The 71,592-nt window shown below is 44.3% G+C and overlaps 3 protein-coding genes across 6 annotated transcripts in view; 1 reads left to right on the top strand and 2 right to left on the bottom strand.

Annotated features, from left to right (window-relative positions):
• saxo3 (stabilizer of axonemal microtubules 3) overlaps positions 1-2,840 on the bottom strand; it is a 2,872-nt gene extending 32 nt beyond the window's left edge. The window contains exons 1-5 of one of the 2 annotated variants that reach the window (XM_045714917.1): positions 2,220-2,840; positions 1,321-1,473; positions 1,102-1,218; positions 676-770; positions 1-523 (exon numbers count right to left, since the gene is read on the bottom strand). The exon at positions 1-523 is cut by the window's left edge and continues 32 nt beyond it. In XM_045714917.1, coding sequence (XP_045570873.1) covers positions 148-523; positions 676-770; positions 1,102-1,218; positions 1,321-1,473; positions 2,220-2,321 — 843 coding nt within the window. In that variant the 5' untranslated portion in view covers positions 2,322-2,840 and the 3' untranslated portion in view covers positions 1-147. Of the gene's footprint in view, positions 524-675; positions 771-1,101; positions 1,219-1,320; positions 1,501-2,219 lie in introns of both variants that reach the window. The other variant, XM_014192366.2, reaches the window with a different exon arrangement.
• Positions 2,841-14,407: 11,567 nt separating this feature from the next.
• Positions 14,408-22,689, bottom strand: LOC106600756 (chymotrypsin-like protease CTRL-1). 2 transcript variants are annotated; one of them, XM_014192364.2, is made up of 7 exons: positions 22,509-22,689; positions 19,569-19,589; positions 19,285-19,447; positions 18,536-18,804; positions 17,396-17,544; positions 15,389-15,524; positions 14,408-15,054 (listed from the first exon to the last, which is right to left on the bottom strand). In XM_014192364.2, exons 1-7 carry the CDS (start codon positions 22,564-22,566, stop codon positions 14,969-14,971), a joined length of 882 nt encoding a protein of 293 aa, XP_014047839.2. In that variant the 5' UTR covers positions 22,567-22,689; the 3' UTR covers positions 14,408-14,968. The 2 variants fall into 2 exon arrangements, with proteins under 2 accessions (XP_014047839.2, XP_014047838.2); XM_014192363.2 differs by lacking the exon at positions 15,389-15,524.
• Positions 22,690-34,316: 11,627 nt separating this feature from the next.
• On the top strand, positions 34,317-70,487 carry LOC106600755 (serine/threonine-protein kinase TAO2). Of its 2 annotated transcripts, none has more exons than XM_014192362.2 (20): positions 34,317-34,867; positions 43,868-44,008; positions 44,202-44,273; positions 44,482-44,583; positions 44,666-44,711; positions 44,864-44,960; positions 45,628-45,741; positions 45,894-45,985; positions 46,281-46,374; positions 46,563-46,644; positions 46,731-46,898; positions 48,597-48,803; positions 49,676-49,804; positions 50,510-50,746; positions 54,191-54,319; positions 55,618-55,821; positions 65,106-65,345; positions 65,919-66,131; positions 66,489-66,671; positions 66,868-70,487. In XM_014192362.2, exons 2-20 carry the CDS (start codon positions 43,877-43,879, stop codon positions 67,792-67,794), a joined length of 3,468 nt encoding a protein of 1,155 aa, XP_014047837.1. In that variant the 5' UTR covers positions 34,317-34,867; positions 43,868-43,876; the 3' UTR covers positions 67,795-70,487. The 2 variants fall into 2 exon arrangements, with proteins under 2 accessions (XP_014047837.1, XP_014047836.1); XM_014192361.2 differs by having other exon boundaries at positions 34,318-34,867; positions 65,919-66,140.
• Positions 70,488-71,592: the final 1,105 nt, after the last annotated feature.

The following is a 71,592-nucleotide window of genomic DNA, read 5'->3' as shown; positions in this document are numbered from 1 at the left end:
TTGATAAATAGTCACAAAAAACACTGGGACGGTTGACTCCAAAGTGGGGTCATGGTCCTTGTATAAATTAGATCACACTTGGTGACATCTGGCAAAATACACACATGTAGTTGTCTTTCTGACACACACACACGTACCAGCACGGTCTCAGACCAGTACGGTCCGGTTCCCCCCATAGACCCGGTTCTCTGTCAGGTACATTTTGGGGACCTCCACGATGTCCCTGAGTAGCCCTCTCTTAGCTCCTCCAGCCCCAGTTTCAGTCCCGGCTGGTCGCCAGTCTGGGATTGCAACAGGCGAGGGACCAGAGGGAGCAGGGTGAGGGGCAGGCACACGGAAGCTGTCCCTGTACAGGCTGTGTTTCCCTCCATAGGGTAAGGGCACAGAGGGGCGGGGCAGCCAAGGGTGGCAGGACATGGTGGGAGGGGCTTTGTGGCCCGGCAGGCGGCTGTGGGTGGAGCTCTTGTTCAGGCTAAGGTAGGAGGAAGGGGCTTCCAGACCAGAGGAAGGGGCAATCTCTGACCTGAGGAGAGAAAGAAAGGTGAAAAGTAGGGGAGAGAGGGATAGGACACACACAAACGCACACTACCCTCTAGTGGCGAAATAAAGGAAATACACACACACACACACACACACACACAGACACACAATCACACTTCTCTGGTGTAGTGGTACCTGCTAAAGCGCCTGTAGTATGCATGAGCTGTGCTGACATAAGGATCTGCTGTCACAGTCGGGGTCTGGCCTGGATCAAGCTGTCCATAAAGTGCCTGAGGGAAGATATACAGATCTGTTGGAATACAGGTTGGACATTCATTCATTCATTCATTTAGTCTCATCTTTCCACTCACACATTCAACTGGCTCCATTGTTTACTTTTGAAAGGTAGATGTATTCACCATTTCCATTTCACAAATACACTATTCAGACTTGAGAGAAGTTAACTTAACATGGACTTCAGTTAAAAAAATGTTTACTTAAATCCATGCTTATTAACTTAGACCTAAGTCCATGTTAAGTGTACTTATCTGAATCGGGCCTTATGTCATTATGTCAGAACATGAAATATTGCCCAACATTATTGTCAGTTTGTTTGTTTACCAGCAGGGTGCAGTAGTGGTCCAGCAGGGGGCCCTGTGGAGCAGCCTGGCCCCTGTAGCTGTCCTGCATTTCACTGATTGGCTGAGAGAGCAGGCGACCTGTCCCACAGTCCCTGAGCTGGGGGGGGGGGAGACGACACACACACAACCAATCAGGTGCTACCTTTGAATGAAAACACAGACCCACACATACACACACGCTCAATCGCTCCCACCTCACCTGTTGTGCCAGCTCATTGAGGAAGTGTGTGTTCCAGTGTGGAGGGGCACGTGGGTGCTGTGTGTTGGCCAGGGGCCCCATCTGAGGCTTCCTGTCGTGCTCCAAGCGTGAGGTGACAGAGAAGTGACTGCTGGTGGACACCAGGGGAGAACGCTGGAACAGAGGGGGCAGAGATGCACCCTGAAACACACAAGGTGTGTGTGTGTGTGTGTGTGTAGAGAGAGAGAGAGAAGCCTTGTTTATACCTGCTTCTATCATGCATCCTTTGTCCTGATCTTGTCCACATTCTGATTGTACCCACATTTTTCAGACAGGGTAGACTATTAAAAAACGCATTGGGATCAGATTATGATCAGATCTCCTTGAGGAAGTCAGGCACGCATTGGGTCTGAATATCTTACAAGTGTAGACAGATCTGGACCGTGAAACCATGTAAATCATCATTATCCCAAAATCATTGACAGGGGGCACTATTGATTTATGGTATCAATGTGTCTTAAAAAATGTATATAGCAATATTATTTTGAAAGAATAGCTGTCAAATAATTTGCATACAGGAAATCTGGTCACAATGCTGACAGTGGATATATGAGACACATTTTAATACCATATTTCTGAAAATGTGCACACGATCAGAACGTGAACAAGATCAGGACATGCTAGCTCAGGTAGAAACGAAGCTAGAGAGAGTGGGTGTAAACACTTTTAAACACTGATAATCATAAAAATAGCCTATAGCCCATAGGTGGTGAAAAATATAGCTGCAGAAACACATAAACCTCCCGAGCCATATCTCTTATTAAAATTATAAGACTTATAATCAGAATTCTTTGAATCGAATTCTTTGAATCTTTATTAGGCCTAATTCAAATTGTAAATCGTCTTACTCTTACACCTACCTTGTGACTCTCCACATAAAAAGGCAAGGGCTGCACATACATGTGGCCGACACCTGTGCTTGTCTGTCCCAGCTCTCGCCTGTGTCCCTTCCACAAAGCCATTGGATTGATGTGCCAGTTGACCCAACAACAGGAACTCCCTGTTCCAAAGTCCTGTTCACTTAGCTACTAAAATACCATCAACATGAATGAAGAAAACGAGGTATCACACATGTATACGCATGTTCTTCAAATCAGCAGAAAAGGAAGGAAAACACGATAGGGAGCTTCAACAGTGCTTGAACATTATGCTTTGTTTAGGTAATATCGTCATGGATACCGTCGACTCTACTAGAGCAAATTCTGCGCGCGCACACACGTCACTCAATGGACAAACAGCGGACTTTTATTTAATTAAATGTGGCCATATTCTCAACGCAATCTTGCACGATCTGTTTTAAAACACCTTTGTTTGTTTTATTTATTTACATCAGTGAAATTATTGTAATTCAGTTCATACAGAAGCAGGTTTGTTTAGTCAACAATTGGAAACAAAATAAACATTCTACAAGTGACAATATTTATTTACAAACACCAAGACAGACAGATGTGAATATTATGTGTGGTACGACGTGCTGTTAGTCGTACTGTACATTGTTATGGTTTACGACAGTGTGCTGCTTTACAGATTACAGATTAACCAAGTACACTTTTTTTTTTTAAATGCATGAAATGTATGTATTCACTACTTTAAGTCGCTCTGGATAAGAGCGTCTGCTAAATGACTAAAATGTAAATTTAAATGTAATGGGTTGTCAGAATGAGTGGCGCATGTCATTACACGACAGAGTGATGTACAATGTGAAACGGTGCAGATGTGCGTTCTTTGACAGCTAAACTAGATATAACATTGGCAACGATGATGGCTGAATTCAGTTTGCCACAACCTGCACCATTCCTCGCCGTGCCTGGCGAACCTCCAGTACCGTGGAATAGCTGGCTTGAACGTTTTAACACATGTCAAAGCTATGGACTTTTCTAGAATCTGAGAAAAGTGGAGGACAGCACTGCTCCGTCACTGCCTAGGTACAACTTGATGGAGCTATTACAATAGCACTACAGGTTGAAGCGGCTTTGAAATGCTCTATTTTGCTAACAGACAGCTGCAGCATACATCAGCCCCCAGCCATTCTCACACAGCAGCTTCGGCCGGTGCAGGCGCACTACAACGATCACACGCTGCGCACGCCCTCCCACGTTGATAGCTGCATGGAGACAGACACCGGCATGCCCCTGCAGCCGGCAGACTGAAAACAAACATAAGTATCTGTGGCAACTGTAGGGCTCTAGCTCTCACAATTCAAGGGCTTCAAATTGCCCAGCCTGTTAGAAAATATGCAAGAACTGTTCAAAATACAATCACTTTGCTAAAGTGTGTCGTTCTGCCCCAGCCTACTAGCTCCACCCAGAACAGGCCCTTATTTTCATCTCACTCTCAACATGAACACACTTAAATCCAAACCGTATCCACTAACCATGTGTCATTCAAGACATGCACTGTCCAGCTGGTCGAGGTGGGTTTGCCTTTGCTACTCGATACTGGCACTGCGGTGTCGTTGCTCAACCTTGCCACTTACAAGTTTTTCAGTCACCTACCACTCCAACAGTCCTCCACTGCCCTGTGTGGGTATGGTAGATCCAAGATAGACATTACAGGCACCCTCCAGGTCCCAGTGCTCTACGGTGCCAAGCATCTGCCATCATTCACATTTCACTTTGCAAAGCGGGGTGCCAACCTCTTGGGCCTCGACCTCTTCACAGGCTTGTGGTTCACACTGAGAGATGAGTGGGTCAGCTATCCACCAAGTTACCGGCACATGGCAAAAGAACTGGCCAACTCTGTTTGATGGACTCTGCTGCCTCACAGCTTTTACCTAGTGAACCCGGACGTGACCGCAGTCATGCAGCCCCGGCGGCGCATTCCCTTTGCACTGCGTGATGACGTCACAAAAGATCTCCAGTCACAGTTGGAGGTAGACATCATTGAGCCAGTCAACGCTGCCCCCTGGATTTCAAACTTGGTCATCGCAACTAAAAAGTCAGGTGGAATCCGGACCTGTGTGGATCTCCGTGCTGTGAACAAGGCTGTTGTCCCGGATAAGTACCCCTTGCCTACAGCTGGGGAGCTGACCGCACAATTTCATGGTTTCACAGTCTTCACGAAGCTCGACCTGTGTCAGGGTTATCTTCAGGTGCCCCTCCACCCAGCCAGTAGAGACCTCACAGCCTTTGTCACGCATGCTGGTGTGTTCAGATACACACGCATGCCTTTTGGACTTTGCTCTGCCCCCAGCTGCTTCCAGAAGGTGATGAGCACCATCTTTGCTAGAATACCCGGGGTGGCAGTCTATCTGAATGACATCGGGGTCCACGGCCATGACCTCCACATCCATGACCATCAACTCCACAGAGTATTCAGTTGTCTATTGCGGAACATCCAGACCCTGAACGATGGAAAGTGCACTTTTGCAGTTCCAGCCGTCGAGTTTGTGGGGTTCCGCCTGTTGGCCAAAGGCATTGCCCCACTCATGTCGAACATTGAAGCCGTCCTCCGCATCCCGGAACTGACCTCAGCCTCTCAGGTGGCCTCGTTCTTGGGCATGTCAGCCTACTACCTCTAGTTTCTGCCCCCCTACTCTCAGACCACAGCGCCCCATCGCCAGCTCTTCAAGAAGGACGAGCCATGGGCCTGGACGGCAGCCTGCTCAGATGCGGTCCGCTCACTGAAGAGCCAGCTCACCACAGCCCTAGTCTTGGCTCACTTTGACCCGTCTGCCCCACCATTGTCACCTGTGACACCTCAGCTGGAGCACTAGGAGCTGTCCTCTCACAGCTGCAGAATGGCATTGAGAGGCCTGTCGCATTCGCCTCAAGGGCCCTGAGCCCCACTGAACAACGGTACTCTGTGGGCTAACGAGAAGCACTGGCCTGTGTCTGGGCCTGCGAAAGGTGGCACCTCTACCTATACGGCCGGTTGTTCACGCTCCAAACTGACCACCAGTGCCTCACAACGCTACTGTCGGCAGCAGGAACTGGCCACAAGCCACTTCGGCTGCACAAATGGACCGACCGCCTCAGACAGTATGACAATCATCTGAAGTTCACTCCTGGGAGGGATAACGTGGTGGGAGACCTCCTCTCATGCTCCTTTGACACTCCTACTCCGACCGTCTTGCCAGACGACAACGAAACAAAGCTCATACAAATGCTCTACGCTCCCCTTCAGTCAGCTGTCTCACTGGAGGAGCTGAAGCAAGCACCGGAACAGGATCCCACATTGTGTACCCTGCACACCTACATACACACTGGATGGCCATCACGTGTGCCAGAAGAGCTGGCAACTTTCGCCAGGGTGAAGCACGAACTTTCTTGCTGGGAAGAAGTCTGTGTCTCTCGAGGGTTTTGCACTGTGGTCCCGAGTGGCCTGCATTGACGTGTTCTATCAATGGCGCACGAGGGTCACTTGGGCACAGTGGAGGTCAAGCTGCGATGTCGAAACCTTGTGTGGTGGCCAGGCATCGACCACGACATTGAAGCCCTGGTCAGGGATTGTGCTACAGCGGGAAAACAGGAAAGTCCGCCTCACCCCTACTGCTGCCTCTCGCGTGGCCGTCCCGGCCCTGGGAGCACATCCAGCTAGACATCTGTGGCAAGATCCATGGGCATGCAGTCCCTCACCATCAGCGCTTCCTGGTGGTGGCATATGACATCCACTTTAAGTGGCCAGAAGGGGTTCCTTTCAGAACTGTCACAGCACAAGCCATTGTGAACATCCTAGACAGTCTGTTCACAAGGTGGGGCCTACCCCCCACTCTCACCACGGACGATGGGCCCCAGCTAACCTCTGTTGAGTTCTCCTCCTATCTCGGCAACAAGGGAATCAAACACATCTGCACGGCCTACTACAACCCACAAGCTATCGGAGGGATGGAACGCTTCAACCAAAAGCTGAAGAACGGCATAAGAGCGCACCTGTTCCAGGGGTGCACGTTCCAAACTGCTTTGAACCAAATGCTAATGCACTACAGAGCAAGCAAACACACAACACAGGTCTCCCCGGCATCTCTCATGCTAGGTCGCGAGATGGATCTGCCACTGGACAGACTCAGAACACAGAGAGCAGCAGAACCGGCGACTAGGCGCACCCAAGGAAAGAAGGCAGTGACCAGGCAACAAAGAGCAATGAAACAGCGTTTCGACAAGGCACACAGGGTGAAGAAGCCAATCATCCAAGTGTCAGACTGGGTACGAGCCCGTCAGCCTCAACGGTGCAACAAAATGGCCTCATTCTGGTAGGACCCCTTGCAGGTCAGTCGACAACTGGGGGCCGCAACCTTCATGCTGAGCAATGGATCACGCTGGCACGCCAGCCGCCTCAGAAAAGTCCCAGCCACTCAAGGAACACAAAACTGACATAAAGGCCAGAGGCGCCACCTGATGGACCACCTCCACTACTACCACCCGAGCCCCAGCCTCTGTGGGCTCCTCAAGGGCCAGTGCCACTTGCGGGGGCGGCTGAAGAACGACCTATGAGGGAACGAACTCGCCCTGCTCATCTGAGGGACTACTTAACCTCCTTTCATTCTTAGGCTCCGTTAGGTGTCTTAGTCAACCTCCAGGTTAATGGACTGAACTGGCTAGTTTGTAGAGTCGTTATTTACCTCTTCCGTCTAAGTGTTAATGTTTCTTTCGTACAGGTATCACTCTAGGTTCTTGCCCTATGGACATTTTTTATATATGGTACCAGTCCCTGGTTTTAGAAAGGGGGGAAATGTTATGTATGGTACAACGTGCTGTTCGTCGTACTGTACATTGTTATGATTTACAACAGTGTGCTGCTTTACGGATGAATGGGTGTCAGAATGAGTGGCACATGTCATTAAATAACAGAATGATGTACAATGTGAAACTGTGCAGATGTGCGTTCTTTGACAGCTAAGCTAGATATAACATCAGCATTTGAACTCTGGCTGGTGGCCAGCTGTTTTGTGCACCGGTTACTTTCACATTGACGTCGGCATAGGCAGCACATCCAATAGGCTAGGGATTATAAACTTCCCCTAAAGTAAATGTAATAAAATGTGCCCAAATTTGCTATATAATTACACATGTCTATACATAAATATTTTAAAATACTCCACCAGAGGATGTGATTTGGCCACAGAGGATCATTTGCTTCTTTTAAAAATGAGCTGTGGATTGTTTTTAGTGCACAACTTGGGCAGTGTGCGTGGTGCGCTGCCCTGAGTTGTAGCTGTCAGTGAAAAGCAGTTTAATTGGCGACTATCACATTATTTCTAAATACAATTGTCGGAAAAATATAGTTTAGAAAGCAAATGGCTATTGCTGAAAACAAAGACAAAGTAAATAGTCTATTCTGCCTCAAGTTATCAAGATTCTCAACTCCCAATTGAGTGAACAGTAGCTTTATTGGTACCAGCGTAGAGCGTTGGCCATATCCCTGGTAAATAGGTGCATATTCACTATCGTTCATCATTGGATCAGTACCACTGGAAAGATTTTGGGGGGGACAATCAAATCAAATCAAATTTATTTTTATATAGCCCTTCGTACATCAGCTGATATTCTCAAAGTGCTGTACAGAAACCCAGCCTAAAACCCCAAACAGCAAGCAAAGCATGTGAAAGAAGCACGGTGGCTAGGAAAAACTCCCTAGGAAAAACTCCCTAGAAAGGCCAAAAACCTAGGAAGAAACCTAGAGAGGAACCAGGCTATGAGGGGTGGCCAGTCCTCTTCTGGCTGTGCAGGGTGGATATTAAAACAGAACATGGTCAAAATGTTAAAATGTTAAAATGTTCATAAATGACCAGCATGGTCAAATAATAATAATCATAGTAGTTGTCGAGGGTGCAACAAGCACGTCCGGTGAACAGGTCAGGGTTCCATAGCCGCAGGCAGAACAGTTGAAACTGGAGCAGCAGCACGGCCAGGTGGACTGGGGACAGCAAGGAGTCATCATACCAGGTAGTCCTGAGGCATGGTCCTAGGGCTCAGGTCCTCCGAGAGAAAGACAGAAAGAGAGAAAGAGAATTAGAGAGAGCATATTTAAATACACACAGGACACCGGATAAGACAAGAGAAATACTCCAGATGTAACAGACTGACCCTAGCCCCCCGACACATAAACTACTGCAGCATAAATACTGGAGGCTGAGACAGGAGGGATCAGAAGACACTGTGGCCCCATCCGATGATGGGGCCACAGTGACATCCAGGCATCCAGGCTAGATGGACATCATATTGTACAATTGTGTCTCCCCTTTTCGTAGGCCTAGATTAGATGGATGTCATTGGTATCTGTTTGTCAGTGTCAGCAGAATAGCCTACTAATTGGTGTCATAACTAAAAAGATGTTGCTTACGTCGCCAGTCACATAAAGTGTACACAGCAAATTGGCCAGCGTTGATATTTCAGTGTTATATTTCTAGTGTTGAGTCAGGCGTTAATTTCACTCTTACAGAGTGAGTTTAACACTCAGTGTTGTAAAATAACCCCCAGTGTTGCTGTTAATAACTAGAGTTATTGTTTTACACTGTGGAGAGTAAAACAGTCCCATCAAAACCACACCCATCATTATTACAGTTGAAGTCGGAAGTTTAAATGTATTTGGCTAAGATGTATGTAAACTCAGTTTTTCACAATTCCTGACATTTAATCCTAGTAAAAATTCCCTGTCTTAGGTCAGTTAGGATCACCACTTTATTGTAAGAATGTGAAATGTCAGAATAATAGTAGAGAGAATGATTTATTTCAGCTTTTATTTCTTTCATCACATCCCCAGTGGGTACGAAGTTTACATACACTCAATTAGTATTTGGAAGCATTGCCTTTAAATTGTTTAACTTGGGTCAAACGCGTCGGGTAGCCTTCCACATGCTTCCCACAATAAGTTGGGTGAATTTTGGCCCATTCCTCCTGACAGAGCTGGTGTAATTGAGTCAGGTTTGAAGGCCTCCTTGCTCGCACAGGCTTTTTCAGTTCTGCCCACAAATTTTCTATAGGTTTGAGGTCAGGGCTTTGTGATGGCTACTCCAATACCTTGACTTTGTTGTCCTTAAGCCATTTTGCCACAACTTTGGAAGTATCCTTTGGGTCATTGTCCATTTGGAAGACCCATTTGCGACCAAGCTTTAACTTCCTGACTGATGTCTTGAGATGTATATCCACATCATTGTCCTTCCTCATGAAGCCATCTATTTTGTGAAGTGCATCAATCCCTCCTGCAGCAAAGCACCCCCACAACATGATGCTTCCACCCCTGTGCTTCACGGTTGGGATGGTGTTCTTCGGCTTGCAAGCGTCCCCCTTTTTCCTCCAAACATAACAATGGTCATTATGGCCAAATAGTTCTATTTTGTTTCATCAGACCAGAGGACATTTCTCCAAAAAGTACGATCTTTGTCCCCATGCGCAGCTGCAAACCGTAGTCTGAATTTTTTTATGGCGGTTTTGGAGCAGAGGCTTCTTCCTTGCTGAGCGGCCTTTCAGGTTATGTCGATATAGGACTCGTTTTACTGTGGATATACTTTTGTACCTGTTTCCTCCAGCATATTCACAAGGTCCTTTGCTGTTGTTCTGGGATTGATTTGCACTTTTCGCACCAAAGTACATTCATCCCTAGGAGACAGAACGCGTCTCCTTCCTGAGAGGTATGACAGCTGCGTGGTCCCATGGTGTTTATACTTGCGTAAAATTGTTTGTACATATGAATGTGGTACCTTCAGGTGTTTGGAAATTGCTCCCAAGGATGAACCAGACTTGTGGAGTTCTACATTTCTTTTTCTGAGGTCTTGGCTGATTTCTTCTGATTTTCCCATGATGTCAAACAAAGAGGCACTGAGTTTGAAGGTAGGCCTTGAAATACATCCACAGGTACACCTCCAATTGACTCAAATTATGTCAATTAGCATATCAGAAGCTTCTAAAGCCATGACATAATTTTCTGGAATTTTCCAAGCTGTTTAAAGGCACAGTCAACTTAGTGTATGTAAACTTCTGACCCACTGGAATTGTGATACAGTGAATTATAAGTGAAATAATCTGTCTGTAAACAATTGCTGGAAAAATGACTTGTGTCATGCACAAAGTAGATGAAATTTGTGGAGTGGTTGAAAAACGAGTTTTAATGACTCCAACCTAAGTGTATGTAAACTTCCGACTTCAACTGTAGATGTCTCGTAGATTGATCACTATGAAATGTTTGTATATTTGAATGTTTCAATATTATGTAATGTGGTACTTCTACATAATTATATTTGTGTTTATTAGCCAGTTTTGTGTGTTATGGTGATTTATGGTACATTCCAGGATGGCCTTGTTTTAGGTGGCAATTGACTTCTGTTTTGGAAAATTGACTGGACAGGCTGCTTGAGCCTGGTACACCCCAACCTGCCTAGCTAAGGTAGCAGCAGGGTAAGCCTGCAATAGGCTCCGTTCGTTTGTTTTCTATCACCCGTAGGTCTATTCATCCAGTTTGGCATTGTAAATATTGTGAATATCTTTACCATTTACCACTATACTTGAACACTGTAAATAAATAACACGTATGCACCAGAACCTTCTGCCTCCTTCTGAATATCTGACCGCATCTCAACAACAACTATTTTACATGGTTTGTTTGTTTTTATTTGTAATGCGTGCTATTTCTCAAACAAAGTGCCAACTCGAGTGTCTATGATCTCCAACTACAGTGAGGGAAAAAACGTATTTTATCCCCTGCTGATTTTGTACGTTTGCCCATTGACAAAGAAATGATCCGTTTATAATTTTAATGGTAGGTTTATTTGAACAGTGAGAGACAGAATAACAACAAAACAATCCAGAAAAACGCATATCAAAAATGTTATAAAATGATTTGCATTTTAATGAGGGAAATAAGTATTTGACCCCTCTGCAAAACATGACTTAGTACTTGGTGGCAAAACCCTTGTTGGCAATCACAGAGGTCAGACATTTCTTGTAGTTGGCCACCAGGTTTGCACACATCTCAGGAGGGATTTTGCCCCACTCCTCTTTGCAGATATTCTCCAACTCATTAAGGTTTCGAGGCTGACGTTTGGCAACGTGAACCTTTAGCTCCCTCCACAGATTTTCTATGGGATTAAGGTCTGGAGACTGGCTAGGCCACTCCAGGACCTTAATGTGCTTCTTCTTGAGCCACTCCTTTGTTGCCTGCTTAAGTTCTTACTCAGCACTGTCAACTCTTAGTATTCAACACTTTTATAACCCATAAAATGCACGTTCTTCCTGTTTACACTCAGTGCTACAACAATCACTGCAGCAGTAATGAATGAGTAGGAAAGTGTATCTATATGCTTTAGTTGTTATTATTAGCGGTTTGGGTCTTTTTTAATGTCAAGGAATATTAGATTTTCTCTGTTCATAGGAGTAACAACATGAATTTGTGCAAGAGGCAGAAATAATGCGGTGTGACTTGAGTTTCACCATCAGCTGGAAAACGGTGTCCCTTTTTGGTAAAGGAGAGCAGAGGGGATGTTGAGAGGCGGACCCTCAGTCTGCTGCTCTCTGTCTCCCCTGAGACTGACCCTCAGATACAGGCACCATCAGTCCAATAAAATGAAAATAAAAAGCAAATGATTTAAATGTATGCTCACTCGGCTGTGCTTCACAAGTAATTACAACAATGGATCAATTACAGGTGTGATCATATAGCCTACCTCAAATTTTGAAATATAATTTAAAGAAATGTCCCAACAACAATGCATTGACAGGGCAATTCAAGCAATGCCAATATGCGGTGTTAATGTGTTGGGCCTATAGCTTACTGCACAAACCTCATTGCTACAGTACTGTTTTAATTGTTTAATGTTGTAAAGGCTTACGTTTTTTAAGTTATGTTAAAAAAAAATCTGAGCGGTAGATCTCGGTTTGCATTTTGACTCAGCTTTCAGTTGGTGACCACTGTTCTAGAGTTTTTCCTGTTAACCCTATCAATGTTTTCCTTTACTGTGGCAGTGCGATCGAATAAACTTTCAATGCAACATACCGAAAGAATACTAACTCTGCAAGTGATTTTGTTGTAGGCAGAATGCATCGGAGTAGGATTCTATTGCATTGACATGCACTACAGCCCATACTCTACACAGACCGATGTGGCATAAACAATCAGAGCTGCAGTAGGCTTATATGCAAATAGACCATTGCCATATATGGATCTGTGCCATTTACTTTTAACTGGACTGTGTTTACAGCATGAGCGGTGGTGAGTAGACGCACTTGTTTTGAGATCAAAGCGAAAGCTGCATGTAGCCACATGTGCACATTTTGTTCATATACTTTGCTAGATAGTGAGTTATGAGCCTAGTTATAGATCAGTTGTAGTCAGTAATAGGGAGTGATTGCTTCCTACAGAGCACAAAACATATACATTTCTAGACATCTTTGAAAAGCAAATCAGGTAAAGAGATTTTGTTTTGTCTTAAAGGGGCAGGGTTGTATTTTGAGACAGGCTTGAATAAGCTAAGTAACCAATAGGCAGAGGGCAGTATTTGTCTGATTCTCTGTAATAATGGTATGGGAATAATAATTACTTGTATTTTGTAAAGTGGTTTCTTGCATTAAACAACACAACAACATTTTCAGTCACCTCCTTGTCTGAAGGACAAGTGGATAAACAGGTTAATGTTAAGCCCTGCATGTTTTTTTTTTCAAAAGTGTCATGGAAAGTAGACCTACACTGAACACCACACATTGGGTGCTACTGTAAGCTATTTCCATGTTAAAATGTTATGGGATGCATTTTCTCCATTGTTTTTGATGGTCTCTGTAGGCCTACATTATGATCAAATAGCCACAGTAGCCTACATGGCCACTGTTAAAACTGTAACTTAAAGCGGGTACAGCCTCAGTGTTCATATTAAACACACGCTGGAAGTTGCACAGAATTTTCAATGTTCAAGTTTGCAAATATATACACTACCGTTCAAAAGTTTGGGGTTACTTAGAAATGTCCTTGTTTTCGAAAGAAAAGCACATTTCTTGTCCATTAAAATAACATCAAATTGATCAGAAATACAGTGTAGACATTACAACATTAACAAATGACTATTGAAGCTGGAAACGGCTGATTTTTAATGAAATATCTACATAGGCGTACAGAGGCCCATTATCAGCAACTATCACTCCTGTGTTCCAATGGCACGTTGTGTTAGCTAATCCAAGTTGATCATTTTTAAAGGCTAATAGAATAAATAATATATATATATATAAAACATATTCAATCATATAATTTCCAATTTCTTTGAGCAAACAATACAGCTCAGAATTGTTGTTGTTTTTAAATAGCTTAGTGTTTGTATTATTTCATTTGTAGTATTTTTTGCTTATCTTTATCAAGGGTGCCAATAATTTTGGATCTGTAAATGTATGAACTCAAATTTGAGTTGATGATTGGACATTTGGTTTTACGCTGATTCATTTATGCATGTCATTCCTTTTATTATAAGTAGAATTCTGTGATGTATTTTAGTTAAAGAGATGATATCACCTCTCTGGTTAAGTGAGTTTGTATGACCCAATCCAGGTAAGAGGGTTACCAGTTGGGGTATATTCACTAGGAACCAAACAAACCAAACAGAAGCCAACAGAATCAAACAGAACGGAACGGGACCTACCTGAATTTGTCCAATAGGAACTCTTGTTTCCGTTGCCCAACATTTCCCTTCAGAGTAAACGGTTTAACATGGCCTGTGTGGTCCAGTGGTTACAGCCGCTGACCCTGGAACACATGTATGCCAGAGTCGGCATGGGTTTGAATCTATCTCACTGCCCTTTGACTCACCCTCTCCCTGTCTTTCCAACACTGTTCTATCTCTTCAATAAAAGCAAACAAATTAGTGGGACTGCCCCACTCCTTAAAAAATACCAATAAAGCAAAGAGTAAATGGTTTCGCAACTGTTTGCTACTGTCTTGGTCTAAATGAATACACACTTGGTATTTATGGCAGTCTGATAGTTACATGCCTGCCTGTCCACCATTACATGATAGGAGAGGCTTGTTGAGAGGTATTCTCAGCTCAATGATAAATAGCTGTGGTTCACTATAAAGAATGTATCTATTTGCAGATGTATTATACTCAAGATGGAAAAAATATACACAACGTGTTAAATAATAATAAAAATTGGTTTCCATTTAATCATCACGTGTGATGTCTATGTGTTACTCTCTTAACAATCATGAACTGAGGTCTGATAATCAACCAAATGTAATCCTATAGCATAACACAATTACATTTGCTCTCCAACTTAATTACTTACATCACAAGAAGAAAATATTAGTAGATCCAGTAGATTCAGTAGATTCAGTAGATTCAGTAGATTCATATTCATATTGAATGAAACCAGTCACTTATTGTTGACAGTTTTAACATACTATTACAGTGCTTTTCACATACAATGAGAAGTGTAGCGGACATAGAGTCCGCTTTCAGTGTATGTCCTATAAGAAAAGATAAAAAGAAAGGAGAATAGGAGAGAGGGAGAGGAGGAGGGAGAGGGAGAAGGAGAGGAGGTGTGTGGCCCCACCGGACAGTGCGGCACAGGTGACAGTGAGGTCAGAGTTATTCCCACTGGAGGAGAAGGTGACGAAGCCTGGTTGGTCAGTGCTGATCTGGCTCTTGATCCAGGCCTGGTACTGGGACACTCTGGCATACACTCCTGGAAAATTTGGTTTAGCACAGCTTACTCCGAAACTCACAACACCAGACTGGATCCAGACTGAGCCCGATTTGCTCACTAGCGGCCCCCCTGAGTCTCCCTGTACAGAGACAAATGTTACACCAGGGTCAGTGAACAATGCAATTTCCAGCAGAAGTTCTCATGATTTTGGTTTGTGATCATCTCTAATTTGTCTTTAAAGGTCATACACAGTCAAAATCATGTTTTTCTTGAAATTGGATGATATTTGGATGAAACCAGAACAAACTATTACTGCTGCTTCTACATTTGATAAAGTTTGATCATAAAGTTACTGGTCCCCTACCCCATGTCAAAACACTTGGATTCAGGAGGCGGGATTATTAAGGGCTTTATGTGACATCACATAAGGCCTCTCATTTTAATACACCAATGGTAATGTATTATTCTCTTACCTAATTTCATTATGTGCCGCCTTGTAACGGTCATCGCAGAAGGTGGGGCGTTGTTTAGATAGCTGCCAAAATTTGACTGCAGCGTGTCAGCAAATATAATTAGAGGTGTCGGGCTTTGTTCTTGCAACCATTCAACCTGGATATTAGACACATTAGGGGTAAGGATAATATTATTGCTGATGCTCTGTCTCGTGCTCCTTTAACCTAGTTTGTAATTTCTCTCTGAACCCTGCGGGCTGTCTGCAGGGTTCAGAGAGTTGTGACAAAAGCCTCAACAGAAGTTTGGGTCTGGAGGACTTAAAGCACCGGTGAATGCTAATACCTGTCGCTACTGTTTAGTTGAAGGACATTGGAAGAAAGATTGTCCTCTACTTAAATCGAAAAAGTCAGGTCAAGTTAAACCTGCTGTGATGGCAGCTCCTGTTTCAGCCTCTGACCACCAGGGTGAGCTTTTTCAGCCACTAGTTGAGTTTGATTCTCAGTCTTCCCATTGTGATTTTTCAGCTTTTATTTCGGATGGTGTAGTATCCCTGAAAGATGGCAACCAAAATGTTTCGATCAAGATCTTAAGAGACACCGGAGCTTTAGATTCTTTTATTCTGGAATCTGTTTTGCCATTCTCTAAGGAGTCTGATACTAGCAGATGTGTAATGGTATGTGGTATGGATTTAGTTCCATTCTCTTCTCGTTTACATGAAGTTACCTTAAAATGTGGTCTGGTAGAGGGTGATGTAGATGTTGGGGTTAGACCCCAGTTGCCAGTAGAGGGAGTCCACATGATTTTGGGGAATGATTTGGCAGGTAGTAAGGTGTGGGCAGATGGAAAAGTAAACATCTTTACAAAGCAACCTTCAGTGTCCCCAGCAAGGGTATTTCCAGATAGCAACTGTGTATCTCCTGAGATATTTCCAGTTTGTGCTGTTACCCATAATAACCTTGAACTGATGTTGTTACCTGGGAGATCAGTTTGAAGTCTCTATAAAAATGGTGGATGCGCTGGATGAGGTGGCGTCGATGAGAGTAACGAGAAGTGGGCTTATTATGTTGTTTTGCATATCTATGGAACAGAAGGAGCATGCTCTGCGCCTCAAGAAGATATCGGATTGGAATGCGTCATGTGTGGATCTTTGAAGCAGGGCACCTATCAAGGGTGTTCTCTGGGGTGGCGCTAGAAGTAAATGCAAAGTGTACACGTGAAGAATTGGATCAAGCGGTTGGTGCACAACGTCTGACCCGCATGGCGGATGGAGTAAGGAAGCCCACCCCATCCATTCTATCGTTTTTTTATGAAGAGTCTCTGCCTTCTCACATGTATTTGGGTTTTATGAGATACCCTGTGAGAGCCTACGTGACCCAAACCCAAGCAGTGTGATAAAGGCACATTATTTGGTCATGTGTCATGTGTATGTAGATGGGAGGGGTATCGTACGCCAGCTGAGCCTAAATGCTGCAATTGTGGTGGTGAAGATGCACCCGAATTGAAATTGTCCAAAATGAATTAGCTAGCTAGCTTGATAAACAGTGCTGACAATTCCATTTGGGCTAGCTAGATAAATGATATGGCCAACATTTTGTCTATATTGATGATGTTACAAAAACAAAATAGTTGGACAAATCATTTGTGAAAGCATGATGTGATGATGTATGACAGGATTGGATGTTGAATGCAAGTTCAATGTTGTTTGAGCTGCTTTGTGTGTAAGGAAATTTGCTTGCAACAATGCTCACCGCAACAATGCTCACTGCATCCATGTTGCCTGACAAAGATATTTTCAAAGAACTGTGAGCTACCCGCCCACTCAGCCTACTAGCTCGCCACTCAGTCTGTATTTTCAGACTTCCTGGTAGTTTGACACGAGAGAAAAAGTAGTCATACAAAAAGTTATTTTACATGGGAATCAGAATGACTGTTCGGGACCTTCAAATAATAGCTCTGCAAACCGCAGCTAAAATGCAGATTTAGCTCTGCAACTACAGTATTTGGAATTAAACACAGCCATGTATCACCTGACAGGAACCCTTTCCTCCCGCCAATAGACCAGCACAGATCATGTTGCCTGTGATTGAACCCACTCCAGCATAGAGACAGGTACACTTCCTGTTCCCCACTATTGGCTGCTCCACCTCCTGTAGGGTCTGGGGTGAGGGCAGGGACACTGAGGAGGAGAGACCATGAGAGACAGGTCACCTTTTACCGATAAACCGTTGTATACATTTCTGATCCTTTGTGATCTGCTCCAACTGTATTGATACAAACTGAACTTGCCAAAAAGTGATATATGTACAGGTAAAGGTTGTACAGTCAGGTCCAGAATTATTGGCACCCCTGATAAAGATGAGCAAAACAATACTATAAAATAATACGAATACTGAGCTATATTGTATGGAAAATGATGTTATACTAAAACAATTGCTCAGAGAACATGTAATAAAAAAAATCTGAAAAACATAGGGGTGAAAATTATTAGCGCCTCTTTTTTCAATACCTTGCCATGCAAAAAATAATGGCACTGAGCTTTTTCCTAATATGTTTTATGAGATTTGAGTACAGAGGGAGAGCTCTTTGGCCACAAACACCAGTGGTGGTTTTGGCGTCGAAATAAGGATGCATAAGCAGAAAAGAACCCGAAACCTACTGTCAAATATGGTGCTGGATCTTTGATGTTATGGGGCTATTTTGCTTCCACTGTTCCTGAGGCCCTTGTTAGGGTCAACAGCATCATGAACTTCACCCAGTAGTAGGGCATTTTAGAAAAAAAACTTCTTGCCTCTGTCAGGAGGCTGAAACTTTGCCACAAGTGGATCTTCCAGCAAGACAACAACCCCAAGCACACATCAACATCCACAAAGAAATGGTCAATTGACCACAAAATTAACCTTTTGCAGTCACCGGACATTAAACCCATTGATAACCTGTGGTTTGACGATGAAGGATATCAAGGATCTGGAAAGATTATGTACGGAGGAATGGTCTGAGATACCTCATATTAGGAAAAGGCTCAGTGCCGTTATCCTCGCAAGGTGAGGCATTGAAAGAAATATTTATTTAATCGTTTTTTTAAATCATCTTTGTCAAGGGTGCCAATAATTCTGGGCCTGACTGTGGCTTGACAATGCAAAGTCAGCATTTGGATCATCAGTTCTAACCTCCACTATTGATATTGCCCCAACCAGTGACCCAGCTAGTAGTTCCATTGTAGTATGTGCTGCTCCCTGCTGTCAGGCAGACCGGCCGAACGTAGTTAGTGAAGGTGACAGATGACGAGAGCTTCAGCAGACATATGTCATTGTCATGGGTTGCACTGTTGTAGTTGGGGTGGCGGATGATCTGAGAGACCGTTTGGGACACCTCGTTGGGGTTGATGCTTTTCTGATTTTGCCGGCCCAGGTAGACAAGCAGGCCAGAAGTGCTGGTGCTGAGAATGAAGGGAGTTGAGGCTAAAGATTATAAGTGTGATTGTTAGTGTGCTTGCTGACACAATTTACCTCATTCTGTAATGTATTTTTAGAGAGATAATGTCACCTCTCTGGAGTCACTTATTTGACAACCATAGATGCTTCAAGAGAAGCTAGCAAGCACATACATTTTCGTTAGGAAATGTCATTTTCAAGTTTTTAACTCAAGTTTTTGTATTTACATGGTAGAGTTGTCCTCAAATTACCAAAATACGTGATTTGAATTAGCTCTCTGAATTAAGTGATTATTCATGAATACAGTAGATAAAATAGTACATAGACAAATACAGTGTATAGAGACGTTTCAATCACACATTGGCATAATATACAGGTTTGGGGAAAGGGGGATACCTAGTCAGTTGTACAAATGAATGCATTCAACTGAAATGTGTCTTGTGCATTTAACCCAACCCCGGATGGGTAAGGTTATGTCATTCTACCTGGCGAAGCAGTGAGCAGCAGTCAGGACCCAGTCTTTGCTGATAAGGGAGCCTCCACAAAAATGGATGTTGGATCTGTGCAGACTGGCCTGCCATGGCCAGCTCCCTGCCACTGCATTATGACCCCCCACGATCTTTGTGTTGAGAGGAGCTGTGCCGCACACTGGAGGATACAAACCGATGAGAGGCGGCTCATGAGAGAACACACAAATCCCTCACAGTATAAAAAGAGCAACAAGAAACAAAGCTGATTTGAAGTTCTGCAGTTGTGTGTAATAACTTACCATCCAACTGTGCATGGCCACCTGGGTGAGGGAAAGTGGATTGGTGTTAAAGATTTTTTCAGTTACCAGGTTATACTACTTAAATTGACATGCTAAATGGGGGAGGAAGCTAATATATAAATACTATGTAAAATCGCTGAACTAACCCTTTAAGTTGCTGGAATTAGAAAGTGCCTGTGAAATCTTACAGTTTGTCTATCTACTAGAATATAATGATTCTCTATATAAAACACGGGTTTGTAATTATCCAGAATGAATGGAGACAAGGGAAAAATAACAAACTGGTTATTCACTGAAACAGCCCACTAACCAGAAATATTCAGTGGTGTAAAGTACTTAAGTAAAAATACTTTAAAGTACTACTTAAGTAGTTCTTTTGAGTATATGTACTTTACTATTTATTTTTTCGATTACTTTTACTTCACTACATTCCCGAAGAAAATAATGTACTCCATTATTTAATGCATACATTTTCCCTGACACCGAAAAGCACGCGTTACATTTTCAATGCTTAGCAGGACAGGAAAATGGTGTTAGGTGCCTCCTAAGAAGAGGTAGGTGCAGGAGTCAGGAGCAGGAGAGCAAGGAATTTCCAGTAGGACAATCGTTTATTGAACGTCCCAAAACACGACAACTACAGGTGGGGAAACACACCCAACGAAGTCGCCACACACAGGGAAATAAATATAACACACGGAGGAGAAATCTCTACTCCTAAATAAACTACAAACGGTACAACACGACCATGAGGAGGAGGAGGAGGAGGAGGAGGAGGAGGAGGGGGGAGGGGAGGGGAGACCCTGTGGCGCAAACCGCACCCCTATAGTAACAACAACTGCAAGTAATCCCGCACAAAGAATAGCAGGCAGCGGAGGTTAATAAACCCACCGAAATTAACTAATAGGACACAGGTGCAAAACAAAACAGACAGACACAAACGAAAAGGAAAAATGGATCGGTGGCAGCTAGTAGGCCGGCGACGACGACCGCCGAGCACCGCCCGAACAGGGAGAGGAGCCACCTTCGGTGGAAGTCGTGACAAATGGTCTAATTCATGCACGTAAAGAGAACATCCCTGGTCATCTGATCTGGCGGACTCACTAAACACAAATGCTTTGTTTGTAAATTATGTTAAATTAAATTATGTAAATTATGTTGTGCCCTGCCTGTCCGTAAATAAAAAGAAAAAATAGAAAATCATGCCATCTGGTTTGCTTAATATAAGGAATTTGAAAGGAGTTATACTTTTGATACTTAAGTATATTTTTGCAATTACATTTACTTTTGATACTTAAGTATATTTAAAACCAAATACTTTTTTTACTTTTACTCAAGTAGAATTTTACTGGGTGACTTTCACTTTTACTTGAGTCATTATCTATTAAGGTATGACAAGTATGACAATTGGGTACTTTTTCCACCACTGGAAATAATACCCTTCTATTGGTCATAGGCAAAACGTGTGGTTTAACGCAATGCATTTTTGGCATACCAACCTTCCTTTGCTCATACTATTCATTGCCGCTCAGTGGAAGTCATTCTAAGGGAGGATGGAAAGAAAGAAAACAGCCATTTCCAGAATTTCAAGTTTGAACCTTCTTAGAAATCAGCGGAGGCTGCTGAGGGGAGGACAGCTCATAATGGCTGGAACGGAACGAATGGCATCAAATACATGGAAATCATGTGTTTGATTGAGGTAGTTAATATTTTTCCACTAATTCTGCTCCAGCCATTTACCACGAGCCCATCCTCCCCAATTAGGGTGCCACCGACCTCCTGTGTTAGAAATATTCTCATTATCTTAATATCTAAACCAACAACATCACTGTGTAAAGTGGCTGAAATCCAGCAGTGAATGACATAATAATGTGGGCTGGGCTGGGCTAGACTAGTCTATTTCTTATTGTTAAAGAACACATCATTCATGATAAGAATATATAACAGTAGTTTGAGGGATAATCTTTTATTTATTCTGTGTGGAAACCCCCCCAAAAAAGTAATTTGAAACAATAGTATCACTTGGGACAGTGCTGTGAAGAATATTATGTTTTAATTATCATACTCATTAAGTTACAAAAGTGTCAGTGCTCAACCTAAACATGTGTAGACAATACAATGAATGAACCGGAATGACATTTACTCTGACGGGTCAACCCAACGTGTCTTCTGTCCAATATTTACCCAGGACTGGGTTGTTTTTAACCAAATAATGTCAGTGCACTTTTAACCTAAATTTGATATTTGTTTTTACTGAGGCAGTTCACATTACCAAAACAAATATAAACACAGTCCAAAATAGATTGTGGTCCTGTAATATACTGTTAAAGCAGTAATATCAAACATATTCACCGTTTGAATCCTCTTCTCTTTTCAAACACAAAATATTCACAGGCAGTCTTTTTAACCCCTTAAGGTTGATGTCCACGCTCCCACAAAAATCGAATTAGCAACGTAAAAAAATCCCAATAAAAATCTGTTTAAGCTAGAGATATGTTTCCACCAGGCATTCCACTGATTTCAAAACTCGGTCCTCCGGAACATGGAGAGTGGAGAGCATTAGCAACATTATCACAGTTCTTCGTGATATCTTTCAAAAAAGCTGCTTTAGGAATGATTACGTACACATACTGAGCAGCTCATGTTATAGAGAGAAGCGTGCTACATGGCACGCTTCCAATCATGGCTAGTGGGAAGGTTCCTGTCTTTTCCGTGGCTAAACGCACCAGGCTTGTAATTTAACAATTTTATACATGTTTACAGATAGCATACAAGTTTGTTATGAAGGCACATGAAAGTTCAAATGTTCCAGAAAGCATTTCAAGAAGGCACAACTTAAAATTCAAAATCAAATAGCTAAATTATCCTTGGTACGACCTTCTTAAAACAATTCCATATAGCTTAGTTGACTGCATTTGATTTGAAATAATAATTCCCTCTTACCTTTTCCAATGCATGTCAACGCTACTACCACAGCACACAATGCCCACCACGAGTCCATCCTAATCAGCTGCTCTGGCTCTCTGTGTCCTGTCTTTAAAATACCCTTTGTTGAACGGGGAGGTACTGTATGAACGTAGGTAGGTAATTGTTTGTATTGTCAGGGTGTGACACTTACCTCACAACACTGGTTATTGTCTCCTACGACCTGTCATCTCTCTCTCTCTCTCTCTCTCTCTCTCTCTCTCTCTCTCTCTCTCTGTCTTTGTGTGTGTGTGTCTTTCACAACCTTATGTCACTGATCATTTCCTCATTTAGCTCTCTTTCAATATCAATTGTTCTCAATTCAGTTCAATTAAAATAATGATTTGGCAAGTCATGTATTTGGCTGTTCTCCAAATAGCAATTTAGTGTTGTTAAATTGTGTAGAAATGCAGTAAATGATAAAAAAAAACTATTCTTTCAAGCGTAGTAAAATACAGTAAAGGAGATAAGCAACTATTGACTGTTTTTATTTTTTCAATGATAAAATTTGTTTGTGGGAACCCGCGGGCCCCAACAGGAGCCTCTTCACGCAAGCGAAACGATGCATCACCAAAAGAGAGCATGGATTTCCAACAACTCATTGCCAGGCTGACTCAGATGCAAGACTACAATACTGTGGCTGATATAAACGAAAGGCTGATGACACCAGTAGCTCAACTATTCCTACAGCAGAGCACTCCTCCAGCACCTGCACCGCCAGTCACTGCACTAACGAGCATTGGCTTGCGAAACTACCTCTAACTTCCTTCATACTGTAACAATGGGGAGGTGTGAGGATAACTTAATGGCATGTCTCAGGCTGAACGTGTTGGCAGTCAGGATCTCTAGTCTCCACCGAGTGTTGTTAACCCCCCAAAAGTCGGTGGAGAAACAAGCTTTTGGGTGTTCAGAGGTAAAACACGTAAGTTCCTCCGACTGGCATGGAAGTGGCTAGAGTCTTTAGAGGTGTAAGGATAATTAGGAGTCTGAAACAATGGGTATTTGGTGCAGTGATAATGGCTGGAGTACTCTAGTTTATTTTTGCATTTTGCTGTTCTCCAAATATAATTTTAGAGTTAAAAAATTGTGTAGAAATGCAGTAAACAAGCGTCAATAAATGAAAAGCATGAAGCTAATAACATAAACAACTTCATAGTTAAGAACACTAAAACAATATGGAAGAACATTTGACGTATTGTCACATCCTGACCATAGTAGGTTGTTGTTTTCTTGGTAGAGTGGTCAGGGGGTGTTTATCTGTTTTTGTATATCTATGTTCAGTTCAAGTTTTTGTATTTCTATGTTGGTCGTTGTTTGGCATGACCTCCAATTAGAGGCAGCTGGTTGTCGTTGTCTCTAATTGGAGGCCATATTTAAGTTGATGTTTTCCCACATGTCCTTGTGGGTGATTATATTTTGTGAGTGTGTATGTTCCTCCTGCGTCACGGTTTGTTGTTTTGTCGTTAAGTTTATTTGTTATTTGCATTTAGTTTCACGATCTAATAAATATGTGGAACGAAAACGCTGCGCTTTGGTCCGCTCCTTATAACAGCAGTGACATGTATTCTTGTTGCTTTTATGTATTTTGTTTTGTTGCTTTTTGTGCTATTGCTCTGTCTGCATGCTACGTGTTGGTTGTCCTATGCTCACTGCTCATTGTTTGTCGGTATTGTAATTGTTTTTAATAACCTGCCCAGGGACTGAGATTGAACATTAGCCGGCTGGCTAAAACCTGCACTTTTACTGAAACGTTGATTAATGTGCATTGTCCCTGTACAAACAAAAATAAACTCAAACTCAACAATATGTCACTCCCAAAACAAACAACCCTATGGAACAATCCTTGGATAGCTTTTCGGAATGCACCAATAAATTGGTCCACCTGCAAAACTAAAGACATAGAATGCCACCTGCCTTGTGCTTGTCTCCACCCCCCACCAGGTGTCTCCCATTTGTCCCCATTTGTCTGTTGCCAGTTCGCCTTGTCCCGTCAAGTCTTACCAGCGTGTTTTCGAGCCCTGGCCTGTCCCCTAGTATAATAAATATTATGAGAACTGTACTATCCACCTCCTGTGTCTGCATCTGGGTCATATCCTGAGTCGTGATATAGAAACCGTAAATGACTTGGTCATAGGAAATACATTGATTTCCATGACAGAATTAAAAATACATTCTGGACTGACCAATGTAGATCATTTCAAATACATACAACTTAAAAGTTTAATATCACAAAATGTTGATTTGAAATCTTTTGAACATCATAACCAATCTTGGGGAAATGCTATTTGAGTCAGAAAAGGATGTTCATATGATAGGGAAGATATACCAAACCTTTCAGAGAGCACATCCAACTGACAATCTCTTAGAGTAAAAATAGAAACTATTGGAAATAAGACTTTGAAACAACTGATATTGGCACAAGATGGAGGGAATGTTGGAACATACAGTGCCTTCAGAAAGTATTAATAGCCCTTGACCAATGTTCCCTCAAAAAATGTTCAGCACTGAGTAAATCTCTGGTCTGCTGAGCGCAAACTTGAACATTGTGAAAATTCTGTGCAACTTCCAGCACTCGTGAACACTGAGGCTGTGCCCGCTTTAAGTTACAATTTTTAAAACAGTGGATATGTGTCACGTCCTGGCCAGTATAAGGTTAATTGGTATTGTAGTTTGGTCAGGACGTGGCAGAGGGTATTTGTTTTATGTGGTTCGGGGTGGTGTTTTGGAAAATAGGGTGTTTGATTTAGTATTTACGGGTTTTTGGGTTATGGTCTGTGTTTATGTATTTCTATGTGTTATCTAGTTAGTTGTATGTCTATGTTTGGTTAATTGGGGTGGACTTCCAATTGAAGGCAGCTGTGTGGTGTTGCCTTTGATTGGAAGTCCTATATTAGTTGGGTGTGTTTGTTTGTCTAATTGTGGGAGATTGTTTTTGCATTGCTTGTTTTGTAGCCTGTAAAACTGTTGCACTATTGTTGTTTTTTTGTATCGTGTTCACGTTAGAGATTTATTAAATTCAAGGATGAACACGACCTCCGCTGCGTATTGGTCTACCTTTTCTGACGAGGACTTTTCTATTTCTTCTGAAGACGATGAATGCTGTGACAATATGTAGGCTACTGTTACTATTTGATCATAATGTAGTTCTACCAGAGTGGCCTACCATCAAAAACAATGGAGAAAATGCATCCCATAACATTTTAACATGGAAATAGATGTTCTATCATTCAGCCTACAGTAGCACCCAATGTGTGGTGTTCAATGTAGGTGTCACGTCCTAGCCATTTCACATCGGTTACACCAACATACCCATAACATGATGCAGTCACCACCATGCTTGAAAATATGAAGAGTGGTACTCAGTGATGTGTTGTGTTGGATTTGCCCCAAACATAATGCTTTGTATTCAAGACAAAAAGTTAATTTCTTTGCCACATTTTTGTAGTATTACTTAAGCTTGGCTTGTTGCGTGGGGCTTGTTGCAAACAAGATGCATGTTTTGGAATATTTTTTTTCTGTACAGGCTTCCTTCTTTTTACTCTGTCAGTTAGGTTAGTATTGAGGGGTAATTACAATGTAGTTGATCCATCCTCAGTTCTCATATCACAGCCATTAAACTCTGTAACTGTTCTGAAGTTACTATTGGCCTAATTTCCTTCCTCTCCAGCAACTGGGTTAGGAAGGTCATTTGTATCTTTGTAGTGACTCTGTATTAATACACCATCCAAAGCCTAATTAATAACTTCACCATGCTCAAAGGGTTATTCAACGTCTGCTTTCTTTAATTTTACACATCTACCAATCGGTGCCCTTCTTTGCGAGGCAATGAAAAACCTCCCTGGTCTTTGTGGTTGAATCTGTGCTTGAAATTCAGTACTAGATTGAGGGACCTTACAGATAATGAATTGCATGTGTGGGGTACAGAGATGGAGTAGTCATTAAAAAATCATGTTTACCACTGTTATTGAACATGGAATGAGTCCATGCATCTTATTATGATACTTGTTAAGCACATTTGTACTCCTGAACTTAATTAGGCTTACCATAACAAAGGGATTGAATACTTATTGACTCAGCTTTAAATTGATTCATTTCTACAACTTTCTAAAAACAAAATTCCACTTTGACATTATGGGGTATTGTTTGTAGATCAGTGACACAAAATCTTGATTTAATAAAGCCCATGTAATGCTTTGTAGGTTAGCAGTAAAACCTTGAAATCAGCCCTTGCCTTAACAGGAAGACAGTATAGGGAGGTTAGCACTGGAGTAATATGATCAAAGTTTTTGGTTCTAGTCAGGATTCTAGCGGCCATATTTAGCACTGAAGTTCATTTAGTGCTTTATCCATGTAGCCAGAAAGTAGAGCATTGCAGTAGTCTAACCTCGCTAGAAGCCTGTGTTTCATACATAAAGAAGTGGATGGCTGCAAACTTTCTACTTTTAAACTCGGACAAAACAGAGATGCTTGTTCTAGGTCCCAAGAAACAAAGAGATCTTCTGTTGAATCTGACAATTAATCTGGATGGTTGTACAGTCGTCTCAAATAAAACTGTGAAGGACCTCGGCGTTACTCTGGACCCTGATCTCTCTTTTGAAGAACATATCAAGACTGTTTCAAGGACAGCTTTTTTCCATCTACGTAACGTTGCAAAAATCTGAAACTTTCTGTCCAAAAATGACGCAGAAAAATGAATCCATGCTTTTGTTACTTCTAGGCTGGACTACTGCAATGCTCTACTTTCCGGCTACCCGGATAAAGCACTAAACAAACTTCAGTTAGTGCTAAATACGGCTGCTAGAATCCTGACTAGAACCAAGAAATTTGATCATATTACTCCAGTGCTAGCCTCCCTACACTGGCTTCCTGTTAAGGCAAGGGCTGATTTCAAGGTTTTACTGCTAACCTACAAAGCATTACATGGGCTTGCTCCTACCTATCTTTCTGATTTGGTCCTGCCGTACATACCTACACGTACGCTACGGTCACAAGACGCAGGCCTCCTAATTGTCCCTAGAATTTCTAAGCAAACGGCGGGAGGTAGGGCTTTCTCCTATAGAGCTCCATTTTTATGGAATGGTCTGCCTACCAATGTGAGAGACGCAGACTCAGTCTCAACCTTTAAGTCTTTACTGAAGACTTATCTCTTCAGTAGGTCCTATGATTAAGTATAGTCTGGCCCAGGAGTGTGAAGGTGAACGGAAAGGCTGGAGCAACGAACCGCCCTTGCTGTCTCTGCCTTGCCGGTTCCCCTCTTTCCACTGGGATTCTCTGCCTCTAACCCTTTTACAGGGGCTGAGTCACTGGCTTACTGGTGTTCTTCCATGCCGTCCATGGGAGGGGTGCGTCACTTGAGTGGGTTGAGTCACTGACGTGGTCTTCCTGTCTGGGTTGGCGCCCCCCCTTGGGTTGTGCCATGGCGGAGATCGTTGTGGGCTATACTCGGCCTTGTCTTAGGACGGTAAGTTGGTGGTTGGAGACATCCCTCTAGTGGTGTGGGGGCTGTGCTTTGGCAAAGTGGGTGGGGTTATATCCTGCCTGTTTGGCCCTGTCCGGGGGTATCATTGGATGGGGCCACAGTGTCTCCTGACCCCTCCTGTCTCAGCCTCCAGTATTTATGCTGCAGTAGTTTATGTGTCGGGGGGCTAGGGTCAGTCTGTTACATCTGGAGTATTTCTCTTGTCTTATCCGGTGAATTTAAATATGCTCTCTGTAATTATCTCTTTCTCTCTTTCTGTCTTTCTCTCGGAGGACCTGAGCCCTAGGACCATGCCTCAGGACTACCTGGTATGATGACTCCTTGCTGTCCCCAGTCCACCTGGCCGTGCTGCTGCTCCAGTTTCAACTGTTCTGCCTGCGGCTATGGAACCCTGACCTGTTCACCGGACGTGCTTGTTGCACCCTCGACAACTACTATGATTATTATTATTTGACCATGCTGGTCATTTATGAACATTTTAACATCTTGACCATGTTCTGTTATAATATCCACCCTGCACAGCCAGAAGAGGACTGGCCACCCTTCATAGCCTGGTTCCTCTCTAGGTTTCTTCCTAGGTTTTTGGCCTTTCTAGGGAGTTTTTCCTAGGAGTTTTTCCTAGCCACCGTGCTTCTTTCACATGCTTTGCTTGCTGTTTGGGGTTTTAGGCTGGGTTTCTGTACAGCACTTTGAGATATCAGCTGATGTACGAAGGGTTATATAAATACATTTGATTTGATTTGATTTGATTTAACCTAGAAGTGACACAGGCATGGATACATTTTTCTGCATCATTTTTGGAAAGAAAATTTCAGATTTTTGCAATATTACGTAGATGGAAAAAAGCTGTCCTTGAAACAGTCTTGATATGTTCATCAAGAGAGAGATCAGAGTCCAGAGTAATGCCGAGGTCCTTCACAGTTTTATTTGAGACGACTGTACAAACATCAAGATTAATTGTCAGATTCAACAGATGATCTCTTTGTTTCTTGGGACCTGTTTTGTCTGAGTTTAAAAGTAGAACATTTGCAGCCATCCACTTCCTTACGTCTGAAACACAGGCTTCCAGCGAGGGCAATTTTGGGGCTTCACCATGTTTCATCTGAATGTACAGCTGTGTGTCATCCGCATAGCAGTGAAAGTTAACATTATGTTTTCGAATGACATCCCCAAGAGATAAAATATATAGTGAAAACAATCGTGGTCCTAAAACGGAACCTTGAGGAACACCGAAATGTACAGTTGATTTGTCAGAGGACAAACCATCCACAGAGACAAACTGATATCTTTCAGACAGATGAGATCTAAGCCAGGCCAGAACTTGTCCGTGTAGACCAATACCTGCTCATTAAGTCTCCTCGGGTTTCAGTGGAATTGGGATTCTCTTGGCTCCCTCCAGCGATACAATCCCATTGTTGACTGGTCTGCTGGTGCCATCATGGGCTGGAGCCGTTCTGCCACGCTCATTGCCTGAAGCCAACGCAGCCTGCCAGGGATGTCTTCCTGAGGGCTCAGAAGTTGCCTGGACCTCTCCGCCATTCCCGTGGAGTACCAGAACCTCTGGGAGGTGTTCAGTAAGGCCCGGCCACTTCGCTTCTGCCGCACCGGAAATTACTGTACTCTCTGTCGGGTCCAGAGACCAAGGTTATGGAGACATACATTGAGGACTCCTAGCTGCAGGGTTCATCCGTCCTTCTGCCTCCCCCGCCAGTGCAGGGTTCTTCTTTGTGGAGAAGGACAAAACTCTGCGCCAGTGCATCGACTACCGGGGCCTCAACGACATCATGGTGAAGAACCGTTACCCGCTACCACTCATCTCCTCTGCCTTCACCCTCTCCAGGGGGCCACCGTGTTCTCCAAGCTTGACCTACGGAATGCCTACCACCTGATGCGGATATGGGAAGGGGACGAATGGAAGACTGCCTTCAACACGGCCAGCAGTCACTACGAGTATCTGGTCATGCCATTTGGCCTTACCAATGCACCCAGCTGTGTTCCAGGCTCTGCTTAATGATGTTCTCCATGACATGTGGAACCTGTTCGTCTTCGTCTACCTTGACAACATCCTCGTCTTCTCCCACTCCACCCAAGAACACGTGCTCCACATCCGACAGGTTCTCCAACACCTCCTGGAGAACCAGCTTTTTGTGAAAACAGAGAAGTGTGAATTCCATCACTCCACCATTCCCTTCCTTGGTTACATCATCACTGCAGGGAGTATACAGATGGATCCTGGGAAGGTGAGAGCGGTGGTGGATTGGCCCCAACCTACGTCCAGGGTGCAGCTGCAATGTTTCCTGGGATTCAGCAACTTTTATTGCCACTTTATCCGGGGTTACAGCACCCTGGCTTCCCCCTTGTCTATACTCACCTCTCCCACAGTTCCGTTCACATGGTCCCCAGCTGCTGACCGAGCATTCCGGGATCTCAAATACCGTTTCACCACAGCTTCCATCTTGGTTCATCCTGACCCGACTCGCCAGTTCGTAGTGGAGGCCAATGCTTCGGATTGTGGAGTGGGGGCTGTCCTGTCCCAGCGTTCTACCCTGGACCTCAAGTTACATCTCTGCGCCTTCTTCCCTCATCGCCTCAACGCCACGGAGAGGAACTATGATGTAGGGAATCGTACGTTTCTCACGATGAAGATGGCATTGGAGGAGTGGAGGCACTGGCTGGAGGAGGCGGAGCATCTGTTCATTGTGTGGACCGACCACAAGAACCTGGAATATCTCCACACCGCCAAGCATCTCAAATCCAGGCAAGCTAAGCTGGGTGGGCCCTGCTTTTCACCCGGGTTCAACTTCTCCCTCTCATACCAACCGGGATCCAAGAATAACAAGCTGGATTCATTGTCACGCCGCTATAGCCCCACGGCTACAACTCCGGAACCTGAGACCATCCTTCCCACCTCGTGCCTGGCGACGGCACTCAGCTGCGGAATAGGGAAGCACGTTCGTGAGGTGCAGCATTCCCAGCCAAACCCTGGGGGGGAGGGGGGGCAGATAACCAGATGTTTGTTCCTGACACGGCCTGCTCCTCGGTCCTGGAGTTGGCCCACTCCTCCAGGCTTGCCTGCCACCCGGGCTCCCGTTAGACCCTGGCATTTGTGCAACAATGCTTTTGGTGGCCTTCCATGGTTCGTCACTGAATGCACGATCTGTGAGCAGAACAAGACTCCTTGGCAAGCCCCGGCTGGTCTCCTTCAACCTCTGCCTGTCCCTCATCATCCCTAGTCTAACATATCCCTGGACTTTGTCACGGGTCTCCCCTCCATCTGATGGCAACGCCACCATCTCTCACCCTTTGAGTGTTCTCTGGCTTATCAGCCCCCGCTCTTTCCTGAGCAAGAGGATGAGGTCGGCATACCTTCGGCCCAGATGTTTGTCCACCACTGTCGTTGTACCTGGAAGAGAGGCCAGTCAGCCTTGCTCAAGACCACCTCCAGGTATCGACGACAAGCGGACCGCCACCGGACCTCGGCTCCCCGGTATTGTCTCGGGCAGAAGGTATGGTTGTCCACCTGAGATCTGCCCCTCCAGGTGGAGTCCCGCAAACTTTCCCCCCAGTTTATCGGGCCTTTCTCCATCTCCCAGGTCATCAACCCCTCTGCTGTTCATCTTCTGTTGCCCCATACCCTCCGTATAGATCCCACTTTCCTGTTTCCAGGCCCACCCCTCTCCCCCGTCTCATCGACGGCCAACCGGCGTACACGGTGAGGTGTCTCCTGAAGGTTCATCCTCTGGGCAGGGGATTCCAGTACCTGGTTGACTGGGAGGGTTATGGCCTGGAGGAGAGGTGGTGGGTCCCCGCTAGGGACATCCTGAACACAGGCCCCATCGCTGATTTCCAACACCAGCACCCCGGTCAACCAGGTATGCGCCTGGTTGACCCTGATCTGTTTCACCTGTCTTTGTGCTTGTCTCCACCCCCTCCAAGTGTCACCCATCTTCCCCATTATATTTATACCTGTATTCTCTGTTTGTCTGTTGCCAGTTCGTTTTGTTTGTCAAGCCTACCAATGTTTTTCCGCTTGCTCCTGTCTGTTTCTAGTTCCTGTTTTCAAGTTTTCCCAGTTTTGACCATTCTGCCTGCCCTGACCCTGAGCCTGCCTGCCTGCCGTTCTGTACCTTGTCACACCACGCTGGATTATTGACCTCTGCCTGCCCCTGACCTGTCGTTTTGCCTGCCCCCTGTTCTAGTAATAAACTTTTGTTACATCAACGCTGTCTGCATCTGGGTCTTCCCTGAAACGTGATAGGTATGGCAACTGCTCGGCATCTCACCGCAAGGCACTACAGAGGGTAGTGTGTATGGTCCAGCAGTACATCACTGGGACCAAGCTTCCTGCCATCCAGGACCTCTATACCAGGCGGTGTCAGAGGAAGGCCCAAAAAATTGTCAAAGACTCCAGCCACCCAAGTCATAGACTGTTCTCTCTGCTACTGGGACCGGAGCGCCAAGTCTAGGTCCAAAATACTCCTTAACGGCTTCTATCCCCAAGGCATAAGACTGCTGAACAATTAATCAAATGGCTACCATGACTATTTGCATTGACACCCCCCCTTTTTTTTTCTATTGCTGCTACTCGCTGTTTATTATCTATACATAGTCACTTTACATCTATCTACATGTACAGTGCCTTCGGAAGGTATTCAGACCTATTGACTTTTTCCACATTTTGTCTTATTCTAAAATTGATTTTTTTTTATCCTCTACAATCTACACACAATACCCCATAATGTCAAAGCAAAAACAGGTTTTTATACATTTTTTCTAATTTATACCAATAAAAAAACAGAAATACCTTATTTACATACGTATTCAGACCCTTTGCTACGAGACTCGAAATTGAGCTCAGGTGCATCCTGTTTCCATTGATCATCCTTGAAATGTTTCTACAATTTGATTGGAGTCCACCTGTGGTGAATTCAATTGATTGGACATGATTTGGAAAGGCACATACCTGTCTATATAAGGTCCCACAGTTGAAAGTGCATGTCAGAGCCAAAACCAAGCCATGAGATTGAAGGAATTGTCCGTAGAGCTCTGAGACAGGATTGAGTCGAGGCACAGATCTTTATTTTTAATAAATCAGCCAAAATTTCTAAACCTGTTTTTGGTTTGTCATTATGGGGTATTGTGTGTAGATTGATGAGGGAAAAAAACGATGTATTCAATTTTAGATTGAAGTTGTAGCCTAACAAAAAATGTAAATAGTCAAGGAGTCTGGATCAAGGATGATCAATGGAAACAGGATGCACCGGAGCTCAGTTTCGAGTCTCATAGCAAAGGGTCTGAATTCTGTAAATAAGTATTTTTTTAAATAAATTAGCAAAGAATTCTAAAAACCTGTTTTCGCTTCGTCATTATGGGGTATTATGTGTAGATTGCTGAGTTTTGAAATGTTTTTAAAAAAAGACATTTTAGAATAAGACTAACGTAACAAAATGTGGATAAAGTCAAGGGTATACACTAGATTACTAACTGGGAGCTGTTTTGAAGCCATCACGACTCTGTCTTGGAACTCCCCCATTGTTGTAAAAAATATTTTGGAAGCTATAGCTATATTTTGAAATATATGTTTGTTTTTATTCTATTAGACACCTAAGTGCATGCTTTTAAATCATGAGCTAAAACAAAATTTTAGAAAATATATAAACGTTTTCCTTAAAGTATAATTTAGTACTACTGTTACTATCCCCACTACAACAAATAAATACTTAAATACATGTAATTTTGTCTTTGAAATATTTAATTGAAATAGTGTAGAATTCAATTAATTCCTTCTGGCTTCATGGCCTGAGCAACAGGCAGTTTACTTTGGGCACGTCATTCAGGCGGAATTCTTTTTTTAAGGGCCTAACCAGACGTTAATAAGAGCAAATTCTTATTTACAATGACGCTGGGCCAATTGTGCGCTTCCCTACGGGACTCCCAATCACGGCCAGTTGTGATACAGCCTCAGTCAGCCTAAACCAGGGTGTCTGTAGTGACGCCACTAGACCGTGCGCCACTCCTCCTGAGGATATTTTTCGGTGAACTGACTGAGTTGGGTGTAAGGTGTAACCACATTTTACTTGTAACTATTTCGGGCACAAATGATAGGCAGACCGAAATAGCAAGTTGTGGTTTCTTTAGTCCACCTGCCTGCACCTACGGGTGTGAGGCTATTTAGATATGTGTATATTTCACTCTCCAGCCTGAGAAAGGCAGCAATACGCATTACAGCGTCTAGTGTGCCGGAAGCGGACAAGAAGAAGAAGAAGACGCCCACACAGATAGAACAATGATATTTAGTCATAAAAATATTTGACAACCATGCTCGTTACTTCCGGTTTCCGCATGGCTCCCGCCCCACTCACAGCCATCTTGTTTTTTTTTCTGAACAAAAAAAGGTGTGAGACAGAAAAACACTGACGGGGGAGAAGCATATTAGACATTTTTGAAACTTGACGGAAAGACGGATGTAGCGATACAATACGATATGAAAGGAAGGGGAGCAGGCGAGGTGGAAGAAGACCAGCCGCACCCCGTATACAGCTAACGTTAGCTAGTAGCTAGCCAGCTAAGCTAACTGGCTAGTGGCTCACCAGTTCGGGACGGATTAAGTAGCTAGTCAGACAGCTAGCTAAGCTAGCTAGCTTCTGCTCAGCCCTACCGATAGCTAGCCTAGGAAATTGAGAACAAATCAAATTCGTCGTCGGATGTATGTGAGAAGGAAATCGATGACAATGCATCGTACGTCGATTTGAGACCCCCCCTCCCCCCCATTGAAAAGACCACCACTAACGTTACAAGCTACGGGTATTGGAGAAATTGTTTTTTTTCTGTAGCTAGAGCGGGATCATAACAAGCCGTGGTAAGTGTTGCAATTTATTGTCAACAATGATGGGTAGCAAGCTAGCCGTCCATCTTAGCGCTAGTTAGCCAGTTTGCGATTCTGGCCTTAGCGTGTATTTAGCATCAGAATAGTTACATATCAATTGACTGAAATTAATTGACCGGCCAGCTAGCGAACTAACCAGCTAACTGACATTGCATAACTAACTAGCTTACTAAACTAACGACGGTATGGTGTTTGCATACATCCATTGATAGCTAAACTCAGCGGACATTGACATGCCTGAGCCCCAAAAAATATATATCTATAACTATGACATAGTCTAATGTGGATAACTAGCTAGATATCTCAATGACAACCCCTATTTAAGCATAGACATACTTGTAAACGTGTAGTTAACAAAGTTGAAAGTGAGTGAGACTCATGCATGGTTTGGCAAGACCTAACGTTAGCCTAGGTCCTGGTTGAAAATATATCCCATCTTCAACCTAGGGCGAGACCCGGGTTCGAACCCCGTCTGTCACACAAGACTCGTTACATGGCATGACGACATATAAATAGAATGAATGACACACACTGGTTTTATTGTAGCCAAGCATTCCATGACCCAATTCCTTTCTTCCAGAATTAGTTAGTCTTGCTACATGGCTAGATCAGTCAGATCATGTTGGAGCGGCAGGTAGCCTAGTGGTTAGAGCATTGGGCCAGAAAGGTTACTAGATCGAATCCCTGAGCTGATAAGCTAAACAACTGTCATTCTGCCCCTGAACAAGACCGGTAACCCTGTTCCTAGGCCGTCGTTGTAAATAAGAATTTGTTCTTAGAAAGGTTAAATAAATAAAAATAAATGTTTGTGCTGTCATGAGCAATTCCTTTAATTAAATGCACAGTCCCCCACATTAATTTACCCACAGTTCAGCTACTATTGACCTACTTTACTATGATTCACATCACACTAAAAAGGGTGAATGCATACTGGAACAAAACGGGGAAAAATAGGGAATGGAAATTAGTGTAACGTTGGAGAATTGGATCAATTTCAAACCAACAATATAGGCCATAAATTCACATCAGCTGCAATAACTCCCTAGTGTTTATTGCTTGACAACACCTATCGGTAATATGCTCAGTGTAGCCACTGATGACATCACAGTTAACTAGTTCAAGACGTAGGTCTTCTGTGCCAACATGAGTCTCGAATTGACCCTAAAGTCGTGGGTTTGGTTCACGAAGCCCATATAATGTACGGACATGGTACGTCCTTTCCTCCCCCCCCCCACACACACACACTCTTGCACGCTAACACAAACACTTGTCTTGCGCACACATTATTTTAAAGGGTTGATTTAAAGAGAGCATCCAAAGCCCAGTGGGGGCCCTAAGGCGATGTCTTGATGCATTCACTCCAGACTGAATCACTGGAGTTGGTTATGTTAGCTCTGCTAGTTCCTCTCCAGCGGTCACACTCAAAACCGACCTAGACTTAGGCATCCTTCCTTTCTTTATTCCTTGAAATAGGCTAATCACTAATCTTGCATGACATGATTGGAGGAATCATCGATGGAAGGCCATGCTCGCACCTGTACAACCATGTGAGATCAGTGACTATTTCGAGGGAGGAAGGAGGATGCATTTGAAGAGTGTTTGAATAGGGACTTGGCTGTTTTTAATGGAATAGTTCACCACCAAAATCTACATTAGTCAGGTGGTTAGGCTGCATGTCATGATATTCCACACCATATGATGTAGCCTATTTGCAAACTATTAGATATCTGCAGGCCAGACATCAATCTTGAATTAATGGGAAATATAGGTGCTGGGTAAATCCACTTGAATTCAATCACTTTTTGACAGCATCCCTTTGGTTTTAAACCAAACTTTCTATACATGTTTGCCTGTGGAAGACTTGGTCAGAAAGTATTTTTGGACCTGAATGCCAAAACATTCAGGAGATAAAGGTGCTCAAAGTTGACCCATTTTGCATACCCCACAATACCATGAGACATCCATGTCTTCATCACTGGAAAAGCTTACAAACATGGTTGTCAAACTATTTTATTTGTTTTAAGAATACACAGTACCAGTCAAAAGTATGGACACACACTCAGTCAATGGTTTTTCTCTATTTTTACTGTTTTCTACATTGTAGAATAATAGTGAAGACATCAACACTATGAAATAACACACATGGAATCATGTAGTAACCAAAAAATTGTTAAACAAATCAAAATATATTTTACATTCTTCAAAGTAGCCACTCTTTGCCTTGATGAGAGCTTCACACACTCTTGGCATTTTCTCAACCAGCTCTACCTGGAATGCTTTCCAACGGTCTTGAAGGAGTTCCCACATATGCTGAGCACTTGTTGGCTGCTTTTCCTTCACTCTGCGGTCCAACTCATCCCAAACCATCTCAATTGGGTTGAGGTCGGGTGATTGTGGAGGCCAGGTCATCTAATGCAGCACTCCATCACTCTCCTTCTTGGTCAAATAGCCCTTACACAGCCTGGAGCTGTGTTTCGGATCATTGTCCTGTTAAAAAATGTAATTATTGTCCCAGTAAGCGCAAACCAGATGGGAATTCTGCGGAATTCTAAATAAATCACTGACAGTGTCACCAGCAAAGCACCATCACACCACCTCCATGCTTCACGGTGGGAACCACACATGCGGAGGTCATCTGTTCGCCTACTCTGCGTCTCACAAAGACACAGCGATTGGAATCAAAAATCTCCACATTCGGACTCATCAGACCAACGGACACATTTCCACCGGTCTAATGTCCATTGCTTGTGTTTCTTGGCCCAAGCAAGTCTCTTCTTCTTATTGGTGTCCTTTAGTAATGGTTTCTTTGCAGCAATTTGACGATGAAGGCCTGATTCATACAATCTCTTCTGAACAGTTGATGTTGAGATGTGTCTGTTACTTGAACTCTGTGAAGCATTTATTTGGGCTGCAATCTGAGGCTGGTAACTGAAATAAACTTATCCTCTGCAGCAGAGGTAACTCTGGGTCTTCCATTCCTGTGGTGGTCCTCATGAGAGACAGTTTCATCATAGCGCTTGTTGGTTTTTGCGACTGCACTTGAAGAAACTTTCAAAGTTCTTGACATTTTCCTGATTGACTGACCTTCATGTCTTAAAGTACGTTTCTCTTTGCTTATTTGAGCTATTCTTGCAATAATATGGACTTGGGTCTTTTAGCAAATAGGGCTATCTTCCGTGTACCACCCCTACCTTGTCACAACACAACTGATTGGCGCAAACACATTGAGAAGGAAAGAAATTCCACAAATTAACTTTTAACAAGGCACACCTGTTAATTGAAATGCATTCCAGGTGACTACCTCATGAAGCTGGTTGAGAGAATGCCAAGCGTGTGCAAAGCTGTCATCAAGGCAAAGGGTGGCTACTTTGAATAATTTGAAATATAAAATATTTTTTGATTTGTGTAACACTTCTTTGGTTACTACAAGATTCCATATGTGTTATTTCATAGTTTTTATGTTACTATTCAACAATGTAAAATAATTGAGCGTTCTTATCTAATTCCACATTTACTTTTCATCAGCCAACGAGATGAGTAGGCCTAACGAACAGCGAAAGCACTAGCCTATGTCCACGCAGTAATCGTGGAATGAAAGTCTATCACAGTATTACTTACCTGTCAGTGTTGTGATTGACTGTGATATAGGCCTAATGATTTCTCACGCCGAGAGTCAAAATGGGAAAGCTGTTCTGAATTTGTGGCTGTGTTATCTAGGCTTGAGCCTATTACTTTCGGTGTTGTTCCACCGGCATCAAGGACATGACAGAGCGATTTCCACTAGATAACACAGCCACAAAGTCAGAACAGCTTTCCCAGTTTGACAACAGATGCCGCTCCATCGGGAGAAATCAATAGGCGAATATCCCAGCCAATCACAACACTGGGATGTGAGTAATACTGTGAAAGACTATCATTCCGCAATCACAGCAGATATATTATGGGCATTTCTTAAAATTACAGTACAAAAATAAAATCCTGTGGAGCACCTTTTAAGTTATGAGTAAACCATGTCTCTTGCTCTCACGGCACTTTGATTTACACTTAGACAGAGGGACTGTGTTTTATATAGTGTGTGTGTGCACATGCCATGAGAGTTTGTGTCCATCACCGTGATATGTACGCTAGCGCTCTCTGCTGAGGTTGAGACCAATAATACATTTTTAATATGGGTTTGTTATTAAGTGCGCTTTGTGAGAACTAGTCTCCCTCTTTTTTGGTTTCTCTCCTCACTTGTTCTCAACCTTTCTATCTCTATACCCTTCTTTACTCCTCTTTCTCTCTCTCTACCTCTATTCCCCTACACTCTCTCTGCTAGGGCTGGGCGGTATACTGTATTTTTACTATATACCGGTAGTTATGCATGGACCCGGTTTGGGTTTTTGCTTTACCTTCTATAACAGTATTTGAATGTTTGGTTTGTTGAACGTGATAGGCCGTGTGTAACGTCCATTTTTATACACTGCTCAAAAAAATAAAGGGAACACTTAAAGAACACAATGTAACTCCAAGTCAATCACACTTCTGTGAAATCAAACTGTCCACTTAGGAAGCAACATTGATTGACAATACATTTCATATGCTGTTGTGCAAATGGAATAGACAACAGGTGGAAATTATAGGCAATTAGCAAGACACCCCCAATAAAGGAGTGGTTCTAAAGGTGTCACCACAGACCACTTCTCGGTTCCTATGCTTCCTGGCTGATGTTTTGGTCACTTTTGAATGCTGGCGGTGCTTTCACTCTAGTGGTAGCATGAGACGGAGTCTACAACCCACACAAGTGGCTCAGGAAGTGCAGCTCATCCAGGATGGCACATCAATGCGAGCTGTGGCAAGAAGGTTTGTTGTGTCTGTCAGCGTAGTGTCCAGAGCATGGAGGCGCTACCAGGAGACAGGCCAGTACATCAGGAGACGTGGAGGAGGCCGTAGGAGGCCAACAACCCAGCAGCAGGACCGCTACCTCCGCCTTTGTGCAAGGAGGAGCAGGAGGAGCGCTGCCAGAGCCCTGCAAAATGACCTCCAGCAGGCCACAAATGTGCATGTGTCTGCTCAAACGGTCAGAAACAGACTCCATGAGGGTGGTATGAGGGCCCGACGTCCACAGGTGGGGGTTGTGCTTACAGCCCAACACCGTGCAGGACGTTTGGCATTTGCTAGAGAACACCAAGATTGGCAAATTCGCCACTGGCGCCCTGTGCTCTTCACAGATGAAAGCAGGTTCACACTGAGTACATGTGACAGACGTGACAGAGTCTGGAGACGCCGTGGAGAACGTTCTGCTGCCTGCAACATCCTCCAGTATGACCGGTTTGGCGGTGGGTCAGTCATGGTGTGGGGTGGCATTTCTTTGGGGGGCCGCACAGCCCTCGACGTGCTCGCCAGAGGTAGCCTGACTGCCATTAGGTACCGAGATGAGATCCTCAGACCCCTTGTGAGACCATATGCTGGTGCGGTTGGCCCTGGGTTCCTCCTAATGCAAGACAATGCTAGACCTCATGTGGCTGGAGTGTGTCAGCAGTTCCTGCAAGAGGAAGGCATTGATGCTATGGACTGGCCCGCCCGTTCCCCAGACCTGAATCCAATTGAGCACATCTGGGACATCATGTCTCGCTCCATCCACCAACGCCACATTGCACCACAGACTGTCCAGGAGTTGGCGGATGCTTTAGTCCAGGTCTGGGAGGAGATCCCTCAGGAGACCATCCGCCACCTCATCAGGAGCATGCCCAGGCGTTGTAGGGAGGTCATACAGGCACGTGGAGGCCACACACACTACTGAGCCTCATTTTGACTTGTTTTAAGGACATTACATCAAAGTTGGATCAGCCTGTAGTGTGGTTTTCCACTTTAATTTTGAGTGCGACTCCAAATCCAGACCTCCATGGGTTGATAAATTGGATTTATATTATTATTTTTGTGATTTTGTTGTCAGCACATTCAACTATGTAAAGAAAAAAGTATTTAATAAGATTATTTCATTCATTCAGATGTAGGATGTGTTATTTTAGTGTTTTTTGAGCAATGTCGTTTACTCCGCTACTTTGAGTCATCCCTCTCCGCTCTCTCCCCATGCCGCTTTCCACACAGACCTAGTCCCATCCCGTCACTCAAGGGGCACATTTGTTGTTGCTTGACCACGAGACACTTTTGTTCCATCTGCATGGCCAATGCAGCACATGCTACAATGTTGATGACAACGATGCTGTTTCCACTTTGATCTTAATTTAAATCCACAAGCGTTCTACAATTACAATATTAGTTTGTGTTTCTTACATCGGCAAACAGCTAGTTTGTATTTTCTTAGCAAGTTAAGCTAAATCGTGTTAGCCACTAATGCTAATCGCTAGGTATTTGGCTAGCTAACTAGCTAATAAAAGTACTGAGTCAGAGCAAACTTAGCTGGCTAATACAGCCTGATACCAGTACTGGTAGAGGCTTTAATCAGCTTGTTTGTGCAACAGTATCTTCTAAATCAGAGGAATAGTCGAAGCATGAATATGTTGGCTATATGAATAAAGATTTAATGTAGCCAATAGGGTCCCCTAGGAAACATCACTTTGGTTCCTACCCTGTCACAATAACTCGTCCATGGCATTTCCATTCGTTGACATGTCAAACACAGTATTCAAAGTGCCCACTATTATTTATATTCTAACTTTAGAATTATAATCAACTTTCTATTTCCATGATTCCAAAAGTTCACCCAAGTGTTTTGTTCTAAATCGCAATTGCAACATTTGGTTAAAAATAAGGCCTAGTATTTTTTGGGAAATGCAGGCAATTATTTTAGGGTGAAGTTGAATTGAACAGTATAAAACAATCAGAATGGGGAAAGACCCATTGAAATAATTTAGAATATAAACTCAGCAAAAAAAAGAAACGTCCCATTTTCAGGATCCTGATAATTCGTAAAAATCCAAATAACTACACAGACCTTCATTGTAAAGGGTTTAAATGCTGTTTCTCATGCTTGTTCAATGAACCATAAACAATTCATGAACATGCATCTGTGGAACAATCGTTAAGACACTAACAGCTTAGACGGTAGGCAATTAAGGTCACAGTTTTGGAAACTTAGGACACTAAAGAGGCCTGTTTACTGACTCTGAAAAACACCATAAGAAAGATGCCCTGGGTCCCTGCTCATCTGTGTGAACGTGCCTTAGGCATGCTGCAAGGAGGCATGAGAACTGCAGATGTGGCCAGGGCAATAAATTGCAATGTCCGAACTGTGAGACACCTAAGACAGCGCTACAGGGAGACAAGACGGACAGCTGATCGTCCTTGCAGTGGCAGACCACGTGTAAGAACACCTGCACAGAATCAGTACATCCGAACATCACACTTGCGGGACAGGTACAGGATGGCTACAACAGCTGCCCGAGTTACACCAGGAATGCACAAATCCCTCCATCAGTGCTCAGACTGTCCGCAATAGGCTGAGAGAGGCTGGACTGAGGGCTTGTAGGCCTGTTGTAAGGCAGGTCCTCACCAGACATCACCGGCAACAGCGTCGCCTATGGGCACAAACCCACCGTCGCTGGACCAGACAGGACTGGCAAAAAGTGCTCTTCACTGACGAGTCGCGGTTTTGTCTCACCAAGGGTGATGGTCAGATTCGCGTTTATCGTCGAAGGAATGAGCGTTACACCGAGGCCTGTACTCTGGAGCGTAATCGATTTTGGAGGTGGAATGTCCGTCATGGTCTGGGGCGGTGTGTCACAGCATCATTGCCTGCAATGACAACAAGCTCAATCCAATCTCAACGCTGTGCGTTACAGGGAAGACATCCTCCTCCCTCATGTGGTACCCTTCCTGCAGGCTCATCCTGACATGACCCTCTAGCATGACAATGCTACCAGCCATACTGCTCGTTCTGTGTGTGATTTCCTGCAAGACAAGATTGTCAGTGTTCTGCCAAGGCCAGCAAAGAGCCTGGATCTCAGTCCCATTGAGCACGTCTGGTGAGAGGACGTTTCTTTTTTTGCTGAGTTTATGTGTTGCCACCCTAGGGTCACGCACTACTCATAAAGCAAATGTAGAACTTTTCTTAATCAAAAACATAAAATACAGTGAAAAATACCATATGATATGTTGGCCATATCACCCAGCCCTACTCTCTACCTCTTCTCTATTCCCCTGCACTCTCTACCTCTTTTCTCCTACACTCTCTCTACCTCTTCCTCTATGCCCCTAGACTCTCTTCCTCTTTTCTCCTACACTCTCTCTCTCCTACCTCTTCCTCTATTCCCCTACTCTCTCTTCCTCTATTCCCCTACTCTCTCTTCCTCTATTCCCCTACTCTCTCTTCCTCTATTCCCCTACTCTCTCTTCCTCTATTCCCCTAGACTCTCTTCCTCTATTCCCCTAGACTCTCTTCCTCTATTCCCCTAGACTCTCTTCCTCTATTCCCCTAGACTCTCTTCCTCTATTCCCCTAGACTCTCTTCCTCTATTCCCCTAGACTCTCTTCCTCTATTCTAGATCTTATTCCCCTAGACTCTCTTCCTCTATTCCCCTAGACTCTCTCTCTCTTCCTCTATTCCCCTAGACTCTCTCTCTTCCTCTATTTCCCTAGACTTTTTCCTCTCTTTACCTCTTCCTCTATATTTCCCTAGACTCTCTTCCTCTTTTCTCCTAGATTCTCTCTACCTCTTCCTCTATTCCCCTACTCTCTCTCTCTACCTCTTCCTCTATTCCCCTACTCTCTCTCCTACCTCTTCCTCTATTCCCCTACTCTCTCTCCTACCTCTTCCTCTATTCCCCTACTCTCTCTCTCTACCTCTTCCTCTATTCCCCTACCCTTCTAATCTCTGTTTCTGTCCCTCTCACTTTCTTTTCCCCACCATTTCCACCTTTCTCTTCTTCTCTATCCACTCTTCTCCACACCCTTTCTCTCTCTGTTTCCTCTACCTCGATCTCCCTTGTCCCCTCTCTATTTCCCCCCTAATTGTCTCCCTGTGTCCACCAGGCCCTGGCTATGCCCTCGAGTGTGCGGGCGGGCAATCTAAAGGACCCGGATGTGGCTGAGCTCTTCTACAGAGATGACCCCGAGAAGCTTTTCGCTGACCTCCGAGAGATCGGCCATGGCAGCTTCGGGGCCGTCTACTTTGTACGGGAACCTTTTATATTAGGGGGAGGGGAGAGTTTTGATTAAGAAAGTGTGTGTTTGCTCTCCTTGTCAACATGTGCGACGAGGTGTTTTGAGAGTTTGTGTGAGCCAGAACTTCTTATTGTTTTCAGTATTTGAAGGTTTGAATGGAGTGTGTGTGCGTGACTGTCTTTCTCGATGCTGTGTCCGACAGGCCCGAGATGTGCGCAACAACGAGGTGGTGGCCATCAAGAAGATGTCCTACACTGGCAAGCAGTCCAACGAGGTGAGGGAACGCGCGTCCGCACACACTTAAGTCGGCGTATAGAAACGGATGTGTTAGCCTGCACACTCAGGACCAGAGTCGGAACCCTTCCATAGGCTATTGAAGAATGGCGTAGACTTGTCCCTAAACAATCGACTTTATGTCTATTTTCCAGGATTCCCTGTGGCCTGGTGTTTAGTATTAACCCCTACTCTCTCGTTCTCCTCAGAAATGGCAGGATATCATCAAGGAGGTGAAGTTCCTCCAGAAGCTCCGTCATCCCAACACCATCGAGTACAGAGGCTGCTACCTCAGAGAACACACGGCATGGGTCAGTATTAGCAGTGTGTGTGCCCCCAGTTACACTATTTGAGTGTCTACTAATAATATGTCCCCCCCCCTCCCTCCCTCAGCTGGTGATGGAATACTGTTTAGGCTCCGCCTCCGATCTTCTAGAAGGTTAGTACACCATGGAAACAACTGCAGGGATTGTTTTGAGTCATGTTTAAGGGCATTTAGCATGTTTGTGAAGCTCTGTGTATAACTGGACTCTCTCTCCCTCTCTTTCTTGCTCTTTTTCTCTCTCTGTCTTTCTGTCTGTCTCTCTGTAGTTCACAAGAAGCCACTACAGGAGGTGGAAATAGCTGCTATTACCCATGGTGCTCTGCTGGGCTTGGCCTATCTTCACTCCCACAACATGATCCACAGGTAATATAATAGAAATATATGCCATTTAGCAGACTCTTTTATCCCAAGCGACTTAGTCAAACTACTACTACAACCTCTCGGTCCATGCTACAGTGTTGTCCGTATGCTGTCACTGTGCAGCGTCTTAGAGCGATTCTGGCTGTTCAATTCCAGTTCTGTTTTCAATGCTGCGCCTTTCAGTCTAGTCTGTCGTCATTGGTTCTACAATATCTACGTAACGTCTCAGGGATTTTACTCCGTGCTGTTTCAGTAGTCATTCCATTGTGGCCTTAATAGCCAGGGCCCATTTTCCCCGATAGCGATGGAACTTAGGCTTACTAGTGTTTTTAACTATGGCTCTTTCCTACAACGGCCGAAGATGGAACACGCGTTTTCCAAAACGCCACTACACGTGCGTCGTCGGAACGTGTGTGTGTATGTGTATATATATATTTTTTTTAAATGTAACTGCCCTTTTTCTGGCCCGCAAATTGATTTTGGCATACAAATCAGCCCCCCAAAAAAATCTATGCGCCCCTCCGTTGAATTTTGAAATCCTGCTGTGGCCCTCGAGCCAAAACGTTTGCCCACCCCTAAGTTAAATTGAATATGTTCAACGTCGTTATCTCTGCGCTGTCAACGTTAACATTGTGTTACCGTTGTGTCAACATTGCTCCTCTCCTCTCAGGGATGTGAAGGCAGGGAACATCCTCCTGACAGAGCCTGGCCAGGTGAAGCTGGGGGACTTTGGCTCTGCCTCCATTGTTGCCCCCGCCAACTCCTTTGTGGGAACCCCCTACTGGTGAGGAGCTAGAAATGCAAACTATGGACTATTCAATTCCTTGAGGGCCAAAGTACTGCTGGTCCTCTCCCGTGAATCTACAAATCCTCCCCCACCCCCTGCCCTACACGCCAGTGGCTGATTATAAAGGGATGGTTCACTCTTTTTCCCAGGATGGCTCCGGAAGTGATCCTAGCGATGGACGAGGGTCAGTACGACGGCAAGGTGGACGTCTGGTCTCTGGGCATCACCTGTATAGAGCTGGGTAGGCATCGCACACCACATCAAGAAAGAGAGAGTTTTAACTTCTGAAATCTAACAATGTAGTATAATATAGGAAATGTGAAGGCGTCTGACCAAATCCCTAACCCCTGGGAGTTGTTAATGGTCTGTTGTCTGTTTGTTCTGGCATTGTTACTGGGATTTAAGAGACTCAGCACTAAGCTGCTTTGGCTGCTAGCGAACATGTCCTCTCTCTCCCTTCTCTCTATCACTTGGTCACTTTCTCTCTATCTCCCTTACCTTCTCTCTCTCTCTCTCTCTTCCTTGTCTCCCTTTAGCGGAGAGGAAGCCTCCTCTGTTCAATATGAATGCTATGAGTGCCTTATACCACATCGCTCAGAACGAGAGCCCCGTCCTAGCGTCCAATCACTGGTGAGCATCACTCTCCCTCTTTCTCCCCCGTGCACAACTCTCCACTCACTTATCTGTCTGTCATTCACCTAACCCCCCCCCCTCTTGCTTAACTCTTGAACTCCTTTATTCATGATCTCTCCTTTACATCACTGTCTCGTTGTCTCTTAACCCTCTCTGTCGGAACTCTCTTCTCTCTCGCGCCGCAGGTCTGATTATTTCCGTAACTTTGTGGACTCCTGTCTACAGAAGATTCCACAGGACAGGCCTATCTCTGATGTGTTGCTCAATGTAAGACTGCAGCACACACCTCTTCCTCGTTCCTCCTCTCTTCCCCAATTTCTCTCTCTAACTCTTTGCACTTCCCCTGTCTGTAGCACCGGTTTCTATGTCGTGAGCGTCCCCTGACGGCGGTGATGGACCTGATAGCGAGGACCAAGGACGCAGTGCGGGAGCTGGACAACCTTCAGTACAGGAAGATGAAGAAGATTCTCTTCCACGAAGCCCACAACGGACCCACCCCAGAGGGAGGCGAGGAGGAGGAGGTAGGAGCTCTCCCCATGTTAGTAAGGCCCATAATGGACCTCCTCTGGTTGTAGTGTTGGGAGGAGGTGGTACGGGGCACACTTGTCTGGGCAGACCTGTGTCGTTCACTTAAAGTGCCTTCAGAAAGTATTCATACCACTTGACTTATTCCACATTTCGTTGTTACAACCTGAATTCAAAATGGATTAAATATATATTTCCCCCCCCCCATCTACACACAATGCCCCATAATGACAAAGTGAAAACATGTTTTTAGAAATATATTCACACCCCTGAGTCGCTACATGTTAGAATCACTTTTGGCAGCGATTACAGCTATGAGTCTTTCTGGGTAAGTCTCTGATGAGCTTTGCACACCTGGATTGTATACTTACTTAAAGAAATTCTTCAAGCTCTGTGAAGTTGGTTGTTGATCATTGCTAGACAGCCATGTTCAAGTCTTGCCATAGATTTTCAAGCCGATTTACGTCAACTAACTAGGCCGCTCAGGAACATTCAATGTGGTCTTGGTAAGCAACTCAAGTGTATATTTGGCCTTGTGTTTTAGGTTATTGTCCTGCTGAAAGGTGAATTTCTCTCCCAGTGTCTGTTGGAAAGCAGACTGAACAAGGTGTTCCTCTAGGATTTTGCCCGTGCTTAGCTCTATTCTGTTTCTTTGCATCCTAAAAAAACTCCGTCTTTGCCGATGAAAAGCATACCCATAACACGATGCAGCAGCCACCATCATGCTTGGAAATATGAAGTGGTACTCAGTGATGTGTTGTTCGATTTGCCCCAAACATAACACTTTGCATTCAGGATATAAAGTACATTTCTTTGCCACGTTTCTTTTGCAATTTTACTTTAGTGCCTTATCGCAAACAGGATGTATGTCTTTGAGTATTGTATTCTGTACAGGCTTCCTTCTTTTCACTCTGTCAATTAGGTTAGTATTGTGGAGTAACTACAATGTTGATCCATCCCCAGTTGTCTCCTATCACAGCCATTCAACTCTGTAACTGTTTTAAAGTCACCATTGGCCTCATGGTGAAATCTCTGAATGCCCCCCCCCCCCGCAACTGAGTTAGGAAAGACGCCTGCATCTTTGTACTGACTGGGTGTATTGATGCACCATCCAAAGTGTGATTTAATAACTTCACCGTGCTCAAAGGGATATTCAAGGTCTGCATTTTTATTTTGACCCATCTACCAATAGGTTCCCTTCTTTGCAAAGCATTGGAAAACCTCCTTGCTCTTTGTGGTTGAATCTGTGTTTGAAATTCACAGCTCGACTGTGGGTACGGAGATGAGGTAGTTATTCAAAAATCATGTTCAACATTACTATTGCACACAGAGTGAGTCCATGCAACTTATGACTTGTTAAGCACATTTGTTCTCCAGAATATATTTAAGCTTGCCATAACAAAGGGGTTGAATACTTATTGACTCAAGATATTTCAGCTTTTCATTTTTAATTCATTTGTAAAAATGTCTAAACAATTCCACTTTGACATTACGGGGTATTGTGTGTAGGCCAGTGACACAATCTCAATGTAATCCATTTTAAATGCAGGCTGTACGACAACAACATTTGGAAAAAGTCTAGGGGCGTGAATACTTTCTGAAGGCATTGTATCTTATGTTAACTTTCTGTCTCTGTCTGTCTGTATAATGTCTCTCTCTTTTTTTCCCCCTCTCTCCTTCCCCCTCTCACCCAGGAGGTGGAGCAGTACCTGCTCCGTACGGGCACTGTGGGCAGCATGGAGAGTTCCCAGTCTGTGCCCAGTATGTCCATATCCGCCAGCTCCCAGAGCTCCTCGGTCAACAGCCTGGCGGACGGCTCCGACGACAGCAACGAGATGGCCATGATGACCGAGGGAGAGCACACGGTCACCTCCAACTCCTCCATTATACACCGCCCTACTGTAAGTCTGAGAGAACAGTCTCCTCCGTTATACACCGTCCTACTGTAAGTCTGAGAGAACAGTCTCCTCCGTTATACACCGCCCTGCTGTAAGTCTGAGAGAACAGTCTCCTCCGTTATACCCCGCCCTGCTGTAAGTCTGAGAGAACAGTCTCCTCCGTTATACACCGCCCTACTGTAAGTCTGAGAGAACAGTCTCCTCCGTTATACACCGCCCTACTGTAAGTCTGAGAGAACAGTCTCCTCCGTTATACACCGCCCTGCTGTAAGTCTGAGAGAACAGTCTCCTCCGTTATACACCGCCCTACTGTAAGTCTGAGAGAACAGTCTCCTCCGTTATACACCGCCCTACTGTAAGTCTGAGAGAACAGTCTCCTCCGTTATACACCGCCCTGCTGTAAGTCTGAGAGAACAGTCTCCTCCGTTATACCCCGCCCTGCTGTAAGTCTGAGAGAACAGTCTCCTCCGTTATACACCGCCCTACTGTAAGTCTGAGAGAAGTCTCCTCCGTTATACACCGCCCTACTGTAAGTCTGAGAGAACAGTCTCCTCCGTTATACACCGCCCTGCTGTAAGTCTGAGAGAACAGTCTCCTCCGTTATACACCGCCCTACTGTAAGTCTGAGAGAGTAGTGTGTGTGTGTGAATGCAGTGAGGTGGGGGGGGTGGCTATGATGACTGAGGGAGAGAACACAGTCTCCATCATACATCGCCCTACCGTGTGTGTGTGTGTGCGCGCGCGTGTGTGCTCGAGAGAAAGAAGATGGTGGTGTGTGTATGTGGTAAGTATATCAGGTGTGTGCAATTTGTTTGTGGACATTAATTAAACTTCCCTATCCTCCTGAATTCTCTCTCCTTGTCCCCCTCCCCCAGGGTCAGGATAATATCTATGATGACCCATACCAGCCAGAGATAGACCAGCAGCAGCCCTCGTCAGCCGCCCGCCGCAGGGCCTACTACCGCAACCGGGACCACTTCGCCACCATCCGCACGGCCTCCCTGGTAAGCACATCCCCAAACCCCTCTCTCTGACCCAACCACTAGCACAACCCCTAACCCCTCTCTCTGACCCAACCACTAGCACATCCCCAAACCCCTCTCTCTAACCCAACCACTAGCACAACCCCAAACCCCTCTCTCTAACCCAACCACTAGCACAACCCCTAACCCCTCTCTCTGACCCAACCACTAGCACAACCCCTAACCCCTCTCTCTGACCCAACCACTAGCACATCCCCTAACCCCTCTCTCTGACCCAACCACTAGCACAACCCCTAACCCCTCTCTCTGACCCAACCACTAGCACACCCCTAACCCCTCTCTCTGACCCAACCACTAGCACAACCCCTAACCCCTCTCTCATACTACTATGAACGCTTTTATTGTTTTCTTACAATTACTTTACCTGAGCTTGATTGAGTTTGCCTGCGATCCAATGGAACTGTCCCACAACTGAAAACCCCGCCCACCTGTCTCTCCAGGCAGGCTCAATCCAAAACTCAGATGTCAGATAGTATTGAGACATATTCCCTCTCTCTCTCTCTCTCTCCTCCCCACTCTCTCTTCCCTCTCTCTCTCTCTCTCTCTCTCTCTCTCTCTCTCTCTCTCTCTCTCTCTCTCTCCTCCCCACTCTCTCTTCCCTCTCTCTCTCTCCTCCCCTCTCTCTCTCTCCTCCCCACTCTCTCTTCCCTCTCTCTCTCTCCCCAGGTTACTCGTCAGATCCAGGAGCATGAGCAGGGCTCAGCGCTGAGGGAGCAGATGTCTGGCTATAAGAGGATGAGGAGGCAGCACCAGAAACAGTTGATGGGCCTGGAGAACAAGCTGAAGGCTGAGATGGATGAGCACCAGCTGAGACTAGACAAAGAGCTGGAGAACCAGAGGAACACCTTCGGAGGAGAGGGGGACAAACTGGGCAAGAAACACCAGGCCATACTGGAGAAGGAGGTGAGGGATGGCGGGACTGGAGGAAAGAAGGAGGGGTGGAGAACCAGAGTTTTGGGGGAGAGGGGGTCAAACCGGGCAAGAAGTAGGGAAGGAGTACTGTGGAAAGATGAACAGAATTTATTATTTTTCTCCCTTCATCCCAATATTGTGGCTATATCCAGGAAGGCCAAAGTTCCAAAAGCTGGGCCTGAAATAGTGTATAAGAGATCATACGAAATATTTTGCATGATGAGATACATTTTTGTTGGTCTAATGTGATTAACAAGGAGCATCCAGATGCTGCACTTGATGAAATTAGGAAATTGCTTCTTCCAATTATTGATAAACATGGACCTGTTAAGAAACTGCCTGTTAGAACTGTTAAGGCTCCATGGATTGATGAGGAATTGAAAAACTGTAATGGTGAAGGAGATGGAGCAAAAGGAGTGGCTAATAAGTCTGGCTGTGCATCTGACTGGCTGACTTACTGAAAATTAAGAAACGATGACTAAACTCAACAAAGAAGAAGAAACTGTATTATGAAGCCAAGATCAATTATATAAAGAATGATGGGAAAAAAACTTGGAGTATTTTAAATGAAATTATGGGCAGAAAGACAACTTCAACTCCATCTTTTATCGAATTAGATGGCTTTTTCATCTCAAAACCGTTTGATGTTGCCAATTATTTTGCTTATAGAGAAGGGCACTCAACATGTACTACACTGACACAAATGACTGATAATTGGTTGAAAAAAATTGATAATAAGATTGTGAGGTGTACTGTTAGATTTCAGTGCAGCCTTTGAAATGATTGACCATAATATGTTTAAATAAAATGTGTTATGGCTTTTCAACCTCAGCTCTGAATCCATGATATGGCAATCTGTCTAATAGAACTCAAAGGGTTTTCTTTCATTGGAGCTTCTCTAATGTCAAACATGTAAAATGTGGTGTACCGCAGGGCAGCTCTCTAGGCCCTCTATTATTTTCTATTTTTACCAATGACCTGCCACTAGCATTAAACAAAGCATTTGTGTCCATGTATGCTGATGATTCAACCATATACGCATCAGCAACCACAGCTAATGAAGTCACTGAAACCCTTAACCTCTATGGGCTAGGTGGGACGCTAGCGTGCCACCCGTGGTGCACTCCATCAACAGCAGGTGCATTTCAAGAGCGGCAAATTTGAATCCAAATAAATGTCAAAATTCAAATTTTTCAAAAATACAACTATTTTACACCATTTGAAAGATAAACATCTCCTTAATCTAACCACGTTTTACGATTTCAAAAAGGTTTTACGGCGAAAGCATAAATTTAGAGTATGTTAGGACAGTACATTTACAAGAGTTGTGTGTAATGTTTTGTCAAGTCAAAGACAGGGTCACCAAAACCATAAAACCAGCTAAAATGATGCACTAACCTTTTACAATCTCCATCAGATGACACTCCTAGGACATTATGTTAGACAATGCATGCATTTTTAGTTCTATCAAGTTCATATTTATATCCAAAAACAGCGTTTTACTATGGCATTGATGTTGAGTAAATCGTTTCCCTCCAATAACCGGCAGTCAAGTCAGCGTCACAAATTAAATAATTAAAATTAGAAAACATTGGTAAAATATTATATTGTCATTTAAAGAATTATAGATTTACATCTCTTGAACGCAATCAACTTGCCAGATTTAAAAATAACCTTACTGGGAAATCACACTTTGCAATAATCTGAGCACTGCGCCCAGAAAAATACGCGTTGCGATACAGACTAGACGTCATGTTGGGGAGATCTAAAATCGAAAATACTATGTAAATAATCCATTACCTTTGATTCTCTTCATCAGATGTCACTTCCAGGTATCACAGGTCCATAACGAATGTAGTTTTGTTCAAAAAAGCTCATCATTTATGTCCAAAAATCTCCGTCTTGTTAGCACATGATCTAAGCCAGCCGGACTTCTCGTCATGAACGAGGGGAAAAAATATATTTACGTTCGTTCAAACATGTCAAACGTTGTATAGCATAAATCATTAGGGCCTTTTTTAACCAGAACATGAATAATATTCAAGGTGGACGAATGCATACTCTTTTATAACGTATTGGAACGAGGGTACCCAACATGAACTCGCGCGCCAGGTGTCTAATGGGACATCATCGTTCCATGGCTCTTGTTCGGTCAGATCTCCCTCCAGAAGACTCAAAACACTTTGTAAAGGCTGGTGACATCTAGTGGAAGCAATAGGAAGTGCCAAAATATTCCTCAGCCCCTGTGTTTTTCAATGGGATAGGTTTAAAGTCAATACAACACATCAGGTATCCACTTCCTGTCAGAAAATGTCTCAGGGTTTTGCCTGCCAAATGAGTTCTGTTATACTCACAGACACCATTCAAACAGTTTTAGAAACTTTAGAGTGTTTTCTATCCATATATAATAAGTATATGCATATTCTAGTTACTGGGTAGGATTAGTAACCAGATTAAATCGGGTACATTTTTTTATCCAGACGTGCAAATGCTGCCCCCTAGCCCTAACAGGTTAACAAAGAGTTGCAGTCTGTTTTAGAATGGGTGGCCAGTAATAAACTGGTCCTGAACATCTCTAAAACTAAGAGCATTGTATTTTGTACAAATCATTCCCTAAGTTCTAGACCTCAGCTGAATCTGTTAATGAATGGTGTGGCTGTTGAATTACTTGGTGTTACCTTAGATTGTAAACTGTCATGGTCAAAACATATAGATTCAATGATTGTAAAGATGGGGAGTGGGCTGTCCATAATAAAGAGATGCTCTGCTTTTTTGATGACCACATTGCAAAAACAAGTCCTGCAGGCTCTAGTTTAGTCTAATCTTGATTATTGTCCAGTCGTGTGGCCGAGTGCTGCAAGGAAAGACCTAGTGCTGGCCCAGAACATAGTGGAATATCTTGCTCTTCACTGTAATCAGAGGGCTGATATAAATTCTATGCATGCCAGTCTCTTGGCTAAGAGTTGAGGAGAGACTTAGTGCATCACTTCTTCTTTTTATAAGAAACGTGTTGAAAATCCCAAATTGTTTGCATAGTCAACTTACAGCTCTGACCCACCAGGGGTCTTTTCGCAGTCCCCAAATCCAGAACAAATTCAAGAAAGCTTACAGTATTATATAGAGAGAGCTATTATTGCATGGGACTACGTTCCATCTCATATTGCTCAAATGAACAGCAAACCTGGTTTAAAAACAACATCTCACGGCACAACGCCTCTACCCTATTTGACCTAGATAGTTTGTGTATATATTGATATGTATGCTACGTGTGCCTTTAAAAAAAAATGCATTGTTGTAGTTCTGTTTTTATCTCTTAATATTCTGTATTATTTCATGTTTTGTGTGGACCCCAGGAAGAGTAGCTGCTGCTTTTGCAACAGCTAATGGGGATCCTAATAAAATACCAAATACCTCCCTCTCTTTCTCTCTCTCCAGACCAAGGCAGCCCTAGCTGAGGAGAAGAAGTTCCAGCAGCATATCCTGAGCCAGCAGAAGAAAGAGCTGACCAGTCTACTGGAGTCTCAGAAACGCCAGTACCGCCAGCGCAAGGACCAGCTCAAAGAGGTACAACCTTATTCCAACCACACGTCTACCTTGTTCCAACCATTTCATGACAACCATACAATTGCAGTCACATGGGACTGACCCAGGAGTGGCTGGTGTCACCCTCTAACCCTTCCCCCTGTGTTGTTTTGATTGGCTTGTGTCACCCCCTAACCCAGGGTTCCTCAACTGGCGGCACGCAGGCAAAATTATTTGGCCCCCCAATTTTTCTTAGCAAAATATAAAACAAATAATAAATGTTTTATTGTTGCACGTAAGACTGTAAAAACACCAGGAAATCAGCTCCACAAATCAGCTAAACATTTTTAGAAATCTGTTCCCAAAGTATTCCCACGTATAATAGAGAACCAAGTAATCGTATACAAATGTAAGCAAGGTTTGAAATTATGTTTTAATCAAACATTGTATCTGTTCTTGCAGTTAATTTGCAGTCTTCAAATTATTTGTAATCCTACGGATTTTTTAATCTTTTTTTATCACAGTGCAGCTGGCTCGTCTGCTCTTTCTCTTCACTAATGATGCAGGTGTGTGTTCAGTCTTCAGTCTGTTCCCCTAGCCTATTCATTGATGATAGGCACTGCTTTACTGAAGTTTTTTTTACTGCTAGAAATTGCGAGGTGCAGCTTTTGATTGCCGATAGATAGGCCTAGTGCACGGTTCTGACTCCGTCTGTCTGGTGGCTGACCTGCCTATACTGTGCCCCTCCCCTCTCTCTCCATCCCTTGCTAGCTTGCTATGGAAGATGCAGGCAGCTCGAGATAATTTGATTGACAGTTAGTTCCCCTTCAGAAGCGGCATTCCTTTACAGACAAGTAAAATGCCCGTTCAGTGGCACCTCGAAACCTTCTCTGGAGAAGGTTTTGTTGGCATTTAAAAAGCCTGAGTGTACCCTTAGACACACAAACGTGCCCTAGCCGAGGCGCTTTCAAGGGTATATGACTGCGGTACATGTAACTTAATTGCCCGGCCCTAGTGTTCATACATACGTAATAGGACCATTACTCTGCATTGTGGATTTTTATGAGCCATTTGTCATGTCCCTACCTTCAACCCTTCCCCCTGTGTTGTAATGAGTGGCTGGTGTCACTCTCTCTAACCCTTCCCCCTGTGTTTCTACTAGGAACCGAATTAGAACCAGTCAACCTTTAAGCGGGAGAAGCAGGGGTGGCTGGTGTCACCCTCTAACCCTTCCCCCTGTGTTTCTACTAGGAACTGAATGAGAACCAGTCAAACCCTAAGCGGGAGACGCAAGAATGGCTGGTATCACCCTCTAACCCTTCCCCCTGTGTTTCTACTAGGAACTGAATGAGAACCAGTCGACCCCTAAGCGGGAGAAGCAGGAATGGCTGGTGCGTCAGAAGGAGTGTCTGCAGCAGCTGCAGGCGGAGGAGGAGGCTGGGCTGCTGAGGAGACAGAGGCAGTACTACGAGCTGCAGTGTCGCCAGTACAAGAGGAAGATGCTGCTGGCCCGACACAATCTGGAACAAGACCTGCTCAGAGAGGTATAGCAGACCTATTGTAGTACCTAGAGTATAGGTATATTACTGGCGGAGATTGACCTGCTCAGAGAGGTCTCGTCTACCAGCTGGCTCTCTGTCAAACCATCTGGTTTCACAGCGCCTCTGAATGGAAGCTTATGACCGGAGCGGTGAAAACAGCCACCGGTTTTAATTGGCAGATCTGTCCATCACCATCTAGCATCACCCCCCCCCCCCCATTACCATTATCGACTTCAAGCAGAAGTTTTTACATGTAAACTTTATATGCCTCAAATCAGAATCAATTGGGCTTCCCAAAAATAATATGGCTGATGTGATAAAACAATTATTTTGATTGGCAATTTGCTGTTTTTCAAAGTCACATCTAATAAAACTGTTGCCTCGATTTAGAGCCACACGTCATAGTCGTGTGATTCACACAAAATTTGAATTGATTAGCAATAGGTTTGGGCGTTATTATGCTTCATAATGTGACAGGTGAAATGAGAAAAGCAATCTGCAAGTGATTACTTAAAAAAATATATATAAACGCAACAATTAACGACTTTACTGAGTTATATTTCATATAAGGAAATCCGAAATTCAAAAGGCACTCGCACATCTGAGCAATCTTGTTGCAGGTACATGGCAACAGTTGAAACAGGATGAAGGAAAAAAGGAAACCGCACACTGCTCTTGATAGTATCACTGATATTTAATAAGCTTAGGTATCGGCCTAACGGCCTTCGTCAGAGCTTTTGTGAATTTTCTGAAAACAGCACCTCTATGTAGACCTAGCCCCACCCACATCCGTTCCACGTATGGAAAGGGGTTGGAGGCAAAGGAAAAATAAATAAGTGCTACCAAGCATAACAATATGCATTTCACAAATATTACAAAAGTGTATAAATAAGACGCATTGAATACGTCCATAAAACCACAATGAGGACATTATAAGTTTCCATTAATTATTGAGTACATCATACGAAAAACATCAGAGTAATCTTAAATGGGGACATATTTCAAATTCAAAACATAACATACATAGTCCTTTAGGAAATAATGTCTGGAGGGTGAAAATCCAAAAACATTCTCTTTTGCTCAGAGTATTGTTAATATCACCTCCCCTGTCTGATATCTTAACTTTCTCTATGCCACAAAATGTACTGCGACTGGATAATCCCTGTCGTTTCTCCTGATTGAACTTTTATGTTCACTAATTCTCTGTTTGAGAGAGCGGGAGGTTTTACCGACATAGCAGAGCCCACATGGACATTTAATAATGTAAATAACATGGGTGGTGGTACACGTAATGATATCGTTTATAAGGAAATCCGTCAATACATTTATTAGGCCAGAATCTATGGCGGGCATATGCCAATCGTAATGTGTTTTTCCCACAAAGGGCTTTGTTAGACAGTTTCATCGGCTGGACTCAGACGATCCCGCAGGTGGAGGTCCTGGGCTGGCATGGATACACATGGTCTGCAGTTGTGAGGCCAGTTGGACGTACTGCTAAATTCTCTAAAACGTTATGGTAGAGAAATTAACATTAAATGCTCTGGTGGACATTCCTGCCAATTGCACGCTCCTTCAACTTGAGACGTCTGTGGCATTGTGTTGTGACAAAACTGCACATTTTAGAGGGGCCTTTTGTCCCCAGTACAAGATGTATCTGTGTAATGATCATGCTGTTTTTAATTTGCTTCTTGATATGCCATCTTGGCAAAGGAGTAATACTCACTAACAGGGATGTAAACAAGTTTCTGCCCAAAATTGTAGAGAAATAAGCGTTTCGTGCATATGGAACATTTCTGGGATCTTTTATTTCAGCTCATGAAATATGGGATTAACACTTTCCATGTTGCGTTCATATTTTTGTTTAGTATAGCTATAAAAATGTATTGATAAACCATCCTGTGGCTATTTCCAAAATACGCCGATATACCGCCCAAGCCTAATTAGCATGTAAATCCACACTGGTGCCAGCAATTCAAGGAAACAGACCATAAGGTGTAGGTGTGGATAGGAATTCCACGAGGCTTAACCTCGGGACCGCGCCCAATCCGACACCTTATGTTTTATTTCCTTGTTTTAAGATCCCTTGACTTCTTCCACATTTTTGGTTACAGCCATTTTCTTGAATCTACACACACTACCCTGTAGTGACAAAGCAAGAAATGTTTGCTAGAAACATAAGTATTCAGACCCTTTACTCAGTACTTGAAATCACTTTTGGCAGTGATCACAGGCTCGAGTCTTTTTTGGTATGACGCTATAAGCTTGGCACACCTGTATTGGGGAGTTTCTCCCATTCTTCTCTGAAGATCCTCAAGCTCTGTCAGGTTGGATGGGGAGCGTCACAGCACAGCTTTACCATTATAGGGTGTTGTGTGTAGATTGCTGAGGAAATTGTTTTATTTTAGAATAAGGCTAGGAAATCAAATGTGGAAAAGGTCAGTCTGAATACTTTCTGAAGGTAACATATTTTCACCTGTTGGAAGCTAGTGTGCAAAACACGCAAAAACAAAAGAACGGGAGGCATAGAAATACCACACAGAACAGATCTACTGCTTCAGACTTGCTTTCAATGAGAATGGCATTTCTATGTGAAATTGATCAGGCACCCACAAAGTTACAAAAACATTTATTAACTGAAGTTACCTATATACAGTTGTGAGTGGTTGTGTGCATAGCTGTGGTGTTGAAAGGTGCCAAAGCAAACGCACAAATCGACCACAAGCAAAATCTGTGTCGTCACTGCACACGCAGAGAACACCTCTGGGAAGCGCTGCGCTCTCATTGGGAATCCCTACAATTGATGGCCTATTGGAAACCACTAGAGATAGACAGACCACACATGCTCACCAGCCAAGTTATTCCCAAAGATAACGTTGATACCCTCAATAGGCAACGAAGGACGCACCCCTACAACAACCTCACCTTTCACCAGTTCAGAATCCAACATCAATTTTTGCAATGGAACTGACAGAGTTGAAACCTATTCCCCTGAATTAGTCTCAGCAGAGAAGGGTAACACAGACTACTCAGAGGCACCTATGTCTCTCGATCTTCACTTCCTGACATTGACACGAAAGGCAAATAATCTGGGTCAATATGGACTTTCACATGCCCCTGGGCATGAGGGAGTGACGAGTGAACTGATGTGGGACAGGCGCTGCTAACATCGTAGGCTTAGGTTTAACAAGCACTGAATTTACCCTTAGCCCTGAGAACGATCAGTCAAATTTATTTATAAAGCCCTTACATCAGCTGATGTCACAAAGTGCTGCACAGAACCCTAGCCTAAAACCCCAAACAGCAAGCAATGCAGGTGTAGAAGCACGGTGGCTAGGAAAAACTCCCTAGAAAGGCCGGAACCTAGGAAGAACCAGGCTATGAGGGGTGGCAAGTCCTCTTGACTGTGCCGGGTGGAGATTATAACAGAACATGGCCAAGATATTATAATGTTCATAGATGACTAGCAAGGTCAAATAATAATAATGTTGTTGTAAAGGATGCAACAGGTCAGCCAGCACCTCAGGAGTAAATGTCAGTTGGCTTTTCATAGCATCTCTACCGCTCTTGCTGTTTCTAGAGAGTCGAGAACAGCAGGTCTGGGACAAGGTAGCACGTCCGGTGAACAGGTCAGGGTTCCATAGCTGCAGGCAGAACAGTTGAAACTGGAGCAGCAGCATGTCCAGGTGGACTGGGTACAGCAAGGAGTCATCAGGCCAGGTAGTCCTGAGGCGTGGTCCTAGGGCTCAGGTCCTCTGAGAGACAAAGAAAAAAAGAGAATTAGAGAGCATACTTAAATTCACAGGACACTGGATAAGACAGGAGAAATACTCCGGATATAACAGACTGACCCTAGCCCCCCGACACAATCTATTGCAGCATAAATACTGGAGGCTGAACAGGACATTCGTTTTTCCAATGACCAGAACCCTGACAGTAGTGACACTCTTGACCGAAGTCAGCTTTACCACAGGAGCCAGGCTCAACCGAAGTTGAATGAAACTCTGTCCGTGAATCAGAGTATCTCGGTGGGCAAGGTCCAAATCTCTGCGAACGCCCCCGCTCACTCCGAATACGGGGCTCAGCAAAGACATTTGAGTCAAAACGTACTTGTCCACCAAAACCGCAGCTTCAGAGACCGTCTTCACTTTTCGTTAATTAATGTACGTGGCTATACGATCAGGGATTGTCTCCTTAAATTGCTCTAGCATAAAACAGATCACACAGCCCCTGGAAAGTCACCCGCAGTTGCAGAACACCAGCAATTAAACTGACGATAACTCTCGTGCAAACTCAACATGAGTCTGCCAGCCCTTTTTAAAGTAATACATCGTTGGCGGTAAGCCTCAGGAACTAATTCGTAAATCTGTAACCCAGGCATTTTAACCTTTCCATAACTAACACGGTCAGCTACACCAAGAGTTGCATATGCTTCCTGCACTTTACCGGTCAACACACACTGCAACATTAAAGTGTGGTTAGCAACACGCTCAAACAACGAAAATAACGTCTCAGGGTCCTTCTCATTCAATTTTGGCAACTACTATGTTTCCAACAATATCAAATGAGTCCAGGGCACAACCGAGGGAGGAGCGACCCCTAGGTAAATCTGGGTAACCTTCCCAGGACAAACAACCGAGAGCTTTCCTTCCCTAAACAACTCTAGCCGCTCTTGTTGCAGCTTGATTTTAGCACGCTCCAAATCCTGTTTAAAATTCCAATTCATGCTTAACACGAGCATTGTCACAATCATGCTCCAGTTGTAACAGAAGCAGTTCTTTCTGTTGTTCAAAAGACCGACTACTAGGGCTCACAGACGGAGCAGCCGTTGTAGCAAAACGGCGAGTCCTCGGCAGAGGTTGCCCAGTGGTAACTTCTAGTATATATCAACCTAACAGAAATTTTAGACGTTCATCACAGGTTTCAACCCGGTAGTGATCAGCAATCTTCAACAGTTCTTTAATACATAATTCTAACAGTTACTCTGATGGACAGCGAATGAACTCATCTATACAAGACGCCATAGTCACAAGTAAATACTACAAATAATCTCGCTCTTCCCCTCTGCTGAGCACACCAGACCACAACAAGAGAAAAGCCAATCACACTGGGCACCACAGGAGAGAGATGAGATACAGTTGAAGTCAGAAGTTTACATACACTTAGGTTGGAGTCATTAAAACTCTTTTTTTAACAACTCCACAAATTTCTTGTTAACAAACTAGAGTTTTGGCAAGTCGGTTAGGACATCTACTTTGTGCATGACAAGTAATTTTTCCAACAATTGTTTAGAGATTCCACTGTATTCACAATTCCAGTGGGTCAGAAGTTTACATACACTAAGTTAACTGCCTTTAAACAGCTTTGAAAATTCCATTAAATGTCATGGCTTTAGAACCTTCTGATAAATGATGTCAATTAGCCTGAGTCAATTGGAGGTGTGCCTGTGGATGCATTTCAAGGCCTACCATCAAACTCCGTGCCTCTCTGCTTGACATCATTGGAAAATAAAATCAACCAAGACCTCAGAAAAAAACATTGTAGACCTCCACAAGTCTGGTTCATCCTTGGGATGAATTTCCAAACGCCTGAAGGTACCACGTTCATCTATACAAACAATAGTATGCAAGTATAAACACCATGGGACCACGCAGCCGTCATACCGCTCAGGGCGGAGACGCGTTCTATCTCCTAGAAATGAACGTACTTTGGTGTGAAAAGTGCAAATCAATCCCAGAACAGCAAAGGACCTTGTGAAGATGCAGGAGGAAACAGGTACAGAAGTATCTATGTCCACAGTAAAACGAGTCCTATATCGACGTAACCTGAAAGGCCGCTCAGCAAGAAAGAAGCCACTGCTCCAAAACCGCCATTAAAAAGCCAGACTACGGTTTGCAACTGCACATGGGGACAAAGATTGTAATTTTTGGAGAAATGTCCTCTGGTCTGATAAAACAAAAATAGAGATGTCTGGCCATAATGACCATTGTTATGTTTGGAGGAAAAGGGGGGCTTGCAAGCCGAAGAACACCATCCCAACCGTGAAGCACAAGGGTGGAAGCATGTTGTGGGGTGCTTTGCTGCAGGAGGGACTGGTGCACTTCACAAAATAGATGGCATTATGAGGGAGGAAAATTGTAGATTACAGCAACATCAAGAAAATCAGTCAGGAAGTTAAAGCTTGGTCGCAAATGGGTCTTCCAAATGGACAATGACCACAAGCATACTTCCAAAGTTGTGGCAAGATGGCTTAAGGACAACAAAGTCAAGGTATTGGAGTGGCCATCACAAAGCCCTGACCTCAATCCTATAGAAAATGTGTGGGCAGAACTGAAAATGCATGTGCGAGCAAGGAGGCCAACAAACCTGACTCACTTACACCAGCTCTGTCAGGAGGAATGGGCCAAAAGCTCCGGGTTGCAAATGACACTACCCTACCCAAATCTCCCACTGAGGTACACAGCAGATTGTACTCACCTCAGACCGATGTCCCAACAGCGAGTAGAGCAAGAGTCTCCAGCCTGGGCAGGGGCCTGGAAACTAACCAATGATACTCTCGCCAACGCAGAACACAACCAACTATCCACCGCAGTGTCAAGTTCAAACAAAGGCAACCAGCACCAAACATTACAACTCAAAAGCTGTAACAAAAGATGCAAACAAACACCTGCAGAGTTTTCAAACATTAACTCCCAAGTTCTCTCCCAAACACAATACACATACCAGTAAGCCCCAACGACACTAGTATTTAGCACACTGGCATACTCTACCAGGCAAGCACTTGTTTGATGACATCACCGGACAACCAAAATCATTGATACGCATCTAAGGCACTACACCAAACACTTAAGACGATGCCGTGAATACCAACCAAAGCGCATTCCAATAAGCATTAACCCATCAGAATGCAACAAAATACTATCTACCTTGATGTCTAGGAACCAACCTTACAATCCCGGACGAGCCCCCGTGTCACAAACCAGCCCGAAGCCTGTAACAAAAAAAGGAGATAAGGAACAACAAAAATATATTTATTAACTGAAGTGACCTATATACAATTAACAATGCTTTAAGTGAGTGGTTGCGTGCATAGATGTGATAATGAGAGGTGTTGAAAGGTAGCAAAACGGCCACCAAAATACCACTACCAAAATCCAAGTGTGTCTACATGGAGAGAGTCTCCTCCATGCATGGGGGAAAGGTGAATTTATCCCGGGACACACCCGGGCCCAGGTGTGTCCCATTCCGATGACGACCCTCCCAGCTCCTTCCACCGACAACGTCCTGTTACGGAAAACAAGGGCAAAGAGGGAGAATCCAGCAGACAGACTGGGAGGGTCGTCATACCATCTACTAATAGGTGCCCTTTGCGAGGCATTAGAAAACCCCTCTGGTCTTTGTGGTTGAATCTGGGTTTGAAATCCACTGCTTGACTGACGGACCTTACAGATGTCTGTATGTGGGGGGTACAGAGATGAGGTAGTCATTTCAAAAATCATGTTCAACACTATTATTGCGCACAGAGTTGATTCCATGTGACTTGTTAAGCACATTTTTACCCCTGAGCTTGTTTAGGCTTGCCATAATAAAGGGGTTAAATACTTATTGACTCAAGACATTCCACCCCCCCTCAATTCCCCCTCTGAATGGCACACATACACAATCCATGTTTCAACTGTCTCAAGGCAATTATCTCCATACATACATACATATATACAGTACCAGTCAAACGTTTGGACACCTACTCATTCCTGGGTTTTTCTTTATTTTTACTATTTTCTACATTGTAGAATAATAGTGAAGACATCAAAACAATGAATAACACCTATGAAATCATGTAGTAACAAAGTGTTAAACAAATCAAAATATATTTTCTATTTGAGATTCTTCAAATAGCCACCCTTTGCCTTGATGACAGCTTTGCACACACTTGGCATTCTCTCAACCAGCTTCATGAGGTAGTCACTTGGAATGCGTTTCAATTAACAGGTGTGCCTTGTTAAAAGTTTATTTGTGGAATTTCTTTTCTTAATGCGTTTGAACCTATCCATTGTGTTGTGTCAAGGTAGGGGTGGTATACAGGAGATAGCCCTATTAAGTAAAAGACCAAGTCCATATCAAATAAGCAAAGGGAAACGACAGTCCATCATTACTTTAAGATATGAAGGTCAGTCAATAATTAACATTTCAAGAACTTTGAAAGTTTCAAGTGCAGTCACAAAAACCATCAAGCGCTATGATTAAACTGGCTCTCATGAGGACCACCACAGGAAGGGAAGACCCAGAGTTACCTCTGCTGCAGAAAATAAGTTCATTACAGTTAACTGCACCTCAGATTGCAGCCCAAATAAATGCTTCACAGAGTTCAAGTAACAGACACATCTCAACATCAACTGTTCAGAGGAGACTGCGTGAATCAGGCCTTAATGGTCGAATTGCTGCAAAGAAACCACTACTAAAGGACACCAATAAGAAGAAGAGACCTGCTTGGGCCAAGAAGCACGAGCAATGGACATTAGACCAGTGGAAAAAAGTTCCAATGGCCCTGTCTTTGAGATGCAAATTAGGTGAACGGATGATCTACGCATTTGTGGTTCCCACCATGAAGCATGGAGGAGAAGGTGTGGGGGTGCTTTGCTGGTGACGCTGTCTGTGATTTATTTTAGAATTCAAGGCACACTTTGCCAGCATGGCTACCACAGCATTCTGCAGCGATACGCCATCCCATCTGGTTTGCTCTTAGTGGGACTATCATTTGTTTCTCAACAAGACAATGACCCAACACACCTCCAGGCTGTGTAAGGGCTATTTGACCAAGAAGGAGAGTGATGGAGTGCTGCATCAGATGACCTGGCATCCACAATCACCTGACCTCAAACCAATTGAGATGGTTTGGGATGTTGGACCGCAAAGTGAAGGAAAAGCAGCCAACAAGTGCTCAACATATGTGTGAACTGTTACAAGACTGTTGGAAAAGCATTCCAGGTGAAGCTAGTTGAGAGAATGCCAAGAGTGTGCAAAGCTGTTATCAAGGCAAAGGGTGGCTACTTTGAAGAATCTCAAATATAGAACACTTTTTTTGGTTACTACATGATTACATATGTGTTTATAGTTTTGATGTCTTCACTATTATGCTACAATGTAAAAATAAAGAAAAACCATTGGACACACTTGGTTGACACGTTTCCTACCTTCTCTCACTCCCTCTCTCTCCATCTTTCTTCCTATACCTGTTTCTTTCTCTTTCCCCAACTCTCTCTGTGGCTCTCTCCCTTCTCCCCTCCCTCTAGGACCTGAACAAGAAGCAGACCCAGAGGGACCTGGAGTGTGCCATGCTGCTGAGGCACCACGAGTCCACCCAGGAGCTGGAGTTCCGTCAGCTGGGGGCGGTGCAGCGTACGCGGGCCGACCTGATCCGCACGCAGCACCAGACAGAGCTCACCAACCAGATGGAGTACAACAAGAGGAGGGAGCAGGAACTCCGGCAGAAACACACAGTGGAAGTCCGCCAGCAGCCCAAGAGCCTTAAGGTAAGGCTCCCGCACTCCTTCCTTCCCTCTCTCTCTCACTCTCCTTCCTTCCTTCCTTCCCTCTCTCTCTCACTCTCCTTCCTTCTCTCTCTCACTCTCCTTCCTTCCTTCCCTCTCTCTCTCCTTCCTTCTCTCTCTCTCCTTCCTTCCTTCCCTCTCTCTCTCCTTCCTTCCTTCCCTCTCTCTCTCCTTCCTTCCTTCCCTCTCTCTCTCCTTCCTTCCTTCCCTCTCTCTCTCTCTCTCTCTCCTTCCTTCCTTCCCTCTCTCTCTCTCTCTCTCTCCTCTTCCTTCCTTCCCTCTCTCTCTCTCCTTCCTCCTCTCTCTCTCACTCTCCTTCCTCTCCCTCTCTCTCTCTCTCCTTCCTTCCTTCCTCTCCCTTCCTTCCTTCCTTCCTTCCTTCCTTCCTTCCTTCCTTCCTTCCTTCCTTCCTTCCTTCCTTCCTTCCTTCCTTCCTTCCTTCCTTCCTTCCTCTCCTTCCTTCTCTCTCGCCTTCCTTCTCTCTCGCCTTCCTTCCTTCCCTCTCTCTCGCCTTCCTTTCCTCCTTCCCTCACTCTCCTTTCTCCCCTCTCCCAGTCCAAGGAGCTCCAGATCAAGCGTCAGTTCCAGGACACGTGTAAGATCCAGACGCGTCAGTACAAGGCCTTGAGGAACCACCTGTTGGAGAGCACTCCCAAGGCCGACCACAAGGCGGTGCTTAAGAGGCTGAAGGAGGAGCAGACCAGGAAACTGGCCATCCTGGCCGAGCAGTACGACCACTCCATCAACGACATGCTGTCCACACAGGCTGTGAGTAAGGCAAGGACCCTACCGTGCACCTCTCATACAACTACAACGACGCAATACTACAAAAAAACTAAACACACGCACAGAGAGACATAACCCACACAAAGACACGCACATAATGCAGATCACACCCACTACACATCAACTATACACCTACATATTAAACCAGCTACACCAAAAATGTATACCAACAAATTTCAGTACAACAAACACGTACTACGTCCATACTAAGCTCTAGAACTACTAAAATTACAAACTAGGACTACAAATACCACATTTTGAGTGGTAGACATCCCCAAACCGTCCATTAGACCAGGGTGTGCTCTACTGACGTCCATCCCCCCCCTCTTCCCCCTCTAGCTGCGATTGGACGAGACCCAGGAAGCAGAATACCAGGTGCTGCGGATGCAGCTGCAGCAGGAGTTGGAGCTGCTGAACGCTTACCAGAGCAAGATCAAGATCCACACAGACTCCCAGCACGAGAGAGAAGCCAAGGACCTGGAGCAAAGGGTGTCCATCCGCAGGGCCCTGCTGGAACAGAGGGTGAGAGTGACACGGAGAGATGGGGCGGAGGGGTGTCTGAAGGGAGTGTGTGTGTGGGGGGGGGGGGGCGCGTGTGTGTGTGTGCAAGAGAATATGTACAATATAGATGACACCAAAAAGGATAGGTCACTTAAAATATATGTTTTTTCTATCCTCTCTCTCTCTCTCTCTCTCTCTCTCCCTCTCCCTCTCTTAGATTGAGGAAGAGATGCTGTCTCTGCAGAACGAGCGTTCAGAGCGTATCCGTACTCTACTGGAGCGCCAGGCACGGGAAATCGAGGCATTTGACTCGGAGAGCATGCGTCTTGGCTTCAGCAACATGGCTCTGACGGGCATCCCCGCCGAGGCCTTCAACCAGGGCTACCCCAACCCCAGCCCCTCCTCTGGCCCCGGGGGCTGGCCCTCGCGCCCTGTCCCTCGCTCCGGGAGCCACTGGAGCCACGGCGTGCAGAACTCTGTGGCTACCCCATCGTGGCGTAGCCAGAACAGCTGCAGCGGTGGAGGAGGGTTCAGCCGTGCCGAGTCGATCACTTCGTCTCACGGCCTGGGGAGGGATAGTGAGATGAACATGAGTGGTAGAGGCCACTCCTCCAACTCCTCATCTTCCTCCTCTTCCTCGTCCTCCCACCATCATCACCATCACCAGCAGCAGCAGCAACACTACCTCCCCCAGCACTACCACCACCACCACCACCAGAGCACGCCACACCTGTACCGAGAGAGCCGCGAGCGCGAGGACCGCGAGAGGGAGAGAGAGTGGGGGGGTGGGGGAGGAGGACACCAACACCACCACCACGGGGGAGGAGTTCATCACCACCACCTCTCCCAACACGCCTCAGCCCAGTCCCTGGCTCTCCTGCCACCTCCGCCTCCCCCACCACCCATCTCCCTCTACTCCTCCTCGCCGCCCTCCTCTTCCTCCTCCTCGTCTTCCCAGGGAGGGGGATACGGGGGTCTGGTTGCCAGGGGCCCCAGCCTGATGGCCCTGAGGAACAGCCCCCAGCCCCTGAGGAGGACGGCCTCAGGGGGGCCTGGCGGGGCAGGGGGGGCCGAGGGGGTTCTGAGCCGGAGCACCTCGGTCACCTCACACATCTCCAACGGCTCCCACCTCTCCTACTCTTAAAGGGGAAGGGCAACGATAGGCTCCGCCCCTCAGTCTTAAAGGGGCGGGGTGAGAGAACAAACCAAGCCTGCCCTTTCTCTGAGGTTGCCTCTGAAACGACACCCTAGCCCTCTCGTATGGGGAATAGGGTGTCGTTTGAGATATGCCATGCAGTGAGTAGGTGGGGGAGGGGGGAGGGGGGGGGTTGAATGTCCCTGATCTCACTTCCACAAGAGTGTTTGTTCATGGAGGGGGTGGTTCTAAAACAGGTTTACCACCACAACGGGCAGAGCCAAAGCAGGTCCACCATTCCAATTGTTTAAGGGGATTTTTATTGTTGGATGAGGTCATCTCTCTCACAAATTCAGGAGAAGGGTTTAGATGAGGGAGGGGGCGGAATATTAACAGTAAGGTCAGATGTCAGACAGGGCTGGCCACCAGTAGGAGTCAGTTGAGCAGACTAGCTGCTTAGATTAGACAGACACCATAGAGTATAACAATGTCTGCACAGACGGGAGGGATACAAGTGGGGGGAAAGCGGTGTTTTTAAAGGGGAGTTTTAACGGCAATGGGTTTCTCTGCTGACATCAAACTAAGAGAAATGAATGGATGTGGAGATAACTATTTGAAAGAGGGTGCTTTAAAATACAATGTAAATAATGCAGAAACTAACACGTGAAGCATACTAGGTAATGATGGGTCGTATACTGTCCATTTGTGGTGAAGCAAGGAGCGGAACTACGAGAGGCAACTACAGAAACAGTTGGGTTTTTTTTTTTGGTAATAGGATTTTCAAATATATGACAGATGTAACACTGCCATCCGGTGGCTCGGCTGACCCAACACAACTCTGCCACTGCCGAGCAATAATTTCCCTGTGAACTTTATGAAAGCGGGTGAGTGTACAGAGCTGAATGCTCGCTTAGTTTTTTCACGCTTGACCCATTCCTGGACACACAGCCTGGTAGGTGTGTGTAGAAGTACATGTGCATAAAGCAGTTATTACAATTCAATGCATGAAAGTGCTGTACAGAAAGCATTGTATTCATACATGTTTATAGAAATGCATATAAGTATATAATACCTGTCAGAAGTTTTGACAGTAAAATTGAAGATTGTTCACTGTTCAACACCTTTGTCCTACATTGTACTTAGTGTACATAAAAGCACTCTGAAACGCTGGTATAGTAATAATAATGATCATTTTGCCATGTGAATAGAAATTGGAAAATAGTTTTGAGGGAAAATAGATATGGTTGCTATTATTATTACTACTAGAGCAGTTGTAATGTTTGTTCTACACACTAATTTTGTTTAAAAAAAAAAAAAATCGTATTTTTTAAATGTTTTAATTGCCAATTTTGACCACTAGGTGGGGAGTAAGAGCAATGTTACTGTTATGGAGCGCTATGGAAAGAATGCTATTGTTTTTATTATTATTTTAAAGAGAAGAAAAACGACTACCTTTCCCCAAGCATTCCCTCTATGGTCTCAGGGTCGGAGTCTACTGGGCAGTGCATTACCACGAAAGGTCGTGGTGTTATAGAGCCAGTATTAAATGTGGACGGGCCGTTCATGTTTTTAGCTGTATGTGTGAATATATTGAATTCAAGACTAAAGTCAGCCTCTACTCCAGCACGTTTTGTGCCATATTGTACCTCTCTTCTTGTGGTTCATGTTGACACGGACCAGCCAAGCTTGTTGATTGTACACTACAGTACTCATCCTATACACTACTACACCCCACCAAAAGTACTCAGAATTTGTTGGTTACAACAGCCAAGAACAAGCAAGTGCATACATTTTAAATAGCTTGGTGTGACTATTTCATTGTCCTTCCTTTCCTTCCGCCTTCCTTTCTGGAAGATATTTCTGGATAGAACAGGATCGGATTGGATTGAAGCGAAGTGTCGCCACTTTTATGCTTTCACCTTCCCACTCATCAGTAGTCAAGTACGAGAAAGGAATGAGCTATTTTAAAGTATTCTAACCGAGCCCAGGATCTCTTGTGTAGAGAATCATCTACCATTGGCTCCTAAACTCACACTGCCAACTCTGAACAGCACCAACATTACAACAAAATGGTGGGGTGGGAAACATTGGGTCTCCAGTGGGTGCATTTCAATACTCTAACCTCTAAGATACCTCAAGACACGTCTGGGGTGGTTTACTTCAGTTTACACGTTCACGACGGAACATGCTGGATTCATTTTCAGAGGCTGTGATTTTTAGACTAGGGCATGGAGACAGAGCTGACGGGACAGAGAATGTGTGATGACGCTACCCACATGTAGTGCTGATGTACGCTTAGAGGGGTGGGTCTCAATAGTCAAAAGTAGTTCCTTTTCCTTGTTTCATCCCCTTCACCGGCATAAAGAAAACAGCACAGGTGAAAGGACTTTGGTGGATGTGTGTTGGAAATTCACTTTAACCTGTCCTTTCACATCATTCAAACGAAGGAGAGATGAGGAGGGGACTCATAAGACTATTGAGATACTCCTCAGTTGGTGGGGCAGGGCAACGGTGATGATGGATGAGCGAGAATCTGATAGAAAGAGGAGGAATGGATTTGTGTGCTGGGATATAGAACTGTTGTACAAAGAGAGGCCAAGTTACGTTCAGGTTCAATGCAAAGTGGAGCTGAGGTCTGCTACAGAATTTGTTGTACAGAAACACAAAAATAATTTTGAAAAATAAAAAAAGGGAAAAAATGACTTTTGATGCTGTCTTCATTTGTACGGAATTGGTTGGAATGTGTATCAGTTCAAAGGAACGCCCATAGACTATATTTGTTGGTGTAACTAACCATGAAAGATGTAAGGTAAAGATTACATTTTGTGTATCCTTTAAAAGGAAATTGACTTGGGGAAAACCACTCCAGGGGCCATAGGGGTGCTGATCTAGAATCAAGTCCTCCCTGTCCATGTAATTTTATTCATCATGATCTAAATGGCGTAACTGATCCTAGATCAGCACTCCTATGAGATATTTGAGAGTTGATAGTGGAGTTTGTTTACAGGGATTGATGTTTGTAACTCATTTATGTGCCTCTGCGTGCTAGGCTAATTACACTGAACAAAAATATAAATGCAAATGTCAAGTGTTGGTCCCATGTTTCATGAGCTGAAATAAAAGATCCCAGAAATGTTCCAGATGCACAAAAAAATCTTATTTCTCTCATTTTATGCACAAATGTTTATATCCCTATTAGTGAGCGTTTCTCCTTTGCCAAGATAATCCATCCACCCAGTGATGGTTCTAGCTTGTATGGCTTCCTGGGGAACCTCCCCCCCCCCTTCAGCCCCGCACACCCGCCACAACAAAATAAAAACCATTCTGCACTAACTGTAATTTTTATTCAAACATTTGGTACACAAATAAATAATCATAGCATTTAAAACTATATAAATATATACAAAAATAAGACTCATAAATATCAAAAAGAAGCAACAAAGACAAACAAGTTATGGTTGATTTGGCACTCGAGCATCAATACATTACCCATCCCCCCCAACACTGTCAACCAAGAGTCAAGACTAAACCAGTTCACCTTGGTGGTGTGCAGACTGGTTTTATATTATTCTTAACGATTTTACACAAGCCAGAAAAAAATGCAACAATATGTCTGAAACTAGATATGCACAGTATTATGAATGAATTGTGGTTTATTTGGTAGCATTTTGTAGTGTGACTGATTTGACTAATTGCATTAGTACTGTACAGTACTGTACAGTACTGTACAGTTAGAGGTGCGCTATTTGATAGATTCCCCTGCTCCCCCTACCTCGGGCTTCCAGTGGGGAGACCTGAGGTCAACCT

This window comes from Salmo salar, chromosome ssa03 (assembly GCF_905237065.1).
Source record: "Salmo salar chromosome ssa03, Ssal_v3.1, whole genome shotgun sequence".
NCBI classification, from domain to species: Eukaryota; Metazoa; Chordata; class Actinopteri; order Salmoniformes; family Salmonidae; genus Salmo; species Salmo salar.
The sequence above is the reverse complement of the archived record's forward strand: the minus strand, read 5'-3'. Positions and strand labels throughout refer to the sequence as shown.

Excerpts from the sequence above, each read along its gene's own strand:
- LOC106600756 (XM_014192363.2), bottom strand. The coding sequence starts at position 22,566 with ATGGACTCGTGGTGGGCATTGTGTGCTGTGGTAGTAGCGTTGACATGC. Across the intron at positions 18,805-19,284 it reads GCTGCTCACTGCTTCGCCAG|CACCAGCACTTCTGGCCTGC; the intron begins GTAGAATGACAT and ends CTTCATTCTCAG. Across the intron at positions 15,055-17,395 it reads GAGGAAAGGGTTCCTGTCAG|GGAGACTCAGGGGGGCCGCT; the intron begins GTGATACATGGC and ends GTCTCTGTACAG.
- LOC106600755 (XM_014192361.2), top strand. The coding sequence starts at position 43,877 with ATGCCCTCGAGTGTGCGGGCGGGCAATCTAAAGGACCCGGATGTGGCT. Across the intron at positions 44,274-44,481 it reads CTGGCAAGCAGTCCAACGAG|AAATGGCAGGATATCATCAA; the intron begins GTGAGGGAACGC and ends CGTTCTCCTCAG. Across the intron at positions 66,141-66,488 it reads CCACACAGGCTGTGAGTAAG|CTGCGATTGGACGAGACCCA; the intron begins GCAAGGACCCTA and ends TTCCCCCTCTAG.